At 64.8% G+C, this 65,968-nt stretch overlaps 6 protein-coding genes across 6 annotated transcripts; all 6 read left to right on the top strand.

Annotated features, from left to right (window-relative positions):
* The first annotated feature begins 8,281 nt into the window (after window positions 1-8,281).
* Window positions 8,282-31,996, top strand: CADM3 (cell adhesion molecule 3). Its single transcript, XM_075724322.1, has 11 exons — window positions 8,282-8,351; window positions 23,154-23,294; window positions 23,528-23,680; window positions 23,889-24,026; window positions 24,253-24,423; window positions 26,708-26,798; window positions 27,195-27,364; window positions 29,387-29,509; window positions 30,668-30,793; window positions 31,303-31,368; window positions 31,878-31,996. Exons 1-11 carry the CDS (start codon window positions 8,282-8,284, stop codon window positions 31,994-31,996), a joined length of 1,368 nt encoding a protein of 455 aa, XP_075580437.1.
* A 5,640-nt stretch (window positions 31,997-37,636) lies between these two features.
* On the top strand, window positions 37,637-39,088 carry ACKR1 (atypical chemokine receptor 1 (Duffy blood group)). Its single transcript, XM_075724324.1, has 2 exons — window positions 37,637-37,666; window positions 38,159-39,088. Exons 1-2 carry the CDS (start codon window positions 37,646-37,648, stop codon window positions 39,086-39,088), a joined length of 951 nt encoding a protein of 316 aa, XP_075580439.1. The 5' UTR covers window positions 37,637-37,645.
* A 2,717-nt stretch (window positions 39,089-41,805) lies between these two features.
* LOC104037416 (serum amyloid P-component-like) lies at window positions 41,806-42,752 on the top strand. The gene is made up of 2 exons (XM_009491361.2): window positions 41,806-41,869; window positions 42,133-42,752. Exons 1-2 carry the CDS (start codon window positions 41,806-41,808, stop codon window positions 42,750-42,752), a joined length of 684 nt encoding a protein of 227 aa, XP_009489636.2.
* A 675-nt stretch (window positions 42,753-43,427) lies between these two features.
* LOC104029557 (mucosal pentraxin-like) lies at window positions 43,428-45,394 on the top strand. The gene is made up of 4 exons (XM_075724471.1): window positions 43,428-43,491; window positions 44,064-44,154; window positions 44,348-44,517; window positions 44,799-45,394. Exons 1-4 carry the CDS (start codon window positions 43,428-43,430, stop codon window positions 45,392-45,394), a joined length of 921 nt encoding a protein of 306 aa, XP_075580586.1.
* Window positions 45,395-47,682: 2,288 nt separating this feature from the next.
* Window positions 47,683-48,380, top strand: DUSP23 (dual specificity phosphatase 23). Its single transcript, XM_075724539.1, has 2 exons — window positions 47,683-47,952; window positions 48,195-48,380. Exons 1-2 carry the CDS (start codon window positions 47,683-47,685, stop codon window positions 48,378-48,380), a joined length of 456 nt encoding a protein of 151 aa, XP_075580654.1.
* A 3,533-nt stretch (window positions 48,381-51,913) lies between these two features.
* IGSF9 (immunoglobulin superfamily member 9) lies at window positions 51,914-63,822 on the top strand. The gene is made up of 20 exons (XM_075724365.1): window positions 51,914-51,965; window positions 52,204-52,395; window positions 56,444-56,596; window positions 56,734-56,885; window positions 57,099-57,216; window positions 57,401-57,542; window positions 57,746-57,891; window positions 58,059-58,201; window positions 58,279-58,419; window positions 58,590-58,706; window positions 59,065-59,215; window positions 59,359-59,482; window positions 59,563-59,738; window positions 59,871-60,121; window positions 60,325-60,409; window positions 60,862-61,032; window positions 61,260-61,305; window positions 61,640-63,025; window positions 63,293-63,438; window positions 63,620-63,822. The coding sequence occupies exons 1-20, from the start codon at window positions 51,914-51,916 to the stop codon at window positions 63,820-63,822; spliced, it is 4,095 nt and encodes a 1,364-aa protein (XP_075580480.1).
* Window positions 63,823-65,968: the final 2,146 nt, after the last annotated feature.

Below are 65,968 nucleotides of genomic sequence, written 5' to 3'. Positions count from 1 at the left end.
CCCGCCGCCACTGTGAAAATGGGCTCAATACTCCTGTAAACAGTTATTCAACTATGGGCCTGCCTCTTCACCCCTTGAAAAGTTACTTTTCTTGTAGGTCACTGATGCAGGAAGTAGCTCAAAACATGCGAACCCCATGTGCAAGCGTACTAACTGTACATCTCCCTGGTCCACCAGCTCGCTCACACCTTCAGAGAGCGTGGATACGCTTCTGAGCTTTGAATTCCTTCTCTAACAGCCAAACACAACTCTTCCCCAACATACTGTATTCATACAAGCATTCAAGTGTTCAAAAAACGGGTAGATGTGGCACTTTGGGACATGGTTTAGTCTGGTCTACCCTTGATTGGCTTAGAGTAGACTTGGTAGTGTAGGTTACTGGTTGGACTGGATGATCTTAAAGGTCTTTTCCAACCTAAACGATTCTACGATTCTATGATTCTAATAAAAGTATTCGACGTTGTTGTTTCTGACAATTTGAGGCTGTTTGAACGCTCGTTCCTAAATCAGTCCAGGACTCCTTTCACTCATTGACATCACGCTCCTGCATCCCTCAAAGACATTAAAAGACATTAAAGCACAAGTCCATTAGCAGTTGAACAGCTTCACTACTGTGCTCCTCCAGCACTGTTGGGTGACCACGGTCGGCCTGGGCAATGTATTGATTTGCTCCAAAACCTCTTTGCCAACACTTTGGTTTGAGAGAGTCCCTCGGCCCCGTCTCCCTCTGCGCAGCAAATAAAGGAACCTTCCTGGGACACCGCTGCAGCGAGCAGTAACACAAGGAACTCATTTGCTTCTGCGTGATACCTTTGTTTTCTTCGTGTGTCCTCCCTGCTCCTGATGTGCACACCTCAGGACAGAGCTGCCTGGACGTCTTCCTGAAAATTGGCCTCGTAAAAGGACTTTTAACCTCTAAATATATATAGTGTCAGAATACCAATGAGAACAAAATGTCTCTTGAAACAGGGGAAACTCAGACCGGTGTCCCTGCAGAGTGAATTTGTCCTTCAACCTCAGTTCAGCAACTTTGGGTGGTTTCCTGGTTTCTAAGAAACTTGAGCCCCTCCTGCAGCTCTGCAGAGGCTCCTTCTGCACTATCGAAGCCTGGCTGCGCGTCAGCTCCCCGGTCCCCTCAGCACCTCCCGGTCCCTCGCCACAGAGCACGCTCTGCCCACTCTGGTTGTCCCTCCGCTCCCGCAAGCCCCCCGGCTGCTCCAGCGTCCCCCCGACCCGCCACTCACCGCCGAGACCATGCAGTACATCCGTGACAGCAGAGAACAAGGACTATTGACGCAAGGCTTTCACACGGCGGCTTTAAATATTCTCCATGGCAGAGCCAAGGATTTTACTCATTTAGCTGTTCCCTTTAATTTCCTTTTAACCGACTTCCTCTTTTTATGTCATTTAAAGACTTTTTCAAATTCCTGCTGCTGCAGTCAACTGTTTTGGCTCTTTCCCCTCGCAAGGATGTTGAATTTGAGTACATTACAGTCAGTATAAAAAAAAAAAAAAAGCACATCTTTGATAGTGATATATTGATCCAGGTTCTATGTATTACTCTGGAATAAATCAACAGTTACTTCTCCCCTTATAAGGTCTTTCTCCGGTTGCTTCACGGATTGTCATTTATGGCGTCTAAAACTCATTTTCTCCCCCAAACAGAAGCAGCTTCTCCAGCCTCAAATTTTGCCCAGTTGTTCGAGGCATTTCCTCATAATAACAAAAATCTCATTTTCAGTAGCTGAGGATGGCAAAGCTGGATCTATAAAATGTCAGTGTTTCATGGATTAAACCATTTTAACCAACAATTTATTTCACTTATTACATGCTCAGGTGACTAACTAGTTCCCAGTAACAGAGGAGTTTCCGGAGCTGGTGTTACCTTCCTATAACCGACCTTCTGAATTCTGCTCTGAAGTTTTGAGAGTTACCAAGGAGAAAGTTCTGTTGCATTTGTCTTTTTCTGTTAATTTTTATGCCAGCTTTTCAAAGAACATTTTCTTTTTGACTGGCATTTTGTATTGTTTTGTTTGTAGCTATTTAAATGCATTGTTTTGACATCATGTGCATTTATACTCAATACTTCATTAATTGGGGCGCATTTCATTCCTTTGCAAAACTGAAATCCTCCCGAATAAATTCCTGCACTATTTCCAACATTTTCTACACCAAAGCTATGCAAACCCACTGTTCAAACTGCAACGGAGTCTACAGGGGGATGTCAGAGAGGGCTCAGAGCTCCGCTGTACCTGTCCTACCAGCGCTTGGAAAGGCAGCCTGCACAACCCACGAAGAGCGAACTGCCAGCCAGGATTTGGAGTCAGCTCAGAGCTGTGCTGCAAGCCAGGAGCTAATAAATGTCACTGAGCCCGCACAGAGTAGATTAGAAACGGCCATTTGGATTTTGGCCATCAGCCTGTGCAGTGCAGCCACACCACCTCTCTGAATTCCTGCTGAACGTGAATGGACTGTGGGAAAAGTTCATTTGTAATTTAAAAATTACCTGAGCGGGTTAATCTGCCTCGGGAAGTCACTCCAATGGTCAGGACCTTATTCCAAATCCCAGCTGTCCTCTGCCAGCTTCCAGCCACTGGACGCTGCTCCAGTTACTGCTGTCCTCCAGACTGGAAGACCTGTTAACAGAGCAGGATTTCTTGCTGAGACACTTAGGGCACCATGGCTAAGTGAGGCCTTAACGCTCTTAGAAATTCAATAGTTCAAGTAGATAAAGGTTATCTGATACTCCAGTGACCTGCAAGTCTTCCCTGGTCACTGTGTCTCGGAACAGCACCATCCATCATTTGTCCCTCAACAGCTAAAGCTACATTCAGCCTTACTAAAGCGTCTATTTAGTTCCAGCTTAGCAAATCACCAGCCCTACCCTCCAACCGTTTTGCCATCTGCACAGCGCATCAGAGACATTTCTGCTTTTTTCTGCTAGGCTTTTGGTAAAAATGTTGAATGTAGCCAGACCACAACACAGGTCATTCTAAGACTTTGCACTTTGAATGAAGTGTGAGGTCTAGAAGTTACGGAAACAAAGGGCAGTGCTGGAAAATCTAAGAGTTAGTTGGATAAAGGAGATGTTGAGGGCTTGCTGCAACACAACAGACTGCAGCTCGCAGAGGTCAGGTTGAACCCACCACACGGCCCTGACGCATTTGGGGTTTTGTATTCACTCCCCATTCCTGTCTTCTCTGCTGCTTTGGACTCGCTGCAGTCAGCCATGAATAAATCCTGCCTTGATGAAAATCGGTTCAAATGAGATAGCCCCTAAATGTACGAAACCCAAGCTCTGGGAGGAATCCCCAAGCACGGCCATCAAGTTCTGGTTCCTGACACACAGCAGAGCTGTGATCTGACTCACAGCAACGTGACTCAGGAGTAACTACCAAAGCCTTAACAGAAGCAAATCGAGGACAAGATATTTCTGTACACAATATTTCTGTAAAAACAGCTTGGTTGCAGGTTAACGAGTTCGATAAAAGCCTGCACTGGTCTGGAACAAGCATTAAAAATATCCGGGCAGTATGCAAACATAGGTGAATTGTCCAGACCTTGATCTTGATATAAAAGGAGTTACAGAAGTGAAAGAAATACCAAAACATCTGGCCGCAAGCTCTGCAGGACAGCTCGAGGAAGCTGCAAAGAGAAGCAGTCAAACGCCCAGATGCAATCACATCCCCGCAAGACTATCTCCCCGCCCAGACGGCTACAGAGAAGTGGCGGGCTCACTTCTTTGATGAGAGAGATCAAAATGGCACAAGACTCCAGCAAAGGTGCGATAACAGCGGATGACAGCCAGGGACTTGAACCACCCACATCCAAACACACGGCGCAGTGGGACACAGTTCAGAGACAGAGTATCTCCAACGTTCGACACGCTGCTCTGTGCAATCACTCACTGGGAGCAAGGAGAGGAGCAGCAAGAAGTGGGGAGGCCACTCTTGACTTAGTTTTAAGTGGCACACCGGAGCGAATTCACAAAGCAATAGCAGCTGAGATGCTGCATAACAGCAGCCCCGGCGCTGTTCAATTCAGCCTTGCACGGGGAAGCCGGGACCAAACAGCAGTGAGTGACACTAAGCGGAAGCAAATGCTAAAAATCAGCGTGAGGCTAATTAAGCAAAGCCTGAAGGGGTTTTGAAGAGCAAATCAGTAAAGGTATAAAAACAAACAACAGGGCTGAGCATGTCAAAAAGCCGTCAGGAAAACATGGGGCCGTTAGACTGTCAGAGGTTAAAGGAAGCAATTATGGTAGATGAGGACATTGCAGAGATGCTAAATGACTCTTCTCCTTCCGTCTTCCACACCTTCCCTGGAGATTTCTCTCTGCTTTTGCAGAGCCTCCAGGGAGATACCATCCATGGCTGGGGCAACAGCAAACACGGGCTAGGAAACATGATTGCTTGAAGGGAAATATGTTACCGAGCCTGTCTGATGATTTAAAAGGCTCCATTCTCACTCCATCCTCCAACCCCACTTCCAGAGCATCCATTGGAGGGACTGCAAAGGCAAGGCGGGAGCTTCTGGTCTGATCCTAAAAGTCAGGAGACAGGTGGCAAGACAGCAGAAAAGGCCAAATCCAGATAATCAGAGGGGAAAACCTTCTCCAGGGGTGTGATAAGAGAGCGGTCAAACAGACTGGATTTTTTAGATCTGGAGAAGGGGGGTTGGGGGTGGAATTATAACCGGCATCGCTAAGGTATTTTGGAAAGTGTTTTATTTTAGCTCTACATTCCAGCTGGTCCCAGGCAGAAGGTTAACACCGGGGTGGTTTACTCTTCCTCTGTAGCATTAATATCAGCTGCAGCCAGGACATGGGGCCGGAAGGTTTTTACAGATGATGAGGGCTGGCAGCTCTAAACTGATGGCAGGGGGAGACGAGTGAGATCTGGTTGCTTCTGCCCAAGGGTGCTATACCTCAGTGGCGTAGCTGAAAAAAACCAGTCCTGCACCCACACCTTGCACGGGCCTTTACGCTTGGCTGAAGAACGCTGCCAGACCACTGCTGGCACATGTGGGAGGGTCTGAGGACTCGAACAGCCCCGCTCAGGAGAGGCACGTGCTCCCAGAGAGCAAGGAGACCCGGAGGCCAACGCTGCCTTGAACGTAACACCCACCCCGGCCGCCCTGCGTCGTCGTCAGCAACAGAGAACCAGAAAGATTTCGGCCAACAGGGACTTCTGGGGGTCTCTCAGGCAAAGCGGAGCTGAGGAGCACCATCCTTCCCGGGCATGGCAGAGCGGATCCGTGCAGGGCAGCTCCGGTTCCTGGGGGCTCTGGGACACCTCGGCAGAGGCAGCCGCGTGACATCAGCCCCTCGGCTGCTTGTTGCCGTGTGTTAGCATTCAGTCCCCGGTGGTGGCGGATGCTCTGGGGCTGAATCACAGCGATTTGTTGTGGCGAGCGTCGCCTGGGCACCTGCTGCACGCTGAATACCTCCTCTTCCTCTGCCTCCGGCCGCCCTGCCCTTCACCAGCCATCACCTCTCAGGAGCTGCCCGCGTGATGGAGAGCGTGGGTGCTGCACCCGCAGAGGCAGGGGACAGCGGTCTGCTGGCAGCCAGGCTCTCTGCCACGCACCTGCCTTGCAGGAGACAGAGAAAGGGTTAAAAGCACCGCCTGGAGCTAGGAAGCCTCCAGCCTTGGCAGGGAGAGGGGGCAGGCTGGGGGGAGCAGGCTGGGGAGGGGGGGGCTCAGGGAGGGGACAAGGGCTCCCCACACTGCAATTACCTCCCGTGACGAAGCCCCGCCACGCCGCAGCCCGTGCTGCGAGGCAGGCAGCGCGCCCTCCCAGCCTGCCTCCTCCGTGGCACATCCTCCTCCAGCAAAGACATCTGAGGAGAGGCTGGGGGATCACAAAAGGCCCTAAGAGACCCAGTGTCACCCGAGACCCTCCTCTCCCGAGGAAACGGCCCCCCCAGCTGCCACGTGCAGTGCCAGGAGCCACCCACACCCTCCCGGGGCCCGACCCAGCACGGTCCCCTTCCACGAACCATCCCACGAGATTCTCGGCAGCTTCCCCGCCCCATCTCACCCTCCCACCAGAGCCTCCCTCACACGCGAGGCCACGCTCATCCCTCAGAGCGGAGCCGTGCTTGTGTTCACTCTGCTCCTGGGGGAAGACCTCATGTGAGCTGCTCTCACGTCCCCCGGCTTGCCAGAGCCGTTTCCCGAAGGCAGCTCCTTCTCCAGCTAAAGACCTGGGAGAGCCTCCCGTGGCCTCACCTGGCCCATGTGGTCCCCGAATCCGCCCCACGGGCCATGGTCCTGCCCCCTGAGCCCTGAAGTCACAGCTGGGGCTGCAGCTCCTCTAAGGTCAGCTGGACGAGGCTGTAACACAAGCGGCATCACCTCTAGGGCCACGTCCAGGCACAGGAGGAAAATTGAGGCAGAGCAGCAATCTGATCTGACCACCAGAAAGCTGTTCCTCCCACAGCCCCTTCCCACGGAGATTATGACTAATGGAGACATCCCTCTTGCACAGCGTTTGTGCAGGAGAGCATCAGGGTGCGGAAAAGCTCAGCATAAAAGCACGTGAGGAGGAGTTTACGCTGACGCGTGAAATGAATGTACACGCTTGTCACAGACCTACTAAAGCAAAAGGGGTTAATTTTTCCTCTAGGGCTGCAGGAGGGAGTCCGAGCTAGAAATGTTTGGGCCGGCGTGAGCACGAGCGAGCCCTCAGGTGTTATCATCAAATGGATGATAGCACGGGTGGGTAACAGTGGATGAAGGAGTTGCCTGGGAAATGCCATGGGATAGCAAGGGCTGGACACTGACTTTTAGGGACTGGCAGCCAAGGAGCGAACAAACGCAGACTTCACCCCGAATGCGACTGGGCTGCAAGTCTGAGCGAGGGCCGGTCGTGAGACTGGGCGGTACGTGGGCTGTACGACCGGGCGGTACGTGGGCTGTACGACCGGGCAGTACATGGGCTGTACGACCGGGCAGTACGTGGGCTGTATGACCGGGCGGTACGTGGGCTGTACGACCGGGCGGTACGTGGGCTGTATGACCGGGCGGTACGTGGGCTGCTGCAGAGGCAGAGAAGTCCTCAGCCCTGCGGACCAGGCAGGCTGAGCCACCCTGAGGAGCGGGGGTCACACCCCAGCATTTCGGCTGCAGTCCTTCCGACCCCACCAAGCGCTGAGACCATCCTGCACGCATCCAGCCGCGCGCCGCCTGCTCATCCGTGCTCGAGAGGCGAGCGGAAAGCCAAAGCCAGGCCTGCAAGCCGCAAGAGCCAGGGAGCTGCCTGGCAAAGCGACGTGTGCCGAGCACGTGGCGTCGAGGAGCACGATGCCAGGGCGAGCACGGCCCGCTGCCCCGGGGAGCAGGGTGCACGGCGGCACCGCCTGCCGCCCGCCACAGCCCCCGGCCCACCCGGGGGGCACCACGCAGAGAGGGTCGCGGCCTGCACACGGCGGCCCTGGGGACTGTCCGAGCCGGTGGGCTGCGACGGGGCCAGGCCCGGGCCCGCCGAGCCCCGGGGCCGATGCTCGGGCTGGAGCCCGCTCGGGGCCGGGCGAGGCTGCGAGGCACGGGGCTGCGCGGCGGCCCCGGGAGCGGGAGCGGGAGCGGGAGCTGCCCCAGAGCGGGCACCGCCGCGGGGGGCGACACCCCGACAGACCGCGACTCCGCGGGGGGCGACACCCCGACAGACCGGGCACCCCCGCGGGGGGCGACACCCTGACAGACCGGGCACCCCCGCGGGGGGCGACACCCTGACAGACCGCGACTCCGCTGGGGGCGACACCCTGACAAATCGCGACTCCGCGGGGGGCGACACCCCGACAAACCGGGCACCCCCGCGGGGGGCGACACCCTGACAGACCGCGACTCCGCGGGGGGCGACACCCTGACAAATCGCGACTCCGCGGGGGGCGACACCCTGACAGACCGCGACTCCGCTCGGGCCGAGCGCCCTCAGCCCGGGGGCGGGACGGGGCCCACCGGGACCCCCCCCCCCCCCCGCCGCCCCGCGCCCACCTGCCTCCCGCGGGGAGCCGCGCGTCTGGAGCGCACCACCGCGCCTCGGGGCGGGGGGGGCCGGCGGCCGGAGCGGGCATGTTTACACGGGGGCCGAGGGGGGCGGCATCGGCGCGGCCCCCCCGCCCCCCCCCCGCCGCCGCCGCACGAATGGTCTCTTCCTCGCGCTCTATTTAATCCCCGCCGCTGCCGCACCAGCGGCTCCAGCCCGGGGACCAGCGCCGCGCCCGGTGCCGCCGCCTCCGCGCTGCGGCTCGGCTCGCCCGGGCCCCCCCCCCGCCACCATGCTGCCCCCCGCCCTCCTGCTGCTCCTCGCCTGCTTCGGCGCCGCCCGGGGAAACCTCTCCCGCGACGGTGAGTGCGGTACCGGCGCCGGGCGAGACACCCCCCCCCCCCCCCCCCCCCGCCGCCATCCCTCAGCGCCGCGGCGGGCGCGCCCCTCCCTGCCGGGGCGGGGGGCGGCGGGGCCGCGCCGGGATGCGGGGCAGGGGCGGTGGCCCCGGCAGGTGCCGCCCGCCCCGCCCCGGCCCTGCCCTCGGGGCCCGCCCGCTCCGCCGGCTCCCGGGCGGGGGCGGCGGCCGGCGGGGCTCAAGGTCATGGCGGCACCGGTGCTGCCCGCCGTGTGTGTGTGTCCCCCCCCGCCGTGGCCGCGGACCGCCCGGGGCGGGGCCGGGGCGGCGGAAGGTTCCAGACAGGCCCCGGCGGGCGGCGGCGGCGGAGCCCGGCCCCTCCCGGCGCTGCCCGCGGCGGGGGGGGGGCGGCGGGTGGAGGCTCCCCGGTGGGGTAGAGCCGCCCCCCGGGATGGCGGGGTCGGCGGGGCGGCAGACACCCCCGGGGGCGGGCGGCGGCGACCCCCCCGCGGTGGGGAGACCCTTCCCCGGGGTGGGGCGGGTCCCCGGTGCCCCCCGCCCCGGTCAGAGCAGGAGCCCTCGGCGGGAGCTGGCCCGGTGGGAGCCCCCCCTCCTCGCTGGGGCGGGGGGCTCGGGGAAGGGCAGCCGCTCCCCATCCCGCCGGGATGCTGCCGGGATGGCCGGTGGCACCGCAGCATCCAGCCGGTCCCGGCGCCGCCGCGGGAGGTGCGGGGCTCGGTGCGGGTTCAGACAAAGGCTGCTCGCCCACCGGGGCTGCGGGGCGAGGCAGCCGGTAACGAAGCGCCGCACGGCAAGCGCGGCGTTGGCACGGGCTCGCCCGTGGCAGCACCTTGTTTTGGGCAAGCGTTCGGCTGCGGAGTCCTCGGCGGGGTTGCCAGCGCTCGCTGCTTTAGGGCCTGGAATTGCTGTTGCTGGTGGCCGTGTTTGCCATGCTGGGGCTTGCTGGCTGCGATAAAATTGCTGCTCTTGTGCGTTTGGGTGGGGAGACGCAGCAGCCATCTGGGGCTCAGCCCCTACCCCCCCCGTCTGCGTGTTGTGTTTGGGGGGGTGTTGCGGTGGCTGGCAGCGGGAGAGGGTCCAGTTGCCACCCGAGCCCGTGGGAAGCAGGGAGGTGATTCTGGTGCGAGTACGCGGCCCTGGGCTCAAGGGTCCCACGGGCTGTTGTGGCGGAGGGTACGAGGTTTGAACCTGGCAGCCTCCTGCCTGGGGCTGGGGGTGCCCATGCTGGCGTGAGGAGCAAGCCCCCCACCCTCCTTCCTGGGCAGGTGCCTCCCCCGTGGCCTGTCCCTTTGCTGGGGGAGGTCACTGTCACATCCAGAGCTGCTCTGGGGGCTGGTGCGGGTTGGTGGCTGCGTTCCCATCCACGCATCTCAGGATTTATTCTGGTTACGGTCACAGTCCTCCCACAGGAGCCCGAAAGAGTCACTTGGGTGTGGGCGATGCTCGGTCCCGTGGCACAGGGATGTCCTGGCATCCCGTGCGTGGCAATGCTCAGCGTGTGGGTCGGAGCCGGGCGGGAGGGGGCGGCTGAGCAGCCTGGCAAGTGTGCACATGAGGAGGGCTGGCTGTGGCCTGAAGTTGTGTGTAGTCCTAGGGCGGGATGCAGCCTGGATGATGACACTGCAAGATTTCTTCCAGGGCTGGCCTGCTGCTGTGGCCCAGCCCTGGCCAGGAGCTGCCAGGCTCTCCGTTGTCCGACGCAACGAGACAAGCGGACCCCCCAAAAGCCTTTGGGAACAGAGGAGATGGATGGCTGGAAGATGCTTGAAAAGAAGCTGCTGGCATGTCTTTGCAGTCAGTGCCTTGCCCTAGTGCCCCTCAGCCATCGGCTCCCGGCATGGCTCTGGTTAGGGAAGCCCCTCCGCAGCACCCTTCCTGGGGCAGGGATGGAGTAGCTGTCTTCTCTCCATGAAGAAATGCTCCTCCAGCGCTCCGGATTTCAAAGCTACAACTGTGGCGGGGCCTGGCAGAGCCCCTTGAAGCCACCTGGGTGCTGGAAGTGCTGGTGCTTCACACCGGCGCCATGTTTGTGCACTTGGCTGGTGTTGTGCTGCTGTCGGCAGATTTCTGAGTGTTTGGGCTGGATGCGTGGTTGTCCTTGCTGCGAGGATTATTTCCCCTGTGGAGTTATTCTACTCTAGAGTTGTATAACCCTTTTGTTTGAACAGTGCCCTACTGTTGTCCCATGGGAGGCCACAACATGCCAAAACCGGACTTCTTGTGGCTGTTTTTCCCTGTGCTCGGTAGCAACCTCATCCTGCTGTGGCACCGGCATTGCGGGCTCTGAGCAACCCTCGATGCGCGGCACAAGGAGCCACCACCATCCTGTGGCAGCACGGGGGGAGGCTGGGCAGCTTCGGTGGCACAGCAGGGAGCTGAGCTCAGGTCTTGCATCCAGTTACCTCCCGCTGTACCAGAGCTGCTCCGCTCATCGCGTGTGTTCCTCTTGCTGGGAGAAGCCTCGATGTTGAGGGTCTTGGAGCTGGGCGTGCCCGACCAGGTATAGATGCCGCAGCAGGGGGGCCGGGGCTGCTCTGTCTCCTGCAGATGCTGAGGCTGGTGAGGTGGCTTGTGCCCATGCCTCCCTGTTGGCTGAGGAGAGCCTGGGGACCATCTTGAGATGTCTGAAGCCAGGTGAGATGAGTTCCTGGTGTTGGCAGAGAGGCAGGTTCAGGAGACTGTCCCCTTTCTGGGAGGTGCCTTCATCTTTCTGAAGCTGGTGGAGGTGTCTGCTTGGCCAGACCATGCAGGAGGAGCTTTCTCTGTCTTGGGGAAATGCCCTGTGCTTCCAGCTGATGTCCTTTCTGTAAGAAGTCATCCCCCTGCCCTGCCTGTGTGGGAATGGCGTCTAGTGGTAGCAGCATGGGGCTGGAAGAGAGGTTTGGACTCCCACAGGGCTCTTGACCATCTCTAGCCCTGGAGCAGATGATGGCTGCAGGTCCTGTAGTCCTGCTCCCGCAGGAGAAGCTTTGGGGAGATGTCAGCACTGGTTCCGAGCCAGACTGCGGGAGGCTGTGTGTGACTTCCCGCCTGTGGCATCGGCCCTGGGCCCGCAGCGGGGAGACCCTGGGGAGGGAGCCCTGGGATGCAGAAGTGGGATTGTGGAGCCTGGTAGTTGTCTGAAGCTAATGTAATCCTTTGATTGCTGCTTACGGCAGTGCTTTTACCCAGCTAATGTGTGCAAATGCCCTGTTCTCACATGTCATTAGGGCTCACCATATGTTACAAGTCTCTCTGTGCCAGCACAAGCCCTTGACTCCTAGAGTAGAGGAAGCAGTGACATCCCTGATGGTGCGCAGGCATGAGAAGAGGGAGTGTGACCTATCTGCATCACTCGATACCTGGATGGCCTGATTTTGGATGACTCTGATCTGCTGCCTGGGGGAAGCGAGCTGTTCTCGCAGCAGCAATGCAGCTGGGATCAGCATCTCAGCCGGAGGAGAGCATCCCTCTGCAAGCAGCCGGGTGGAGGGAGCTGGACGGGGAGCGCGGAAGCCGCCACTCAGCTGTCTGGCACAACGCGTTAGGCTCAACAGGCAATGCTGGAATTTAAGACAATACATGGGATCAAGTGCTGCAGAGCTGCCCTGCCACATACCCAGACAGTGAGGGGATGTGCTGGCACTGCTGCCGTGGGACAGGAATTTTGCCACTGCCCCGATAATGCCTCAGGTTTTGGCATGGTCTGTGATGCTGAGGCCGGGGTGTTTGCTGGGAGTGTGGCGGCTTAGTCTGCTGGCCAGAGGAGAAATCCCTAACAGACCGGGGCGTTGCCGCTGAAGCACGAGTTGAGTGCCTCCCAAGTGTGGATACCTTTCCTTCTCCGGAAGGAGATGGAGGGAAGCACCCTACTTGCCCAGGATTCCCTGCTTCTGAGGTCTCCTGCATGCTAGACGCTGCCTCTTCTCCCTCTGCCTGACGTTCTTGCCTCACCAGGGGTGTTGGAATTGCCGGAGTAACTGGAGGCGTCTACATCTGGGTAGTCACCCTGGTGCTGGCACAGCCAGGCACTTAGCCAGATGGAGGAATCTGCATCAAAGCTAACATTCTTGTTTGGTTTTCACTAGGTTGGTTTTAACCTAGTTTTACCCCAAGCCAGGGTGTCGCGTGACCATTCAGGTCCTTGCAGGAGAGGAGGAGGCAGTGCGGGATGTGAACGCGCGTCCAAGGTGGCTTTGCTGGTGGCAGTGTGGACTGACGATCTTAAAGCTCCTTTCCAACCTTAATGATTCCTAGTTTTTACTTTCATTAAAAATAATCCAGCCACCAAGCCAGGAAACACAAAATCGCTACTCTCCCCTTAACTGATTTAGTGGTGGACTTGGTAGTGTGAGGTTAATGGTTGGGCTGGATGATCTTAAAGGGCTTTTCCAACCTCAATGATTCTATGGTGGTCTTGGAGCTTGGTGGACTCTGCTTGCGTGCTGCTGGGCTTGCTCTCCTGGGTCCCATGTGTTTGCTGCTGCATGGTCTGCTTGTGTACGTCTGCCTTCTGGGAAGCGCTCCGCTCCCTGTGCTGGCATTTGGCAGGGTACCCCCGGTGCCCAGCCTTGTCTCTGTCCGAACGGCTCTCCGGGCTCCTCTCACAGCGCAGGCAATGGCTTGGCCATGCAGGTCGCCTGGCACTGCACAGATTGAATTGCCTCCTCGTTGCTTGGCTCTTCAGTGACTCCGTGGGACCTTGAAGGTGATGTCAGCGCTGTAACACCCACATAGTCAGATGTATCTGATCCTCCGCCTCTGAATTACTGGGTCAGCTCAGCTTGAACCATCTGGTCCAGTTCTCTCCCCTCTGCTCTTGGCCGGGCACCTGCAGCCATGAAACGATGCAGTAGCAGAGCCTTCATCACGTGGTGATGGTGAGGCATAAGTGATCTCTCCCTGGTGCCCTGGCTCCTCTGTCTGCCTGCAGGAGCAGGTGGGAGATGAGGCGCTCCATCCCGCGCTGAAAGAGCTCCTGCTTTCACCCAGGGCTGTCTCAGCCCCTCTGCTGCTGTCACAGCTGGCGCTGGGCTGGGCGGTCGCTGTGGCAGAGGGAGGGCTGCGCTGGCTGGGGGGAAAGAAGAGGAACCAGGCAGGAGTCGGACGCAGTAATGCAGCGTTGTGTTTGGGCAGTCCTGACGCCAGAAGCGCTAACCCAGACGAGGCTACCTAAAACGAGCAGTCAACAACAGCGGAAGGAGGCGGAGAAGCAGAGACGTGCGACGAGGGCTGGGCAGGAATGTGCTTAACCATTCCAGTCACCTGCCTGGCGTCACGCTCTGCCTGCGGGCTGAGGGCACAGGGACCGGTGTGCGCACGGGCAGGCATTGGACGCTGCGGCTCCCACCGCTTGGGGATTGCGGAGGCTCCCCGGTGTCACAGCGATGTGCTGGAGGGCAGCAACGCTTGCCGCGGAGCCAGACAGCGGCGTCTTTCCAGGTGACCCCCGAGTTTGCCTGTGGCTGTGGAGCAGCGGAGCTGTGAGCTTCCCCTTGTTGCTGCAGGGTCCTGCTGAAGGGGATCTGCCCCTTCCTCAGGTGATGCTCGAGGCAGTGCTCCATCCACAGATGCGCTTCCTCACCTTGCTGTGCTTCAGACGGCATATTTACTGGCAAGCTCAGTGTGGAGCATTCTTTTCCAGACCACTGCCTTTGCTGCTCCTTTCAGGCCATCCTTTCCAGGGAGAGCAAGTTCTGACACTCCTGGTCTGAGTGGCCAGTGGCGCAGAGAGCAGCAGGCTTCCTGGGCCACCCGCTGCACGGACGCTGCGCAGGAGCTGGGTTCACTTTCTCAGTCTGGAGACAAGCGCAGGGCTGACCGTGCCAGAAGATGGGGCTTGTTGGGACCCCATGGCCCCATGCACCCTGGGGACCCATTTTCCAGGGTGGGATGTGTTTGGTGGTGTCCGTGCCAGTCCTGTGCCCAGGGCAGCAACTCCTCGTGCTCCTTTCTGCTGCCATCGGGTTTGCACTCTGCTCTGCTCCCAGTCCGACATGTGGTGGAAGCTGTGGGGAGACGGGCGCAGCGTGCTGCGGATGGTGCTCCTGCCTTGGCTGCATGCTGCAGGGCTCTGCTCTTAGCTTGTCTTTAAACACACAGAATCATAGGATCGTTTAGGTTGGAAAAGACCTTTAAGATCATCCAGTCCAACCATTAACCTAACCTTCACCCCGAGCAGATGAACACAATAACAGGTCAGCATTGTGGCCCCTTCCAGTGGGGCTCTGTTTTGCCTCTCCACGCCTCACCAGCTTTGGTTTCTGGCTTTTTTTTTGTCTCCCTGTGATGCTGGGGTCTTCATCTCCAAAAGGGACAGACCATGCAATGGCAGAGACAACCTGGTGGGCCACAGCCAAAGGTGAGAGCGCTCCGTTCTCCCTGAGCATCCATTGGGATGTGGGGACTCCCTGCAGCAGCTGGGCACGACAGACCATCCACCATAGTCACCTGCAAGACCGGTGGGATTGAACCTGTATTTTAATCTTTTGAAATGATTCTTCCCTCCTGTCTTTCTGGGAGGTCAGGAGGAGGCATTAGTGCGTGGTGCCTATCAGCAGGTATGCCGTCCAGTAGGAGGGGAGTAGAGCTGCCAGGGCTTCTTATTTCTGTTATAAATATCCTTTTAACACAACCTTGTGTGTTTAATCCTTGGACAGTTGGGAGTGACAATATCTCATGCTAGCTTGGGCAGAGCTCTGCTGCAAGGGTTTAGATGCCTGCAAAGCAACAAGCGACGTACCAGGGCATCCGACGCAACCGCTTCCGAGACACCTCGCTGGGCAGGCGGGAGATCCTTAAAACAGAACTGTCAAAGCAAAGAGCTCGTTCCCTTGGCAACAGTCATGTTGGAGATTGCCCTTAGGGTAGGAGCTAAAAAACATGCTCAAAAAAGTAGTTATCAGCTGTTTGCTGCCAAACTGGAGGAGGGGGTCACCCTGCCTGGCTGTGCTCGCTGCTGCCCCGTGCCGGAGGGGGGCCTGAGGCAGGAGGGCCTGGGTGAGCTTGCTGCTCATTCCCAAGGGAATTGGTCCCCTTTTGGAGGGCCCCAGGAAAGCTCTGACACTGGGGATGGCTGTCGTGGTGCTTGGATTATTTGTGGTGGCCTGGAATGGGGCTTTCCCCCCTCGTTTCTGCCTTGCCTCCTCCGAGGACTTGCCTGTAGTCGCGTGCGGCGCGTGCCCGAGCTGGGGTCTCGGCTGTCCCTGGGCTGGCTGCGGCTTCGGGCTTTGGCTGGCCACTTGTGGGTCGGGGTGGCAACAGATCCTCTCAGCCACGGGGTTGCCGGTGGCCTCGGAAGGAGGCGACGGCTGTGCCCGGCGCCAGGATTCCCTGACGATGCCGCTGCCTTTTGCTGAGCTAATTGGCCACCAGACCGGTGTGAATGTGCAAACACGACTGAGCGGAGCCGCCAGCGGCGGCCTGCGTTTGTGCGGCTGCCAAGGCTGCAGGCAGGAGCTGCTGCTGCCATCAGAGGGCTTCCCCAGCTTCCTCATCCCCCCACCAGCCTGCTCCTGTCCCAGCTCTCGGGGGGGCTTGTTCAGCCCCGGGGCAGCTGCAAAGCAGTCGATGTCTGGGGGGGACCGGGCCGTGTGCTTTGATAGGGCAGAAAGCAGAGTCCCGCTGGTCCCCGAGGAGGGGCCGCTTCCCGGCGCGGCTCTGATGCGTGGCGGCAGAGGAAGGTGAGGATGCACCCGAAGGCACGCAGCAGGGGCTCTGTCAGCTTGCTCTAAAAGCAGGCAGCCGGGGCTGGAGGAGGAGGAGGAGGAGGAGGGCATCCTGCAATCCCAGAGCTCCAGCAGCACTTGCAACCAGCCTCTCTCTTCAGCTGCTTCTCTTTCTTGGCCGCTGCTTGGTTGCTAATTGCTGGCCACATTTCAGTTGCTTAACCCGAGTCAGGTGTCACAGGCAGCCGTCAGCTTTCACAGTACCCTCAGGCAGGGTCTGTCGGGGGGGTGACCGCGTCCCCACACCCTGGGAGAAAGATGCAGCTCTGCAATTTGCTGGCAGTGCTCAAGGCCGAGTGTCGGCTCCCCGTGGACCGGGACCCTGCTGCTCTTGCCTGCGGAGGGCTCAGGGCTGCTGGCGAGCATCGATGGGGTGCTGGGGGCTGTGACCAGTCTGTAGCAGGGTCCTGGGAGAATCCCAGCAAAGGCCCAGGGTTCAGAGCAGGCTGTGATGAGGAGCTGGGTCCTCTTGCTTTGCCCCTTCCCAGAGAATGCTCACATACACGTCTGCTTTCAGAGAAATAATACAGAACTTGGCGTTTAGGGTGGGGAGTCGGGGGTTTTTCACGTGGACCACGCTTGAAGGCATGAAGCCCCTGCGCTCAGCTGACCTCTTCGCTTGCAAGGAGCGAGCTCCCGTCACGCTGGGAGCTTGGACAGCAGGGCTCCTTATTGCTCCCCATTAACCTCTGGATCTCGCACCCCCCATCACAGCCCCCCGAAGCAGAGGGCTTGGCTGTTGCAGAGCCAACTGTTGAAGGGTGGCGTGTCACGGCGTCCCCGTCTATAAGAGATCTGGAGTTTGGAGCAGACTCGTAGGGGTTGCGTGTTTTGCACCTCTAGTGAGCATTTGTGTTAATGTGACAGTCCTTTGCCACCCTGAGATCAAACCCCTTTGTGGGAAGGATGGCTCAGAGGCTGGTTGCTGTGGGCTGGAGGTACAAGGGTGGGAGCTGGTGGAGGGGTCAGAGGGGGGTTTTGGCACCAGAGGGTGCAAATGTGGATCCTGGATGGATTTGTCCCCGTGAGGGTGAGGCAAAACTGGGAAACTTCCCGAAACGCCTGGATGCCACAGCCCCTGTGGCCTTGCTGGGCCACGGAGAATCGCCTGCCCAGCCTGCGAGTGGGATACCCCTGCTTGCTGGGAGAGCAGCTGGGTGGCGGCACACGGGGATGTCCCCACTTCTAGTCCTCTCCTAGCCTGGCCCAGCTTCTTGCATCCCTCCCACCACCCCCTTTTGATCTGAGCTTGCTTCAGCCTGCAGCCTGGCCCTCCATCTACTCCCTTCACCTCCTGCTGCCTGTATCCTCCTCTGCCTTGCTCTCGCTTGGCTGGCCTGGAGGCATCCCATCGTGCTAGCAACCTCTTGGTGACAGCACTTGGTAAAGCCTTGCAGCCGCAAGAGATGTCTAAACGCCGCGGGACTGGAAAAGGAGCTGGCCTTGGAGGTGTTGCAGGAGGGCCCCTGGCCCCGCGGCTCCCGGAGGGACGCGTCCTCCGAGGGCTGCAGCGCACCGGCGAGGCTGGCTTCCGCAGGCGGGCACGCGCGCAGGGAAGAGGAGCGCGAGGTGGCATTGAGCAGATGCACTGAAACGAGAGCAGGTTTCCCCCTTTAACAAAATCTGGAGGAAATCGGCTGCTGGTGAGGAGGAGCCTGGAAGTTGGGCTCTGAGTATCCCAGACTGTGGATTCACATGCTGCTCAAATCAGCTTGCAAGCAAGCTTGCGCAGCAGATGTCTGAGCCCGCTTGGCCGGGTTTGCGATCCACCGAGTTCAAAACTGCCACCTTGGCCGGGCTGCTCGGTGTCACTGCACGGGAAGGATGCCTGCAGGAAATGGAGTTTTGTGGCTCATGGCTGCCGAGTTATTAACAATACGGTCCTCGGAGAGGAGATAACTCGCCTTAGAAAAAGTCTGTGTCTACAGAGATAAATTGGATCTTTATGATGACAAAACTAGACTAAATCGAAAAGAATGAGGAAAATGACAAGCGTTGGGTTTTGGGCCGCAGCTGCGGACTGGAGGCATCCGAGGGATTCGAGCAGTGGGTGTTTTCCTCTGGGGCTGCTTCTGCCGCAAGGGGGAAACGCTTCTGCAGCCTGGAGGCAGGCTGAGAGAGGCACGAGGCTGGGAGAGGGTCCTGGTGGCTCCAGCTCCTGCCTGCCTCCGCTGTGGTTGCCACTGGAAGCGCCTCCAGCTTTTGGCAGGCCTCCGCGAATGCTCTGCCCGCTCGAGGTTGGTGCGGGCAGCAGGGCGTCCTCCAGACGCCACCGTGAAGGCTGCTGGGCTGCAGTGCTCTTCCCAGGCATCGCTCGCTGTTTCCCTGAGGATGCTCCGCGTGAAGCTCCACTGGAAGCTCCTGGATGCTTCCCGCCGTTGCTCCTGGAAGGCAGAAGGTCTGCCACGGCGTTTTTGTTGCGAGGGCCCCCAGAGATGCGGTGCTGCAGAGGATTTGTGCGTGGGAGCATCCCAGGGCTGGAAGCGGCAGAGCTGCAGACCTTTGAGAAGGGTCTGTGCTGGCCGGGGACGCGCGTGCCAGCAGGTCCTGCTGCTGGGCTCAGGGAGCCGAGAGAGGTGTGTACCTCGTTTTTTCCCCTCATAAATATGAATGCGGTCCCCCTGCAAAAGCGCACAGGTTTAATTAATGAAATATTGATTTTTCTGGAGTGCGACGCTTCTCTAATTTCACCGCGCCGACTGGGATCCAAAACAAACACAGGCAGCAGCTCTTGGCCAAAAACAGGGGGCCTGGCGAAGTCTTTGCTGTGGTGTTTTGTGGGGTGCCTGAGGTTGCTCTGCCTCTCGCTGGGTCTGAGGCAGGAACTGAGCCCGCGGCGGGACTGCCTCCACCGGCAGTATCGCGTGGAGGGAGAGCCAGGTCCTCTGCCTGCCAGGAGACCTTGCTGCTGGCTTGCCATCTGCAGAATAACTTTGCACCCTGTTTATTGCAGGACGATGGCAGGGGCCCCAGGTGGCCGGCAAGGCTTGGGTGGCCCCTGGGAGGTGCAGATCTGAGGGATCTGCTTCCCCGTCCTGGCATGGGAGGGCTGTTGGCCATGCAGGCAGCGGGGCTCCTGGGCTGGTTGCGCCTGCCCGAGCCCAGCGCGGTGTGGGGCAGGCTGGATTCCAACACGGCACGCTTCTCCGGCCTCACCTCATCCCTGCAGAGCGACGCTGGCATCCCTGGGGCCGTGTGCTCGCCGCCTTTCCCCCGGCGTGAGAGCAGAAGCCGTTGGCCGGCGCAGCCGGGTGCCAAGCTGTGCCAGCGTGCGGGGACTCGGGCAGCGCGGCCCGTGGCGGCGGGGCGGCCCCAGGGGCTGCTTTGGCTGTGGTACAGCGTCACAGAGGGAGGGCGAGGGGACTGTGCCAGCCTGGGCTGTCAGGTGGCAGCGGCTCCGTGCTGGCAGCGGTCACTGGCACGGTGAGGGCGGATGCTTCCCTGAGCGTCCAGCACCTGTCCCTGGGCTCACCGGGGCTGTTTTAACCAGCGTGCCAGGAAGACCTGAAAGCTTTTGTTGCAGCCAGCTTTCCAGAGCATCCTTGCTCTGCTCCTCCTCACACCTCTGAGCCCCTGGGATGCTGGGACCCCCGTGTGAGGGGTGCCTGCTTTCTCACAGCAGCACCCCTCGCGATGCCGTTGAAGGGTGTGAGCAGGGTGGCCTAAGCTGCCCTCCATCGTCTTTGGGAACCCCCAGGATCTGACCAGGAGGATGCACTGGGGCTGGAGCTGCTGGATTCGGGAGCAGTCGCGGCGCGTGAGGCATCTTCCTTCTCAGCGTGCCGCTGTCCCCAGCCGTGGCATGGCAGCTTTGCCCCTCGTGCCCCTCTGCCTGCCCTGCCAGAGGGGGTCTTGCCTGCGAGGCTGTGAGGAGCAGGGACCCCGCGGGCCATGCCTTGTTCCTCACAGGCTGTGGCAGGAGGGGGTGAAGGTCCCCGTGGTGCGACTTGCTGCTCCTGGGGTCCCGCCGCCCCCTCCTCTCCTGGCCCCAGGGTGGCTCTGCCCCGATTCTGTCAAGGGCCAGCAGGTTACAGCCGTGGCGGTTTTTAATTAAATCAAGCCGCACTGGCGCAGTGGCCCAGCCGTGCCCATCTGTTCCTCCAAGCTGTCGGGCGTGCGGCGCGGAGGCGAGCTGCGTATCTCGGTCGTGCCGGCGGGGCTGTGCCGCGGGGGCAGGCGGGGGGATGCGCCCCTCGCCCCGCACGAGCCGCCGGGCAGGAGAGCTGGAGGTGTCTCGGCAGCTCTCGCAGAAGCGTGGTCTCCAGGGGGTTGGAGACCCATCTTGGTGGTCCCGGCTGTGCAGCTGTGAGCCGCGGAAGGAGAAGGGAGGTCGTCAGCAAGGCCAAGCTGGACTTTTCGGGGGTCCGCAGCGTGGGGGTGCAGGTGGCATCGCCTGGCCCCTGCCCTGGGGGAGACACACCTTGCTCTCTTTAAGATCTCCCTGCACCAATACCTTAATGAGGCCAGTGCTGTGGCAGGTGATGGTGATTGTTTTAATTAAAAGCTCGGGTCCATTCTGTGTGGGTTTTAGACCCTGTGCTCAATTGCATCCGAGCTGGAGCGGTTTGAGTTTGGACAACAGCGGCTTGCGACAGCCTAATCCCCTAATTACAGTCGTAGCAGCACAAAGGCATCGTTAACGAAATTAAAACAAGCCGACAGACAGATCTCCCCAGTCAGGAGGAGCGGATGGAGAGCCCTGCCCTCAATCCCTGGCCGAGCCGCACGCCCCAGCGTGTGGGATGGCAGAGACGTGTCCCCGTGGCAGAGGAGGGTCCTGCTCGCCCGGCGCCGTCCCCAGCGTCGGGGTCCCGGTGGTCCTCGCCGGAGCTCCTGCCGTGCCCAGGCTGTGAGCAAGCTGGGAAGAGCCGGGGTTGTGATCAGCAGCTGAGGACGGGCTGTGGAGCCAGGCTTGGGCGCTCCGGCCGGCCGGCGCGTGGGGAAGGCTTGATCACCGCCTGTAAACGTCTGCCAGCAAAGACGTGAACCAGAGGCTCTTCAGCCGACCGGGCAGGAGCGCGGCAGCAGCCGAGGGCTGGCCGTCAAACCCAGGCAGCGGTGGAGCGCAAAACTTCCAACAGCAAGCATGAAACATTAGCATTAGTGATGGGGAGTTTCCTGGGGCTGGAAAGAGACTCTTTGCCCCAGGAATATTTTTAATCCGAATTTGATGCGTCTCTGGTAATCACAGCTGCTGGGAGCGGGCAGGGAGGGATTCACACGCTTTCCAGCCTGGGCTTTCCTGGAGTTTAACACGAGCCAAGCGGTCCCTGGGATGCCCGGCAGCCTCATCCTCCTGCCCTCCTCCAAAACCTCTTCAGTCCTTCCTGCTCCCTGCGATAGCTCTGGGGAATTTGCAACGTGAGCAAAAGAAAATCGTTCCCTTCACCATTCTGAGTGGAAAATGGGGAAATTCAGCTGAAGCTGCTTTCACCCCTCTCGTTCGGATAACTGGAGCTTCTCCCAGGCAGCGAATATCATGCAGGAAAACAAGCCCGTGAAGTCGGGACTGTACTGCTGGCTGCGTGGGCACACAGGCAGGATCAGCCAAGGCTCGGGGTCCCGAGGCCACATCCCTGCCTAAACATGAGTAACTTGGGCTGAGAGAGAAGATGACGCTTTGTGAAGCCCTGCGTCCGGCACATGAGCGCAGTGCAAATAGCAGCAGCATCCGTGTTCCTCCTTCTCATCCATGTGGCTGCCTGCGGACCCAGCCGGGTGAGGAGGGCGTGCAGCCCCCAGGCTGGGAGAGCCAGCGGCCCCCTTCTCCCTGTGCAGCTCAGCTCACTGGCATCAGCTTTCCCAAAATAGCCGTCCTTGGGGCAGGCAGGGGCGTTATCTGATCCTGTGGCTGCTCTTCTCTGCCCTTGGGCTGCTCAGCGGCGTGGAGCTCTCCGAGGAGCCTGAAGGAAGTGCCGGACGATGTCTTAGCTGAGGAAACGCAGTCTGGGAAGGGATGTGCGCAGCCCAGGAGCAGCATGAGCAAGAGAAAATCCCCTTAAGGAATGACATGGAGAGCGGGCCGCTGACTGCACTGCACAGGCCACGCTCAATGGACCGTGGATGCTTTTGCTGGAGTGGGGGTGGAGATGGCCGGCAGAGCATCCCTTTGCGTGGGGTGCTTGGCATGGAGGCACCACGGGTGCAAGCTCTGGCTTGCTGGCACTGCCAAGGCGATGGAGCAGAGCTTGCTGCCGCCCCATGCGCCTTCAGCCGGTGCCTGTGCCGGTGCCAGGCTCTCATGCTGCCTCCTGGCGCGCCCCTGCTCCTGCCTGGATCTGCTCACACCTGGCAGGCATCAGCTGCCTGCGTCTTCCAGCAGCCCCAGGGGCCGTGCTCGGAGCCAGGCCTGAGACTGATGTCTCTGTGCAGGTTGGCATGGAGCTACGCCTGGGGACAGCAGCATCCCGGGAGCTGCTGTCCCAGCGGGTGCTGCAGGTTGGGTGGCAGGACGGATCCTCCCCTCTGGTCCTTGCTTCTGCAGCTGTAGTGGGGCTGTTCCCTGCTGGGGGATGGGATCGCAGTGTGAGACCCGGGCTGACACATGCCCTGCGCAGGTCCCTGTTGTCCCCAGGGTATGCAGGACCCTCTGCTCCAAGCCCACTGCCCGTGCAATAGAAACTCTGTCCCTGGAGAGGCACGCACACCCATGGGCACGCTTGTTTGTGCACACACATCCACGCTTAAGGGGCCGTACGGATGCTCCCAGACATACACACGTGCACGCTGCCATACTCTCGCACTGACAGCCTCCCTGGATCCAGCCAGACGTCTGGCAATGCCTGCTCCTCTTCCCCGTGCCCCTCCACGCTGCCACCCAGAGCAGCTGAGCCAGCGTGACCCAGTCCCCCTACCCCCGTCTGTGTAGCATGGCCATCCAGGGCTTGGGGTCACCTGGAAAAAATGTTTGTCCCAAGCAAGCTGTATTCAGCTCAGTACTGGAGCCCTGCTTGTCCCAGGGGTTTTGGGGATGCTGCTGTGTTCCTCCCTCCCTTCCCCTGGTTGCTCAGCGATGCTTGCGCACACCTGGGGAGAGGCGATGCCCAGGGCCCCCGCTAACCTCTCCTGTCTGTGTCCAGAGAGCCAGCCCACGACGTCGGACGAGACCGTGGTGGCTGGTGGTACGGTGGTGCTCAAGTGCCAGGTGGAGGATCCCGATGACTCCTCGCTGCAGTGGTCCAACCCTGCCCAGCAGACCCTCTACTTTGGGGAGAAACGAGGTAAATGCGCAGGAACTGGGGATGGGAGAGGGCTGCCTCGGGGAGAGGAGCCAGCTCCAGGAGCAGAGCGGCGGTGGGGCAGAGGAAAAGCGGACCAGGGCCAGTGGTGCCCCAGAGGGTGATGTTCCCTCCTGCTCCCCACCTACAGTGATGGCACCGGGCAAAACATGAGCTAGCGGAGGGGTGCGGCGGTACGGAGCCTGTCGCTCACCCTGTTGTCCCTTTTCCCCCAGCCCTGCGAGATAACAGGATCCAGCTGGAGAGGTCCACACCCAACGAGCTGACCATCAGCATCAGTGACGTGGTGCTGTCGGACGAGGGGGAATACACCTGCTCCATCTTCACCATGCCCGTACGGACTGCGAAGGCCCTGGTCACCGTGCTGGGTAAGCCACCCGTGGCAGCACCCCCTCTGCTCCCGATCTCCTGCTGCAAGGTGCTGCCCATACAGCCGTTCATCTCTGCTACTCCCGTATCCCTGTTAACTCATCCTTGCTGTGTTTCTTGACACGTCTCTGCGTGTGTGTCCGTCTCTGGGTGGCAGCACACACACAGGTAATAGGCTGTTGTATTTCTCGCCTCTTCCTCTACCAGGAATCCCACAGAAACCCCAAATCTTTGGCCATGAGCAGCCCATTGATGAGGAGAAGATAGCCCGGCTGACCTGCCGGTCCTCTGGCAGCAAGCCCGCGGCCCAGCTCCGGTGGAAGAAGGGCAACAAGGAGCTGAAGGGTGGGTGTCCAAGCAGTGGGGCTCTGCCCCAAGGGACTGGGGAACACTATGGAGGCAGGCACGGTACGAGGGGTTGCAGATGTGCCCGGTACTGGACCACGCTGGCATCCTGTGTTACTGCCAGCAAAGGGACAGGGAGAGGGTGTCCCCTGCTCAACACACGTCAGCTTCATGCCTTTGCTGGGCTACTGTGTCCATCAGCTCTAATGGTCCCCTGTCCCCACAGATGAGGGCACCGAGGTGGTGGAGGACCCCAACGGAAAGACCTTCACCGTGAGCAGTCGGGTGGAGTTCCGCGTCACCAAGGAGGACAACGAAGCTGAGGTGACCTGCACCGTGGACCACGAGTCCCTGCAGAACTCGGAGAGGTCAACCACGCAGAAGCTGCAGGTCCACTGTACGTGGCACGTGGGGATGATGGGACAGGGCCACGTGGGGAAGTGTGGCTGTGGAGGGGTGGGAGGGATGGAGGAGGCCTCAGCACCACCACACTTCAGCAGACATCGCACACATGGCCCTACATTTACACGGACATACAGCCATCGTGCATACGGGCTCCTCAGCCCGCATGCACAGTGGTCCTGTCACACACGGGGCTGCTGCACAGTGACACTTCCCCTGCACATGCACGCCCGTGGTTCCACTGCCTGTCCCTGTCCCATGTATCCTGCCTGTCCCCATCTCCCCGAGTCTTGTCTGTGCCATCCCCTGCAACCTGCCTGCACCATCTCCCGTGTCCTGCCTGTCCCCCGTCCCCTTGTCTTGCGTGTCCCCTGTGATGACAGGGTGAGGGACGTGGGAGCCGCACTGTGCCCCCCCAGAGTGCTGACCCCCACCCCGGTGCACCCTACCGCCCACCCACAGGTGCACTCACGCTGCACCCCTGCACGCACAGAGCGGGGAGCGAGCAGGGTGCAGGGGTTTGGGGTGCCGGCAGGCCCCTGCACAGCGTGGGGCAGGGTTTTGGGGTGCCGGCAGGCCCCTGCACAGCGTGGGGCAGGGTTTTGGGGTGCCGGCAGGCCCCTGCACAGCGTGGGGCAGGGGTTTGGGGTGCCTGCAGGCCCCTGCACAGCGTGGGGCAGGGGTTTGGGGTGCCTGCAGGCCCCTGCAGAGTGTGGGGCAGGGTTTTGGGGTGCCTGCAGGCCCCTGCAGAGTGTGGGACAGGGTTTTGGGGTGCCGGCAGGCCCCTGCACAGCGTGGGGCAGGGTTTTGGGGTGCCGGCAGGCCCCTGCAGAGTGTGGGGCAGGGTTTTGGGGTGCCGGCAGGCCCCTGCACAGCGTGGGGCAGGGTTTTGGGGTGCCTGCAGGCCCCTGCAGAGCGTGGGGCAGGGTTTTGGGGTGCCTGCAGGCCCCTGCAGAGCGTGGGGCAGGGTTTTGGGGTGCCGGCAGGCCCCTGCACAGCGTGGGGCAGGGTTTTGGGGTGCCTTCAGGCCCCTGCAGAGTGTGGGGCAGGGTTTTGGGGTGCCTGCAGGCCCCTGCAGAGCGTGGGGCAGGGTTTTGGGGTGCCGGCAGGCCCCTGCACAGCGTGGGGCAGGGTTTTGGGGTGCCGGCAGGCCCCTGCAGAGTGTGGGGCAGGGTTTTGGGGTGCCAGCAGGCCCCTGCAGAGTGTGGGGCAGGGTTTTGGGGTGCCGGCAGGCCCCTGCACAGCGTGGGGCAGGGTTTTGGGGTGCCTGCAGGCCCCTGCAGAGTGTGGGGCAGGGTTTTGGGGTGCCTGCAGGCCCCTGCAGAGTGTGGGGCAGGGTTTTGGGGTGCCGGCAGGCCCCTGCACAGCGTGGGGCAGGGTTTTGGGGTGCCTGCAGGCCCCTGCAGAGTGTGGGGCAGGGTTTTGGGGTGCCTGCAGGCCCCTGCAGAGTGTGGGGCAGGGTTTTGGGGTGCCTGCAGGCCCCTGCAGAGCGTGGGGCAGGGTTTTGGGGTGCCGGCAGGCCCCTGCACAGCGTGGGGCAGGGTTTTGGGGTGCCTGCAGGCCCCTGCAGAGTGTGGGGCAGGGTTTTGGGGTGCCTGCAGGCCCCTGCACAGCATGGGGCAGGGTTTTGGGGTGCCGGCAGGCCCCTGCAGAGTGTGGGGCAGGGTTTTGGGGTGCCGGCAGGCCCCTGCACAGCGTGGGGCAGGGTTTTGGGGTGCCGGCAGGCCCCTGCAGAGCGTGGGGCAGGGTTTTGGGGTGCCTGCAGGCCCCTGCAGAGTGTGGGGCAGGGTTTTGGGGTGCCTGCAGGCCCCTGCAGAGCGTGGGGCAGGGTTTTGGGGTGCCTGCAGGTCCCTGCACAGCGTGGGGCAGGGTTTTGGGGTGCCGGCAGGCCCCTGCACAGCGTGGGGCAGGGTTTTGGGGTGCCGGCAGGCCCCTGCACAGCGTGGGGCAGGGTTTTGGGGTGCCGGCAGGCCCCTGCACAGCGTGGGGCAGGGTTTTGGGGTGCCGGCAGGCCCCTGCACAGCGTGGGGCAGGGTTTTGGGGTGCCGGCAGGCCCCTGCACAGCGTGGGGCAGGGTTTTGGGGTGCCTGCAGGCCCCTGCAGAGCGTGGGGCAGGGTTTTGGGGTGCCTGCAGGCCCCTGCAGAGTGTGGGGCAGGGTTTTGGGGTGCCGGCAGGCCCCTGCAGAGTGTGGGGCAGGGTTTTGGGGTGCCGGCAGGCCCCTGCACAGTGTGGGGCAAGGACAGGTGGTCACCCAGCTGTGCCTCCCCTCCTTTTTCAGACAAGCCGACAGCGAAGATCGAGCCGCATCCCCAGTACCCGCGGGAAGGCGAGAAGCTCCAGCTGCAGTGCGATGGGCAGGGCAACCCCATGTAAGGCTCCCCCCTCGCCTTCCTCCTGCTCAGCCCTGCTACACCCTGGCCAACTCGTCCTCCCGCTGCCAGGCTCCCAAAACCACCAGTTAACCCTTCCCAGCCTTCGGGCGGGGCATCACAGGTAGCACTGTGTGGGATGAGCGCCGGGCACTGGCCTTGCGTCGATGCCAGGTAGGGCTGGGCACCCCGTGAAGAACAGGCAAAGCCCCTGTCCTCTCCCTGGAGCAGCAGATCCATCCCGGCTCATCTCTAAATGGGGTATTTCCCTCCTGCTTGAGTACTCCGACACCTTCGTTGCCCCCTCCGCTGCCCAGCCAGGGACTCCGCTCTGCCCCAGCCCACCCAAGGGTGCTGGGGAGGGCAGCGGTGCCTCACCGCCATCCCGCTTTGCAGCCCCCAGGAGTTCCTGTGGGAGAAGGAGGGCAGTGACGCGCCCCTGCAGCTGAGCTCCGATAGCGTCCTCATCTTCCCCTTCCTCAACAAGAGCGACAGCGGCACCTACGTCTGCACGGCCACCAGCTCCATGGGCAGCGTCGTGGCCAAGTACAACCTCGACGTCAGTGGTAAGCAGGGCCGCAGGGCACCCGGCGTCACCCGGCTTCTCCCAGCAGCTGCTGGCTGGCACAGCCGCCCCCATCCCCGCTGCACCTCCCCCTGAAGGGGCGCGCGGATCCGGGGAGGGCCGTGCTGGGAGGGGGGCTGCGTGGCACAGGGCGGGTGCATGCACTCAGCTGGGTCCTGGCACGCTCGCTGGCAGAGCGCTTGCATCCTCGGCTCCTCCGGCCACGTCCAGCCCCCACCCCAGTGTGCTGCCTGGGGCTGAGAAGGGCGGTGAGCAGTTTCAGGGGGCTGGGGCAGGGACGCAGCACGGCCCAGGCTGAGCTCAGTCCCTGTTCCCTCCGGTGGGGAGCGGGAGAGGGTGCGCTGGGGGAGCCGCAGGGGCTGCAGGCAGGACTCTGTGGAGTCTCTGGGACAGGAGGAAAGGCCAGTGCTCCTGAGCCTCTTGCAGGCAGGAAGCCTCTGCGTGTCACCGCCGCGAGCCAAAGAGGATTTCCAGACGGCGTCGACCCCTCCAAACCACGAGGTGCCCTGGCAGCCCTGTCCCAAGCTTCTGGAGACGGGCCTCATGGCTTGCCCTGAGCCTCTGGAGCTGCAGGCTTGCATTGCGTCCCGTGTCCCCCGAGCGTATCGCCGCTCAACACCTGTCCTCGCGTGGGAAGGGGCAGCACCCGCTGCCTCCCTGCATGGTGCTGTCCCCTCACCACCTCGCCCTGCCCTGGCTGCGCTCTGCCACCGTGTTCGCTGTCGTTGTGCCCTGCTACATCCGAGCACCTGTGTCGCACGTGGAGCGGAGCTGGGGGCTGCACAGGGGCTGCGGGTGCTTCTGCAGCCCGTCCCCGGCTGGTGGCAGTGCTGCCCGGCTCCTGCGCTCAGCACCCCTTGCCTGGCAGCTTTCCCCCGTTGTAGGAACCTGTTTCCCCGCGGTTTTGGCCTTGGATTTGGGGTTAACCTCCTCTTCTGCCAAATCTCTTGCCACCTCTCTCCTCTCTGCCAGCCTTGGACTTTCCATCTTCCAGCACTCTACATGCTCCAGCTCTTCCCTTTCCCGTCCCCTTTCCCTCCCCTCCTGTTCTGGGCACTCTTGGCATCCTTCCCCTCCAACGTGGCTGTGGGTAGAGGGAGCGCATGGCAGCAGTGGCACCTCGGGCACCCTGTCCCCCTGAGTCCCTCTCCTCTGCCTGCCCAGGACAAGCCCCTAAATGCCCAACCCTGTGCAGTCATTCCTTCGCCACCCCTCGTGTCCCTCTCCAGTCCCCATGGGTGCGGGATCTGCACAGGGAGCTGGTTCCTGAGCCCGGCTGTGAGCACACAGCAGCACCCAAAGCCCTCCGCACCCATCCAGGAGCACAGCAGGCCCCAGGGTGCCCAGCACTCCTTCACAGGTTCACAGCAGCATCCGCAGTGCTTCAGCACCGTCCACGAGCACACAGCACCCAGGACACCAGTGTCCCTCACCCGCTTGGTGTCACAGCCCCTGGCAGAGGGGCTCCACATCTAGGCTTGGTTCCCCTTGTCAAATCCCCCCTCTTTTTCCCCAGAGCCGCTTGGGTATCGCGTACCGTCACTGGAGCATCCATCTTACCCGGCCGAGCCCTCGAGCCTGCCTGCTGCAGCGGCCGCCTTGCTCTGCAGCGAGGGAGAGCGGGGATGGAGTGGTCCCTGAGGGTGTGCGTAGGAAAGTGTAGGTGGCACCTCACGGTGGGTGACGCTTTCCAGCCACCGCAGTCTGAGGGCTCCCAGGCAGGAGGGTCCCAGTGGGGTCCCTCATGGAGGAAGGGGTGACCGGGGGTGTTGGCAGGGTAGGAGATGGGGGGAGATGTTGACAGCAGCGTGTCCCAGAGGACTGTGGCAGGAGAAGAGGAACGGGACCCATGGCCAAGAAGGGGGTCATGGAAGGAGCCACTGAGAAGAACGGGTCCCGTCAGGCTGGGGGGAGCAAGGGTTCCCTCCGATGGGCTCTGTCACGCCTCACCGGTACCTCCCAGGGTTGATTCGTGTCCCTGTGTTTTTGTCGTCCTCCCCAGATCTTTCCCAGCTCCCCACCCCACACGTTCACTCCACTCCAGCCCCTCCGCCGGGCTCTTCCCAGCCCATCTCTCATGCTTCCATGGCCACCGCTTCATCCTTCACTCCAGCTCCCATCCAAGGTACCGTAAGCTCCTTTTCTCTCTCTTTACGGCTGCTCCCCAGCCCAGCGGGAGAAGCTCCACAAGAGGATGGTGGCCCAGCCCTGGGCCAGGGACACCCTTGCCACGTCCCAGGTGCCCAGCCAGGCTCCGGTCCCCGTGCAGCTGCTCACTGGCACGTGCGGGCTCTGCAGCCACCATCTCGGCCCTTCGGGGTGGTGGTACACAGCAGAAAGAGCCAAGCCCCCAGAGCCTGGGCTGCGTAATGGTCCTTCCAGCTTTTCCTGGCGGGCTGTGGCAGCAGCTGCCTGTGAGCTGCGACCTGTGCCTTGTGTCCATGTGAGATGTCGTCCTTCTGTCCTGTCGACTCCCCTGTTGTCATTCCCACCCCATCCCGTCTTGAATGCCTTCTCTGAACGTTTCTGTGGTTCCGTCCCCGCCTCGGGCTGATGGGGCACAAGGAGAGTGGAGCGGAAGGAGAATTTGTCCCTGTGTCCCACGGCTAACGCAGGATCCTAGCACAGCCTGCGCTACAAGATGCAGCTGAGTTGGGACTGGCCTTGGGGTCTCACCTTCCTTGAGGTGCTGTCTCCTGGGGTGCAGCGTGTGGCCAAGCCAGCCTGGACGTCACCTTTCTGCTGGCACGGCGCAGGGGGAGGAGTGAGCCAAGCCTGGCTCTGCTGTGTGCTCAGCCTCCCCTTTTGCAGCAAAAATCCCACCGTGAAGGATGGGGCGGTGGGATTGTGGCTGTGCCCGAAGGCAGGTGCCGCAGGCTGCACAAAGCGTGTTGCCACTGCTGCTCGCCGGGCACGTTGCAGGCAGCTGGGCACAGGGGCAGGTTTGTCTGTCGCAGCTCGGCTGCGTTCTCGCTCAGGCAGGGCTCCCAGCGCAGCCGGCGGGGGCTCCTCTCGGCTCACTCCCTGCAGGAGCTGGCACCGGTGGCCATTGCTTTCCCCTCCTTGCTTGCCCCGCTGCCTCTTCCCTTTTCTTGCTCCCACCTCGACAGCTCTCGTCTGCAGCAGGATCGAGCTGACGGTACCGAGCCGAGCAGGATCAGGCCCTCCGAGGCACGTGCCTGCAGCCCGGAGTGGTCCATGGGACGAGCAGCAGCCTCTGTCACACAGCAGAATCCGCAGCAGCTCCTTCTCTCTGTTTTCTCTCCCTTTGCCGTCTGGGCAGATGCCAGCCCGGTGCCCTCAACCTCCAGCACGTACCACGCGGTGATCGGCGGGGTGGTTGCCGTCATTGTCTTCCTCCTGCTCAGTCTTCTCATCGTGTTGGGACACTACCTGATCAGACACAAAGGTACGGGGCAGGGGAGCTGCGCGGCGGCGGGGGCACGGAGCCAAGACCCCCGTGCCACGTTGGAGCAGGCAATGCAGGGCGTGCTCCCCCCTCGGTGGGTCTCTGGGAGCAGGGCTACGTCCCCAAACATGGGGCAGGGGTGAAGGGAGACAGCTCCCCGTCCTGCAGACCTGCCCTGTGTTCGGAGAAACCCAGCGCAGCCAACAGAGCCCTCCTAGGTTTGGGGGCTGCTGCCCGTGCCCGTGCTGGCACCGACCCCAGCGTGGGGATGTCCCAGTGAGTCCTTGGAGCTGGGCAGCACGGGGGGGAGGCAGCTCCTACCCCATTTCGCCATCTCTCCTTCATGGCTTGGGGACCCACGGCCCCAGGATTGTCCCCATCTGTGCCTGACCCCACTTCCTCCCTCTCCCTGCCCTCCTCGCCAGCCCTCGAGCCCTCCACCTTCCTTTTCCTCCTTCCCCTCCACCGTTTCCATCTTGCCATCCCTGGACTTTCCATCCGCCCAGCAGGTATGTCAGTAAGACACGGGGAGACGGTCACATCTAGACATCGGCAAAACCCAGCAGAGGTGATGTGTGAGTAAGAGCCCCCCACCCCTGCCCTCGGAGCCCCGCAGAGCTGCCGCCTCCGCCCCACGCCGTGCTGGCTCTAGGGGCAGCCGGGAGCTGGAGCCTCCTTGCAGATGGCAGTTTGGCAGAGAAACTCTCCAGTTTTCTGAGGGAGAACAGGGACGGGGATGCAGGGAGGGGCAGATGGGGGGGCAGGCAGGAGACGTGCCTGGAAATGCAGGCAAGAGCCGCTGCCTGTAAAGGGGGGAGGCAGTTTCATCCTTTGGCTGGAGGTGGCTGTGAAAGCCTTGAGCAGCCCTGGCGAGGCTCGGTCCCTGGGCAGGGCTTGTCCCACGGAAACCGGTGACTTTTTCCATTTCAGGCCAAACCCAAAGGACTTTCCTCTCACCTCCGCTTTCCGGCCAGCCCTTGGGCTCTGCCGTCAGGGCCCCTCCAGGCAGCCCAGCTTTCCCCTGCTTGCATGGGAGCAGGGCGTTGGCAGGGCCCCCTTATGCTGACCCCTTTTCCTCCCCCAGGTACCTACCTGACCCACGAGGCCAAGGGGTCGGACGACGCCCCAGACGCCGACACGGCCATCATCAACGCAGAGGGCGGCCAAGCCGGTGGCGACGACAAGAAGGAGTATTTCATCTAGGGGCGTCGGAGAGAGTGAGAAATGGAGCCAACAGACCCTGATGGAAACGGAAACCAGACCACAAACCCCACTCAACCCAACAGATTTTCTCTCGCGCCCGGCACGGGCAGACGGACGGACAGAGGGATGGCGGGGCAGAGAGCAGAGAGCGACCAGCCTGAGACATGATGCGTCTTCTTGAACTTGTACAAAACGTTATTACTACGAACAGCGAAAGCCCCGGCCCCGTTTGCTTGCTTGCACCTCCATCCCTGCGACCGGCACTCACGCAAAACACAGACCAACCAGTGAGTGAGCGACTTTCCTTCTTCCTTTGGACCTTTGCTTTGGTTTCGTGGCTGCTCTTTGCTTTGGGCCCTTGGTTGGGATGTTGGGCTGGGGTCAGTGTAGCTCTTTCCTTTGTTTCTCTCCATTTTGGTTTCTTTGACGTCCAAGGATAAAATCAGCTCCAGGCTCTGGTGCAAGCTCGGGGCAGCTGGGTGGCCCCTCTGTCATGAACGCTCGCCCTGTGCCTCCCACCGAGAGCTGGGACCCACGTTCTCATCGCTCCCCCCAGCCTTGGTGGCTGTGTGATGGCCCCAGCCCCAGCGGGGACAGGGAGTGCAGCCGGTGCGACGGGAGCGGGATGCCGACGGGCAGCGTCTCTGCCTCCGAGATCTTGGCACGCGGCTGGGGTCGAGCGGAGAGGGACCCCAGGCCCCTGCCCTGATTTTATCCTTGGTGGTTCTTGTCGAACAGTGTCCATTCAGGAGGATAGCTGTCCTCGTGCGGTAGATGTATGACGGGGGGGTGAGCTTCCAGGGTGGGAACCGCTGAGGCCCCCGGAGAGACTGGGAGCTGCCAGGCACTGCGGCTCCCCGGTCCCACCCCAGAGGGAGGGGGGAGGGCAGAGGTTTGGGGGCGAATCCAGAGAAAGAAGCCCCAGCTTTACAAATTCTCAGATTGGAAAGGTCAATTTAAACCATCTATTGAGATGTTCAGTGCAGGAGGCCACCTGCGCTGGGAGCGCCGGGCAGAGCCGGCAGGCCTGCAGCCATTGCCACTTCCCTCTTCGCTGGGCTGGTGCTGGGGCCTCCAGAGCCTCTGGAAAGGTGGGTTAGACCCGGAGGGTGGCTTCAACCAGAGCTGACGCAGCTGGTGGCACCGCAGGAGCTGAGCTGAGCTGGAGGTGACCTGCTCCCTGGCGCAAGCAGCCCGGAGCAGCAAGAGGCCTGGGATTCCTCTGGCAGATGTGCGGAGAGGGACTCCACCGGGGTCTGCTTCTCGGAGCTGTCTGTCCCGCTGCCCTCCCCGGCCCCTTCCCAGGGCAGGTGTGAGCTTGGAAAAGGACGTTTCCCTCTGGGCTCCAAGGGCTGCACCCAACAGCGGCCAGAATGCCCACGTTTAGTGTCTTGGTAGTTCACAGGTCTCCAAGGAGGCTTGGGGGGCTTGCCCTACCTCCTGTCTGTTTTACTGTCTCTTCCAAGACAAAACCAAGAAGCTTTCCCAACCTTTCCAGCCCGTCCCCAGGGTCTGCTTGCCCCCCGCCAGCCACACACCCACAGGATGGGGCTGCAGGGGGCTAGGCACTCCACACCCCCCGGGGAGCCAGGTCCCATCCCTCACCCTTGGGATGAGGTCTTCCAGCTTCTGAGCATCCCAGCATCTCTTGGTCTGGACACAAACGGGTTTTTTTGTGGGTTTTTGTGCTCTTCGGCTGGGCACCCCTTCGATTTCGGGTTGTCTGGAGGAGGCTAGCCCTTCGGGAAGGAGCAAAAGCCCTCAGTGGCGTGGGTAACCTCACCTGGGAGGTAGAGGAAGAGCTCGTGTCCTGTGCCGTGGAGTACCAGGTGCCCGTGGGGTACCAGGTGCCCGTGGGGTAGGTAGCGTTGCTCCCATCCAGACCCTGCAAGCACGTGGCACGAGGAGGATGCCCACGGGGAAGCCATTGCAGAGCGAGCGGGGCTGGAAGGGGGCTGGGGCCAAGCAGACGAGGAAGAAGAGGCACGGTTCGGTGGCAGGCACAGAATGTGAATGAGCGATGCATTTGTGGCACGTGCACAGTTGTGACTAGGTTCGCTGTGGCTAAATCGTGTGTCAGGAGCACACAGGCAGCAGGGTGTTGGCACCTCGAGAGAGAAGTGCATGAAGCCTTCGTGGTACATGGTGAAGAAAACCTGAGGTTTTCTCCATGTTGTTCCTCCCTTCCCATCTCTTCAGAGGAGGACGTTGGCCTGGAGTCCCAACGGTAGCTCTGAGCTCATTTCGAGGGATGCAACCGTTGCTGCCGGAGATAACACTGCAGATGTCGATGCTGTTAACTACTCCACACTGAGCATGTATGAATGTGCGACCTGATGCTTTGCTGAAGATCTTTAACATCCACTATCAAATAGACATAATTCCTTCAAATAAAAATGCAAGGTCGTGTTTTCAAGTACAATTTAATCTCATTGTAAGTCTACGTGCTGTAGATGGTTACAAAGAAAGCCCCAACCCGGGGGTCTGGGAGGGAAGGAGGTTAACTGGTCCCTAGGGAAAGGGTGGGAGCCGAGCTTGGACAGGGAGGGTTGGACAGGGAGGTTTGGACAGGGAGATTTGTGCCCTTTCGAGGCAGCGCAGGCACGGCTGCAGCCAGTTTCTCCCCAGCACCATCGCTCCAGAGCTGCGTCAAGGGCTGGTGCTGGTGGTCGCTGCTTTGCCCTGGCGAGGGAAGTCGGGATTTGGCTTTTTTGAGATGCCACATGCTATGGGACGTGGCAGGATGCTGCATGGGGAGGACTGGGCGCAGGCAGGGCGTCGGGGTGGGACCTGCTGCCTGTGGCAGACATCAGCAAAGGAGGGGCCGGGTCTCACCCCAGGTGTCCTGCTATGGCCACGGCGAGAGGCTGAGCTACGGCCCCAGGCATCGCAGGTCCTGGTAGTGGTGGGAGCATGAGCAAGAGCCTGCGTCTGCAAGCAAGAGCCAGAGGAGCCTTCGTAGATGCAAGGGAGCAGTAGACCCACTGCCATGGGCGTGAGGGCGAGGGAGCGCCCGTGTCACGTGTGAGGGTGACAGATGCACCAGGTCACACACGTGTGAAGAGGGAGATGCCGTGGGATGAGCGCCAGGCGTGATGGGGACGCCGTCACGAGGCTGCGATGGGGCACGTCACGGTGTGGGAGGGTGCGGTGATGGTGTACCCACCGTGCTGCCGGTGGAAGGTGTGATGGGACACGCCACCTCGTGAGTGTGGTGGAGAAACCACTTTGCAAGTCGGAGGCCCTCATGAATAGATCACGTCATGGGTGTGAGGTGTGGTGGGAAACACCAGTTTGGGAGCCCAGGGCCATGGTGGGGTTCACCGTGTGTTGAGTCTTTTGGGGTGATGAATACACCATGTCAGGGCTGCAGAGGAACAGGTTCGCAACCATGAGCTGGGGTGTGGCGGGTGTCAGGTGCGAGCTGCACCGCACCGTGAGTGTGTTAGGGTGATGTGAGGCGGGGGTGACGGGGTACACCCTGCGTTGGGTCTGGGGCGCGTCCTGTTGTATGTATGCGCGGCGCTGTGGTACACCAGGTCAGGGCTGTCAAGGAGGGTTGGGTACACCGTGTCGTAAGTACAAGAGGTGACGTGGGTCGTGTGAAGGGGTGAGAAGCTACACCTTGACGCTAGCACGGGGGTGACACCCCACGCCGTCAGCGGCGCGGGGAGGCGGTGGGGTACGTGGCGTCACTGATGCGGCTGATGGCGGATGTGCCGCATGGCGGAGGGAAGGAGTGAGGGGGCAGGGGATGCTGCTGGGGCGGTGACATGAGGGACACGCTGTCACCGGGGAGAGGGGACACCGGGCTCCTGTCCCTCTCTGCCAGCGCCCAGCAAAGCTGGGCGGTGTCGCTGCGTGGCCGGGAGAGCCCAGGGCACCAGCCACCCCCCGCGGACCTCGGTGGCCCCTTCGGGAGCAGGGGGTCCTTTTTGGTCACGCAGGCAGGGGACCTTCAGCCCCACGTCCACCCTGTGCCACCGCGGTCACCCGTGCTGGGCCTGTGGCATCCAAACCGGGACGCAGTCAGGGCCGGCACTGGGGGAGCGAGGAGGATCGGGGACCTTGTGGCCCTCGTTTGCAGCCAGGCCTGTTCCCTCCTGCTCACCGGCCCCGGCAAAGCTCCGGCCGCTTCCCAGCTGGCACTGAACTCTCAATAGACACGAAAGCCATATTTGTAGGGAGCTCTGGAGACGCCGTGGGGCGGCAGCGGGGCAGGGCAGAGGACGGTCTGTGTTGTTGTGCTGTGTTCTTGTATGTACATAAAAGGGAGACAACGAACGTTGATGTGACTTTATAACCTTTCTAATATCCTGTGCTAATCTCGGAAAATAATCCTATAAATATATCTGGATTACACACGTTACCTGCCTGCGCGTCTCTGCTTCTGCCCGTGCGCACCGGCCGCTGTGGGGGCCTGAGGGGTGTCGTGGCTGTGACCCCCCCCGGGGCGGGGGGGGCCAGGGCACCGAGGCCAGGGGAGGGGGCTGAGCTCAGCCTGGTGTGGGGACAGGGCTCACCCCGGCGTGCAGCCTGGGAGGGACGCGGCCGAGCCCGTCGCGCGGCCCGCGGGGGCACAGCTCAACCCTCCTCGAGCCCGTGACCCCCGCCCCCCTCAGCCCCCCAAACGGCAGTCTCCATCGGCCACCTGTCCCCAGCCCCCCTGTGCAGACCCCAGCCCCCCTGTGCAGACCCCCAGCCCTTTCGCCCCCATATCCCCCCACCTGGTCCCCCAGACCCCCACCACAGACACCCACCCCCTGACCCTCATCTCCTCCCAAATTACCAGCCCCCGCAAATGAGAGTGACCCTCAGTCCCGACCCCCTGAGCCCGCCACATCCCCACCGCCCTCCGGGGATGCTCCCACCAGGCACGAGGGCCACCGAGGGCCACCACGTGCCACCGGCCGCTGCCAGTCCCCCACCAAGCTGGGCTTGCTGCCCGCGCAGCCCAGGGAGCCCGTGACTCATCCCTGGTGCCACAGGATGACCCCGCAGGATCCGGCCTCCCCGCGGGACATCCTGAGGAAAAGCGGCAGATTTCCTCGCTGTAAGGCGGTTGGAAAGCACCACATTCTAGGGCTGTGCCACCGCAGGGTCCCCTCGGCAGCCGACCGCATCCTGTACCCGCAACGCCCACCCTGTGCCCCAGCGCCGGGCTCGTGCGCAGCCGGCATCCCTGGGGTGAAACTCGGCGCGCACCCGAGTCCGAGCCAGCAATAGGAGCATCCACACAGCCAGGGCACCTGTAAATACAATTCCTAATTAATGTAAGGTGTTCTGACCAGAAATGATTGTTTCCTGCTCGAGAAATTGCAGGCTTGCGCTGGCGGCTCACCGGCTTTACCGGCAGCAGTGGTGCGCCTGTTTCCTTCAAAGGGGATTGCCAGGCCAGGAGGGCTGCTATTAACGAGGCAGCGCTTATCTCGTTACCGCAGTCCTTCGTCTCCCTTTCGAGCGGGAGGAGCGGAGACGCAGGAGAGCGAGCGCAGCGGGCACCGCCGTGCAGCGTGGTTCTTGGAGAGCGCGCACCGCTGGGCGCAGCGCCCTGCCGCGAGTATGCACGGCTGACCGCCGCCTGCCGCGCACAGCACCCATTGCAGAGCCCCGACACCGAGGAGCGGGTGCTGTCCTGGGACACGCATCATGGGCAACTGCATCCCGGCGGTGAGTGCCTCTCCCCTCCCTTGCTGCTTCTCCCCAGCCGTTTCCCATCCTGCCGGACACGAGGGCTGGGGCCACACGCGTGCACGGGGGGTGAGCAGGGCCACGGCTCGCAGCGGGTGCTGCTGGCACTCGCAGACGGCTCGGTGGGGTTCGCACCCACCCGCTGGGGGCCTGCAACCCTCCTTTGAGGCTGTAAGAAAATTTATGTTTTCATGCACAGCGGGGCTAGCCTGGGGCAATCCTGCACCCCCAAAGTATCAGCTGCAGGCAGCCTCCCCTCTCCGCTTCCCGCAGCGTGTCCCTCCCTGATAAACCGCCCTGCTCGACCTGCACCAGGGCTGTACGTGAGTCCCCTGGCACCAGCGGGACAGCAGCTCCGTGGCGGGGAGCAGCGGCCCATCGGAAGGGATGTCTCAAGCGATGCCATGGGACGCAGGCACCTGCGGTCGGCCAGGTACGTCCCTGCCTGACGCCCACCGGTCTCATTCACAGACCCCCAGCGTCCTGGAGAGCAACAGCTTCATGGACCTGATGGATATCATGGGCACTCCCTTCTACGAGGAGAGCAGCACAACCTTCCCAGACTACGACGCCGCACCCTGCCGCAACCAGTACTGTCCCTTCTTCCAGCGCGTGGCCCCCGCCTTCCTGGCCGTCACCTGCGCCGCGGCCGCCCTGGGCACTGGGGCGCTGCTGGTGGCACTGGCCAAGCGGCCCCATGCCTGGGGCTGGCCCCAGAGCCGAGTGCTGGTGGCCCAATTGGCGGTGGGGGCCGGTCTCTTCGCTGCCCTGCTGCCGCTGCTGGCGGTGGGCGTCAGGTGGGGCTGGCGGCTGGGCACAGGGCTGTGCAGGGTCACCCACCTGCTGTGGCACTGGAGCCTCTTCGCGCAGGGGCTGCTGGTGGGCAGCGGCTGCTGCAGCACCGCCTGGTGCCGCTGGGACCCCCGGAGCCGGCGGCTGGCGGTGGCTGTGTGGGCTGGGGCGCTGCTGCTGGCGACACCGGCGGCTCTCGCCAGCGGCACGGTGGCAGACCTGGAGACGATCTGTATCCGCCGGAGCGTAGACATCCTCTCCCCAGTGTACCTGCTGCACCTCGTCCTCTGCCTCTGCTTCTTCCTGCTGCTGCCGGTGGTGCTGCTGGCGGCCACGCTGGTCATGCCACGGCTGAGGGTGGGCTGGAAGCCAGGCGTCAGCGTGAGCTGGCTCTTCTTTGGGCTCTGGGTGCCTTACGGCGTGGGGCTGGCTGTGGATTTCCTCCTGCGTGCCCAGCTGCTGCAGCCCACCTGCAGCACCTTCGAGCGCTTTGACTACGTGCTGGGGCTGAGCGAGGGGCTGGGGGTGCTGCACTGCTGCCTGGGGCCTGCAGCGCTGCTCACCGCCCGGCTCTGCCGCCGCAGGGCAGGCGCCAGCAGCAGCTGCTGAACTGCTGGCACTGCAGCCGAGGGCCTCGCACTGGCCCCTGGCCCCCAGCACCATCCCCTCTCCCCAGTGGCCCCACCAGTCCCGTGGCTTCTGTCCCACGGGCAACATCCCCCAGGACCCCGGGGAGGACAACGAGGGCCCATTATGAGCCAGGCTCAGTACCTCTCCTCCCTCCGTCCCCTTCCTTGGGGTCTCAGCCCCACTGTTTAGGGCCAGAGCCCCCGATTTGCTCAATGGAGACAGCCCTGGGGTGCCTCAAGCATCTCCCCAAGCCCCTGGGGGTGTCAGCCCCAGGCTCCTGCCCATGGGGGACCCCTGAGGCTCAGCCCTGGCCCCCCCAGCTCCGCGGGGAGATTTTGGCAGGCAGAAAGGGCAGTGGCGATGTGAAGCAACGGGAGATTTTTCACTCCTTCCTGACAAGCCGAGATAAGCGTCGTGTCCAAGATCAGCCAGCAGGAATTATGTACAATACATACGTCTGTCAGAGCTGCTCGCCAAGCTCAGTTAATGGCAGGGGCTGGGAGGTCCGGGGGGGCATGGGGGGTGACGTCCATCACCTCTGGCCAGGCTCCTGCGGGCCAAGGGAGGGGAAGTGGGAGGTGTGCGCTCATTGTGCCTCCAAATTAGCAGGAAAAGTTCATAATGAAGCTCTGCAGTCTATTAGCGGGAAGTGGGGGGATTTATATCCAGCGCCAGAGGCATCCGAGCCGCGGTCCACGAGGGACAGCCGTGTGCGGTCACGAGGCACACGGGATGTGCGGCGGGCGTGGACGGAGAGCTGGAGGGGGGAATGGAGGGGTGTGAGCCTGCGGCTGGGAGCTGCCCGCCTACGGGGTCCAGGGCCCGGCACGGCAGCACAGAAGGAGCTGCCCCGACCAAGCCCTGCGGGACCCGGGGACTCATCCCTGGTAAACCGAGGGACTGACTCGGTGGGAAACGAGCCCACCTCATCCCCAAAAAGGGGGCGGCCACCCAGGGATGCTGAGAGCATCCCGCTGCTGCCCTACCACCCGTCCTCCCCAGCGTACCCCTGCAGCGACCCCACATCCCCAGCCCGGACCCCCCGCCCAGCAGCCAGCCCAGCGCCATGGTCACGGAGCCGGGAGCGGACGAAATCCTCCCCCTTCCCAACCAGGCTGCACCCGGGCGGGGGGGCACAACATGCCGTGCGCCAGCCCCGTCTGCGCGCAGGACACACAGACGCCCTCGGGGGATGCCCAGACCACAGACACCCCCGGAGGACGCCGGACCCTCGGCTGCTCGGCTTTGCTGCGGTTTCTTCTGCCACCTGGTGCCCACGGCTCCAGCTTTGGGCTCCGTCCCTTTGGCCAGGACAGGGCAAGCAGAGCCCGGACATCATAGAATCATAGAACCATGGAATGCTTTGGGCAGGGCCCTTCAGAGCCCACCCAGCCCAACCCCTGCAGCGACAGGGACAGCTTTAACCAGAGCAGGGTGCTCACAGCCCCGTCCAGCCTGGCCTGGGATGTTCCCAGGGATGGGGCCTCCACCGCCTCTCTGGGCAACCTGTGCCAGTGCCTCACCGCCCTCACTGTAAAACATTTCTTTTTTATATCCAGTCTAAATCTATTCTTCTTTAGTTTAAATCCATTATTCCTTGTCCTGTCACAACAGGCCTTGCTAAAAAGCTTGCCCCCCCCCTTCCTGCAGCCCCTGTCAGCACTGCCAGGCCGCACTCAGGCCTCCCCGCAGCCCCCTCCTCTCCAGGCTGAGCACCCCCAGCCCCCCCAGCCTGGCCCCGCAGCAGAGGGGCTCCGGCCCTCGGGGCATTTCTGTGGCCTCCTCTGGCCCCGCTCCAGCAGCTCCGTGTCCTTGTGCTGAGGGCCCCGAGCTGGGCGCAGGGCTGCAGGGGGGGTCTGCCCAGAGCGGAGCAGAGGGGCAGAATCCCCTCCCTCGCCCCGCTGCCCACGCTGCTGGGGGTGCAGCCCAGGACACGCTTGGCTTTCTGGGCTGCCAGCGCACATTGCTGGCTCATGCCCAGCTTTTCACCCCCAGCACCCCCAAGTCCTTCTCTGCAGGGCTGCTCTCCATCCCCTCACCCCCAGCCTGCATTGATAGCGGGGGTTGCCCCGTCCCAGGGGCAGGACCTTGCACTTGGCCTTGTTGAACCTCCTGAGGTTCACACCGGCCCCCTCCCCAGCTTGTCCAGGTCCCTTTGGATGCCATCCCGCCCTTCTGGCGTGTCAGCCGCGCCCCTCAGCTTGGTGTCATCTGCAGACTTGCTGAGGGTGCGCTCGATCGCAGTCTGCGCCATTGGTGAAGATGTTAAACAGCACGGGTCCCAGCACGGACCCCTGAGGGACTCTGCGGGTCAGGGCGAGGGGGCCGGGGGCAGCTTCCCCTGTGCCTCTCAGATGAGCCAGGATCAAACTGGGTTGCTCCCTCAGGGGCTTTGCCCGGGGGGGGTGAGATGAGAGGACCGAGGTGAAGCCACATGGCCGGGGTGCGCCCGCCGCCCGGGTGGGCACATGCCTGGGGCACGGCTCCAAGGAGAGCCCCGTGCAAGCGGGTGACCCAGGGTCTTGCGGCACAGCCGCATGAGAGCGTGAAATCGCTCCTCCCGGGCGTGCCAGGCTGCTGGGGATGGGACTGGGGGGACGTGGCTCCCCTCCCACCCTCCAGCCCATAAACTCAGCGGGCGGCAGCCCTGCACAAAGGCGGCTCCTCTCCCAACGCTGACCGCGGTGCCCGGGACCATGGGCCAACTGCAGCTCTGGCTTGCCGTCCTGGCCACGCTGTCGGGGATTGTGGCTCAGGAAGGTAGGGGTAATGCTGGGGGACGGGAGCCAGCACTGGGCAGGGTGGGTGCAGATGGGACGCGGCAGCAGCTCTCCGAGTGCTCTGCTTCGTGCCAGAGCCCCATCAGCAAGGCTGGAGGATGCTGGAGCAAAGCTGGGGTCAGCAGAGGGGACGTCAGGGATGCGGAGTCACCCCGGGGGGGGATGGAGGAAGGCTCAGAGGCAGTCAGAGGGGGGCTGCAGGACACCCCAACTTCCCGCCACATCCCCTCTCTCATCCCCCAGACCTGTACCGAAAGGTATTCGTCTTCCGGAAGGATCCCAGCGATGCCTACGTGGTGCTGACGGCCAAGTTCGAGCAGCCACTGCAGAACTTCACCGTGTGCCTGCGGTCCTACACCGACCTGACCCGGCCCTACAGCCTCTTCTCCTACGCCACCAAGGCGCAGGACAACGAGATCCTCCTCTTCAAGCCCAAGCCCGGCGAGTACCGGTTCTACGTGGGGGGCAAGTTCGTCACCTTCCGCGTCCCCGAGGGCCACAGGGACTGGGAGCACGTCTGTGCTAGCTGGGAGTCCACCGCCGGCATCGCCGGGTTTTGGTTCAACGGGAAGCCCTGGCCCCGCAAGGGGCTGCAGAGGGGCTACACGGTGGGGGCAGAAGCGGCCATTCTGCTGGGGCAGGAGCAGGACGCCTTCGGGGGCGGCTTTGATGTCTACAACTCCTTCTCAGGCGAGCTGGCTGACGTCTACCTGTGGGACATAGAGCTGTCCCCAGACAAGATGCGAGCCGCCTACCAGTCCCTGCGCCTGCCGCCCGCCATCCTGGCCTGGAAGAGCCTGAGCTACGAGGTGAAAGGCGATGTGGTGGTGAAACCCCGGCTCCGGGAGGCACTGGGGCTGTGAGAGCCGTCCGGCTCCGGGGCTAGGGCAGCCTCAGCCCCCGCTCTCCCCTCCCCATCCCCATCACCCCTTTGCCTCTACAACCCGCTAAGAAGAAGGTGCCATCTGCACACCCCAGCCGGGGAGCAACCCGTCTGGACGGGGCTCAAATGGAGCTGGGGAGGGCTGGGGGCACCACTCAGCCTGGCAGAGTCCCCCTGAGCACCAGCGCCTGCTACCAATGCCTTGGGCACCCTTCCCCTTCCCACACCCCGCCGAGCTGCCCCGTGGCTGGCTCCTGCGTGGGCAGGACGCGGATCCACTGGCTCCAGTGCTGCCCAACCACCCACAAAGCGGCAGAAGAGATGAGGGATGAGCAGGGACAAGCAAGGGCTTGGCCCAAGCCCTTGGGGACACGGGACCCTTCCCCAATGCCTGTCCCCATGCATACCCGCCGTCCCCGGGGCTCCCTGCCAGCCCACTGGGTCTGCAGGCTCCCAGGCAGGCAAACTGGGCCCTTCACCAGATTGCCAAACAGCCCCGTGGGTCAGCGCACCTCAGCACTCGGGGACGAAGGTCACAGGTGAACACCACTGTTGTGCAGCTGCACTGACCCCGGCACAGACCCTCAGCCGCCGCAGGGCCGTGGCACGGTTGCCCCTCAGCACGGAGGTGCCGGCAGCCAGGCTCGGCAGTGCCATGGGGCAGCTGTGGCTCTGCCTCCTTGCCCTCGCAGCACTTTTCGGCCTCGCTGCCCCGCAAGGTAGGAGCAGAGGGGCTGCGCCGGGACCCCCTCTGCGTCCCATGGGGAGAGCAGAAGGTGCCGTGGGGAGCAGTGGGGAGCAGCGGGTGCAGTGGGTATAGGGACATGCAGCGGTGGTGGCAGTGGGGAGCAGTGGAGAGCCCTGAGCACTGCAGAGGGGTGCAGGGAGAGGTGCAGTGGGTGCAGCGAGGGTGCAGGGGGTGCAGCAAGGGGTGCAGTGGGTGCAGGGGGAGGCGCAGGGGTCACGCAGTAGCTGCGCAGCGGAGGAGGCACCCAGAGCTCTGCAGAAGGGTGCAGTGGGCACAGTGCAGTGTGCTGGGGGTGCAGCAGGGGTGGGAGGAGGAGATGCAATGGCAGCGTGGCAAGAGCCAAAAGGGGCACCCTGAAGCACAGCAGCGGGGGGCGGCAGGGACGCAACGCCGGGCACCACGCAGAGTGCCACAGGGCTGCAGCGGGGGCTGGGGTGGGGACACGGGGGTCCCACGGGCTGGTGCAGCTGGGCCCCACAGGTGGGGACAGGGGGACAGGGAGAGCCCTCCACCCAACCTGGCCCTTTCCACGGGGTGCTGCAGCAGAAGTGACCGCCCAGATCCAGGCTGACCCGCTGGCACCCACCCTGTACCACCAGCTGATGCTCTTCTGCAAGGTCACAGGGGACCCCGGGTAAGGCGCTCCCCACCCTCCCGTGGCCTCTGGCATGGCACCAGTGTGGGGCAGGCAGCTCCGGCATCCCCAGCCCCGTGGGCAGCAGGAGAAGAAGGGGCTGGCGAGGGAGCACCATGGTCCCTCCATGTCCCCCCACCCCATGGCATGGCCACGCCAGGGTATCTACCCACCTGAGTGACACTCGGCTCAGCCCCCAGATATTCCTGTGGCAGAAGGAAGGAAGCCGCAACCCCCTACAGAAAGGCCCCAACAACATCCTCCTCTTCCCCTCCTTCAACAAGACCCACTTAGGCACCTACACCTGCACAGCCACCGGCTCCCTCGGCACCGCCGTGGCCACCTACAGCCTGTGGGTAAACGGTAGGGAGACGACCACGGGGACGGCTGGGGACGAGGGCTCTTCCCCTCCTTCCCACAGCTCGTCCTCACCACCCAGTGCCCATGCCGCCCCATGTCACAGCCCACGTGATATGGCTGGTAGTCTTGGTGGCGGAAGCCACCTCGGGGGCTGATGCTGGAGGCCACCTCCAGGTTGGTGGTGGCTTCCTCGCTGGCACCCTGCGACCCTGCCTCCTCTTGGGGGACGTGGCCGGATGCCTGCACTGTGGCAGGAGCAGCCACCCCTCTCTCTCCTCTCCCAGACCTGCTGCACAAAGTGTTCGTGTTTCCCCAAGAGACCAAAGTCTCCCACGTGCTGGTGAGGGCAAAGCTGGAGCAGCCGCTGCAGAACTTCACCGTGTGCCTGCAGTCCTACACCGACCTGACCCGGCCCTACAGCCTCTTCTCCTACGCCACCAAGGCGCAGGACAACGAGATCCTCCTCTTCAAGCCCAAGCCCGGCGAGTACCGGTTCTACGTGGGGGGCAAGTTCATCACCTTCAGCGTCCCCGGAAGCACTGTGGAGAGTGAGCACGTCTGTGCCAGCTGGGAGTCCGCCACCGGCATCGTGAGGTTTTGGTTCAACGAGAAGCCCTGGCCCCGCAAGGGGCTGCAGAGGGGCTACACGGTGGGGGCGGAGGGGGTCATCGTGCTGGGGCAGGAGCAGGACGCCTTCGGGGGCGGCTTCGACGCCCAGCAGTCCTTCGTGGGGGAAATCTCATCCGTGTACATGTGGGACACAGGGATCTCCACCAGCGGGGTGAGGATGGCCATGCACAACAGCCCCCACAAAGCCCCCATCTTCGGCTGGAGGAATTTCCCCTACGAGATCGTGGGCGAGGTGTACCTGAAGCCCTGACGCCCGGCGCACGGCACGGGGCTGCGCACCCCGGGGTTCTCACGCGTGGCGGTTGGCGAGCGCTGGGCGGCCCCCCCTTCCCTGCTGTGTAACCCCCCCAAAGCCACCTGGCAACGTATAAATGCTGTGATTTCAAAAGCAGGAAGGGGCTTTGCCAGGCTAATTGAAGCCCACCAAAGCTCAGCGTGGCTCGGGTAATTAATTCGGGCTCAGAAAACTCGTTAGGGCAGGGGTCGGTGGGAGAGCAGGAAGGAGCATGAGCCAGGGGAAGGGGCTGCCGCCAGCCCAGCGGCCCACTCCTGTCCCAAGGACACCGGGAACACCGGGGCCACCGGGAACACCGGGGCCGGGGCCGAGTCGGGGGACAGAGAGCGGTCACTCCCTTGCCCAGCGCTGGGGGACGTGCACCCCCGCCCACCCCCAGGCACAGAGCGGGGCTGGGGCCGGGAGGGGCAGCCCCAGAGCAGCCCCGTGTCCCGGAGCCCCGGGGGGTGCAGTACAGGAGCCCCGGGGGGTGCAGTACGGGACCCCCGGGGGGGGCAGACCCGGTGCCTCGGGGGGTGCAGTACCGGTGCCCCCGGGGGATGCAGTACAGGAGCCCCGGGGGCTGCAGTCTGCAGTCCCGGTACCCCCGGGGGGGGGCAGTCCCGGTGCCTCGGGGGGGGCAGTCCCGGTGCCCCCAGGGGATGCAGTATGGGAGCCCCGGGGGGTGCAGTCTGCAGTACCGGTGCCCCGGGGGGGGGGGGGCAGTCCCGGTGCTCCGGGGGGTGCCGTCTGCAGTCCCGGAACCGGGGGGGTCGTCCCGGAGCCCCCGGGGTGCAGCCCCGGAACCGGGGTGGGAGGGGTCGTCCCGGAGCCCCCGGGGTGCAGCCCCGGAACCGGGGTGGGGGGGTCGTCCCGGAGCCCCCGGGGTGCAGCCCCGGAACCGGGGTGGGGGGGTCGTCCCGGAGCCCCCGGGGTGCAGCCCCGGAACCGGGGTGGGAGGGGTCGTCCCGGAGCCCCGGGGTGCAGCCCCGGAGCCCCTGTGGGGGGTCGTCCCGGAGCCCCGGGGTGCAGCCCCGTGTCCCGGCGGCCAGCGCGGCCCCGCCGCTGGCGCACGGTCCCTGCCCGCCCGCGCCGCCGCCCCGTGCAGCCGCTGCCCGGCCCCGCTCCGCCGCCGCGCTTCTCCCCGGTACGGCGGGGCGGGAGGGGCCCGGGCCCGCTGCGGCGGCCTGCGGGGATCGGCCGGGCCGGGGCGGGCGCGGGGCCCTGCTCGGGGCAGCCCGCGGGGGCCGGGCCCGGGCGGTGCGGCCTACGGGGGGCTGCGGCCGGTGCGGGGCTGCCGCGGGGGGACGGGCCCGGTCGTGGGGACGGGCCCGGGGATCCCGGGGGGGGCCTGAGCTGGGAGGGCCCAGGGGCCTGGCCACGGTCCCCGGGGGTGGTACTGGGGGTCCTGGCCACGGTCCTGGGGGTGGTACTGGGGGTCCTGGGGTCCTTGGCCACGGTCCCCGGGGGTGGTACTGGGAGTCCTGGCCACGGTCCCCGGGGGTGGTACTGGGGGTCCTGGGGGCCTCGGCCACGGTCCCCGGGGGTGGTACTGGGGGTCCTGGGGGCCTTGGCCACGGTCCCCGGGGGTGGTACTGGGGGTCCTGGGGACCCTGGCCACGGACCCCAGGGGTGGTCGTGGGGGTCCTGGGGGCCTTGGCCACGGTCCCCGGGGGTGGTACTGGGGGTCCTGGGGGTCCTGGCCACGGTCCCCGGGGGTGGTACTGGGGGTCCTGGGGGCCTTGGCCACGGTCCCCGGGGGTGGTACTGGGGGTCCTGGGGGTCCTGGCCACGGTCCCCGGGGGTGGTACTGGGGGTCCTGGGGGTCCTGGCCACGGTCCCCGGGGGTGGTACTGGGGGTCCTGGGGGTCCTGGCCACGGTCCCCGGGGGTGGTACTGGGGGTCCTGGGGGCCTTGGCCACGGTCCCCGGGGGTGGTACTGGGGGTCCTGGGGGTCCTGGCCACGGTCCCCGGGGGTGGTACTGAGGGTCCTGGGGCCCTGGCCGTGGTCCCTGGGGGTGGTACTGGGGGTCCGGGGTGCACTGGCCACTATCCTCGGGGGTGGTACTAGGGGTCCGGGGGGTCCTGGCCACAGTCACCTGGGGGGCTGGGCAGGGGGTCCTGGGGGGCCTCTGAACTGGGGATGGGGCCATGGGGGTCCTGGCCATGGTCTGCCAGGGGTCCAGCCCGGCCAGGGTCCCCAGAGCAGCCCTGTCCCTAGGGAGCGTGGCGACGCAGGCCCACGGTGACGGTCCCCGCAGGCAATGGGGGCACCCAAGCCCCCCAACTTCTCGTGGGTGGTGGAGGGGCGGCTGGCGGGCCTGGCCATGCCGCGGGAGCCGGGGCACTACCGGTTCCTGCTGGGCCAGGGCGTGCGGCACCTGGTGTCGCTGTCGGAGCGGGCACCCCCGCACCACGGCTGCTGCCCTGCCATCCGGCTCCACCGGCTCCGCGTGCCCGACTTCAGCCCCCCGACGCCCGGGCAGATCCAGAGCTTTCTGCAGCTGGTGGAGGAGGCCGGCGCCCACGGGGAGGTATGGCAGGGGGCACGTCCCACCGGAGAGGCAGCACCAAGGGGGGTGACGCCTCAGGGGGGGTGGCACCCCGGGGTGGGAGGAGGGGGCACCCAGGGAGAGGTTACGCCGAGAGAGTAACGCCAAGGGAGGCAACGCCTGTAACAGCAAGGGGGGATGGCGGGCAGCGCGGGGGGGCTGCGGCAGGGACGCCCATGTCCCTCCGTGCCGGTGCCCGCTGACGGTGCGGCGCTGCCGGCCAGGCTGTGGCGGTGCACTGCATGCTAGGACACGGCCGGACTGGCACCATGCTGGCCTGCTACCTGGCGAAGGCACAGAAGATGAGCGGCGGCGACGCCATCCGGGAGATCCGGCGGCTGCGGCCCGGCTCCATCGAGACGCGGGAGCAGGAGCAAGCTGTGATCCAGTTCTGCCAGCACATTCGGTAGGTGCAGCCCCGCGGTGGGGAGACCTGTCTCTGTCGCTCCCCTTCCCGGAGGGGCTCCTGGTGCCGTTGCCGGCGGTGTGCCAGGCGCAGCGAGTGGGAGGGGAGCTACAAGTCCCAAAGCCCAGCTCACCAGCGGGTTCTGCCCCACCGCAGCGCTGGAGAGGACAGCGAGGAGGTGTGAGCACGACCATCTCCCCTGTGCAGCGCGTGCCGGATGGGTTCGATGGAGACAGTCGCTCTGAAATGGCGGGGAGGCCTGTCCCAGCCCCGAGGTGCTGCCATCTGTCCCCTCCCGCATTAAAGGACTCTCCTGTGGCTTTTCTCCAGCGCTGCGTGTGGGGAACCGGTGGGCAGCACACGTGCTCGTGGCTCTGCCGGGCTCCCCGCCATCCTGTTTGTGCCACACGGCTCGCTCGGCAGCCGCACTCCGGGCTGCGGGGGTCCTGGCTCTTGTGGCTCTGCCTGGCCTCAGCCCTTGCTGAGCACGAGCGGCTCCGCTTCGGGCACCAGCAGCAGGTCCCGGAGCTGGTCGCCCGCCAAAGCGGCGATGCCACGGGGAGGGTGGCAGCCGCGTCAGCGCACGGTGGCTGGCGCGGGACGTTGATGCTTAAAGTGAAGCTTAGACGGAATTTAGGCATCTCTGTCCAAAAGTCCAATCCTGAAAATCTCTTCTCAGCTGCTCCTAACCTTGGTGGCATTTAAATCCTAAGGGCAAGAAGTGTCACCGTCCCCATTCCCGGGCGTGCGGCACATGGCCGGGAGCGCCTGGCGCTCGCTGGGCACAAGCACCATGTCCGCGCCCTGGGCTGGCGGGGCCGTTGCCTCTGCCAGGCAGCTCCACGGCCCCCAAACGTTGCTCTGAAACCACAAAACGTCCTCGTCTTCTCTCAGGAACGAAGCGCCAGGGTGGTGGCACTGAGCGCCGCTGACAAAGCTCCGAGCCGTGGCTGGGGGTGACTGCCTGTCTCGGGGCAGCTGTAGCACCTGGGTGTCCCACCCCTCCTGGACCCGGCTCCTCCTGCGGGCCTTGGGATGGGACAGGCAGGGACGGAGGAGGTGATGGGGGGGGGGTCTTCGCTGCAGGATGTGGGGCACCCCAAAAAGCAGGGAGTAGAAAGCAGCCCCCAGCTCTGCCCAGTGGCCCGTGGCCCGTCCCCGGTGGGGACTCCGGCAGCAGCGGTGTCCCATGAGCCGTGCCGTGGCTCTGGGGGGCTGTGACACCCCACCAGGACGTGGGGCCATCCGGGGGTGCTTGACTGCCTGCACTCCTTGCCTGGGGCACGAGTGGTTGGGGGGGGGCAGCCCTGCGCTGGGGGACAGGGACGGGGACGACGGGGACAGGGACGATGGGGACGGGGCAGCGCCGTCCAGCTGCAGCACCTAAGCCTGCGGGAGCTGCAGGACTCACATGGGCCCGTGAGATGCAGGAAAGCAGCTTAAGCGCAGAATTATTTACTTTAACTCCTCTTACTTTAGCTCTGTCCTTAATAGTCCCCCGGGCTCAGGGGGCCGGGCCAGGCCGGGCCGACAGGGGGGACTGCGGACCCCCCTGCCCCAGGGAAGGGGGGCTTTGCCCCAGCATCCCCGCCCCAGTGCTCGGCACCAATCCCGGGACTCGGCGGTGCCGCAGAGCAGGGCCCAGCACGGCACATGCAGTCCGGCATGGCCACGCTTGACCGTCGACGCCGGGCTCTGTCGTGGCGACAGGGCGCGGGGGATGTCCCCTCCCCGGTCAGCCCCTGTCCCAAGAGGCCTTCCAGAGCCCCCGGCCTGGCCAGCAGCCCAGCTCCGGCTCAGCCTGGCGGGATGGGGACGCCGCGCCGGTGGCCATCGCTGCGCCAGGGACGCATTTAGGATGGGATTAGAGAGGTGATGGCCGGAGCGGGGAGCCCTGGCACGGCGGCGGTCACGGGGGTGCCCCACGCCAGCACGTGCACTGCCGGCTGCGGGGCTGTGCGCCGTGGGGCACAACTGCTCCCCAGTAGTTAGCGAGAGGACGAGAGGAAATGGGCTCAAGCTGCGCCAGGGGAGGGTTAGATTGGATATTAGGAAAGATTTCTTCACGGAAAGAGTGGTCAAGCATGGGAACAGGCTGCTCAGAGAGGTGGTGGAGTCACCATCCCTGGAAGCGTTCAAAAAATGGGCAGAGGTGGCACTTGGGGACATGGTTTAGTAGGCATGGGCGTGTTGGGTTGGTGGTCGATGATCGTAGGGCTCATTTCCAACCTTAATGATTCCTGGTTTTTACTTTCATTAAAAATAATGCAGCCACCAAGCCAGGAAACACGAAATTGCTACTCTGCCCTGAATTGGTTTAGTGTGGACTTGGCAGTGTGAGGTTAATGGTTGGACTGGATGATCTTAAAGGGCTTTGCCAACCTAAATGATTCAATGATTCTATGAGTCTCTGATATTAGGAAAAATTTCTTCATGGAAAGAGTGGTCAAGCACTGGAACAGGCTGCCCAGAGAGGTGGGGGAGTCCCCATCCCTGGAAGCATTCAAAAAACGGGCAGAGGTGGCACTTGGGGACATGGTTTAGTGGGCATGGGGGTGTTGGGTTGGTGGTCGATGATCTTAGAGCTCCCTTCCAACCTTAATGATTTCTAGTTTTTACTTTCATTAAAAATCATGCAGCCACCAAGGCAGGAAACATTAAATTAATTATTACTCTCCCCTTAACTGGTTTAGTGGTGGCCTTGGCAGCGTTGGGTTACTGGTTGGACTGGATGCTCTTCAAGGGCTTTGCCAACCTCCACGTTCCGATGACTCGATGATTGTCCACGATCCGGTGACTCGATGGTTCTACGGCACAGCTCGGCCCGGCGTGGCTCGGCCCGGCGTGCTATGGCGGGGCAGGGCGCGGCACGGCCTGCGGCGGCCCTGGGTGAGCGCCGGGCAGCGCCGACGCCCCCCGGGCAGGCAGCGTGCGGGCACACCTGTGTCACACACCTGTGTCGCACACCTGTGTCGCACACCTGGTGACACGCGGCGCGTGCCCGTGTCCCACGCGTGTATCGCCCACCCGGGGCCCCCCCCGCCGGAACTACAGCTCCCAGCAGCCCCCGCGGCTCCCACCGCCCCGCTCCGCCATTGGCCGCCTCGGGGGCCGCCTGGCGCCGGGCTCGTGATTGGCTGGCCCGGCGGTAAGGGGCGTGGCTGGGGGGGCGTGGCCTGGGGGCGGCCCCTCCCGCCGCCGCGGGTTTGTTTGCGGCCGCCGGGCGGCGGCGGGAGCGGCGGGGAGGGAGCGCGGGGCCGGGCCGGGCCGGGCCGAGCCGAGCCGAGCCGAGCCGAGCCGAGCCGAGCCGAGCCGAGCCGAGCCGAGCCGAGCCGAGCCGGGCATGAGGAGCGGCGGGACGCGGAGCCGCCAGCGCCCCCCGCCCGGGGCCAGTGCGCCGTGGGCAGCCCGGCGGAGCCCGCCGGTGCGCGGGCCCTGAGGCGCTGGTGTCCCCCCCCGCCCCCGGTGACCCGAACTGCTGGCCCCCGCCGCCCGTCCGCCCGTCCCGCCGGGGCCGCCTGAGGGGGGACCTGGGCTATGCGGTGGTGGCTGCGCGCCGCCGTCCTCAGCCTGCTCGCCGGCGCCGAGGGTAAGGGGCCGCCGCTCCGCCCGCGGCGGAGGGGTCGGGCCGGGGCGGGAGCCCGGGGCGGGAGCGGCCGCGCTGCCGGCGGGGCCGGTCTGGCAGGTGCCGGGCCCCCGGGACGCGGGTGGCGGCGGGGCCGGTGCACGTGGTGCCGGGGCCGGGGGGCGGCGGCGGGCGAAGCGGCGGCTCCCGTCCCGTCCGGCCCGGCCGTCGGGGCTCAGCCCTCCCGCCCCGCTCCCGGCAGGCAGCGGCCAGAGCGGGTCCCGGGCCGTGGTGGGACGCGTGGGGCAGAGCACGGTGCTGGGCTGCGACCTCCTGGACCCCCGCGAGGCCCGTCCCCCTCTCTACGTGATCGAGTGGGTCCGCTTTGGCTTCGTCCTCCCCATCTTCATCAAGTTCGGGCTCTACTCGCCGCGGGTGGACCCGGAGTACATCGGTGAGTCCCCGCAGCAGCGGCTGGTTATGGGGTCCTGGGGGGGGGCCCCTCCTGGCCCCAACCTCCGGGCTGGGACTGGCCCCGGGGCAGCGCGTGAGGCCGGCCGGGCTGGCCCCGGCGTCCCGCGTCCCCGCTTGCCTTGGCGGGGCCCCAGCCGAGGGCTACCGCTGCTGTCAGAGCGCATTAATCACGGTGCCGGGGCGGTGGGGAAGCGCAGTGCTCTCCCGCTGGCCCCGGGCGGCAGGAGGGGATGCTGCAGGGCCGGGGAGGTCCCCTCGCAGCGGGGCAGGGTCCCCTCGCCACGCAGCAGCTCCAGGGATGGCCAGAGTAAGAGGCAGGAGGGATGCGGACACCCGGCTCGCAGGGAAGACGCAGCCCCCGGCCCAGCTCGGCAGCGGGAGGGTTCCCCACCGGGACAGAGGGTGGGAGAAGCTGCCCAGGCAGGAGGCTCCCGGCATACCAGCCGTTGCTCCCATCACCGTGCCCTCCGGCTGCTGGGGCCTCCCCCAGCGCTGCCCACTCGGCATGGGGATGGTTGAGTGCCCGCCATCTTCCGTGCCAGGCTGCGGCGTCGTGGCAATGCCTGCTGTGACGGACCGGGGACGGTGACACCGGGATGCCCCGTGCCGGAGGCCTTGGGCAGCCGGGCGCTGCCACGCCGCCGCCTCGGCCCATGCGGGTCGCTTGAAGGTTGAGCCTGGCGAGGGGATTTTGGCGAAGCTGCTAATTGGTGGTGCTGGGCTGGCTGGGATTTGGAGCAAAGCTGCACTGGGCAAGGGCTGTGGCGTGGGAGGGGGATATTCTCCTCTTTACGGGATATTTAAAGTGAAGCGGCGGCAGGCCTTTGCGAGCACAGAGGTGAAGACAACGGGAGCGTCCCTTGAGGATGGGGATGGCTGGGGAGGAGGGGAAGGGCTGGCAGCCAGCGTTTTCGGCTGAGCCCGGCCCCAGCAGCCTGTGGCAGCGATGCACCAAAATCCTCCCGCGGAATGGGATGGGGAAGGCTGGAGTGCCGGAATGTGGCTGGGTCAGGAGCCTGCCCCCATGCCAAAGCTGGCCCTTGCCTAAAAAATGCACGGCAGGCTGAGGTTTGAGCCAAGCCCTCTCCTGCCTGGCCACGGACAGAGCGGCGCTGCCTCTTCCCGGGCTGCATAGGAGACCGATTTCGGGGCGCGCCCCGGCCTCTCCCCGCCGCCAGCCCGTGCGCGGGGACACCTTTGCTCTGCAGCCAGCCCCAAGCCGGCTCGGTGGGACCCGTGGTGACAACAAACCCTGCGGTGATGGCAAGGCACCTGCTTTCCCTGGGGCCCAGGCCAGGCTCCTGTTACCTGAGCCCGGCATCGCAGGGCCCCTCAGCTGCAGGAGCTCTGGTTACCCAGAAAGGGCCTGGCAGCGTCCTGCCCGCTCCTGCCTGCGCTGCCCTCAGCCCTCCCCTTGTCCCCGCTGCCGGCGCAGCCCTGCGGGGCCGTGGGAGCGGGCTGGGCTGCTGCGGGATCAGCGCTGGGGGGGAAGGGGGCTGGTGGCCGTAATGAGGGCGAGGTGGGTGGGCAGGGGGGCTGACGGCTGTCACCATGGCAGCGGGGCAGCTTGTTTTCAATCCTCTGGGGAGCTGGGAAGGGATGGAGGGAAGGGCAGGGATGGAGGGAAGGGCAGGGGCCGCGGGCACGGGGTAAGGGCGAGGGCAGCCCCTCCTTTCCAGCCCTTCCCAGGCAGAGCAGATCAGGGGTCACCCAGAGGGGTTGGGGAGCCCCTGCTGTCACCCACATCCCTCAGGGCAATTTGGGTCATCCTGGGACCGGGCTGGGCTGCAGCCACCTCTGTGAGAGCCCTTGGGTCACTTGGGGGAAGGGGGTCTGCTCTCCCCCAGGTGCCACCGTCCCCCACGGTGTCGTGGGCTGCTGTCCCCTGCTGCCGGCTGGCCTGGAGCAGGGCCGGTGGTCCCTGGCCTGGCTCCCTGCTCGGGCACCCCGTTCCCGGCACGGCAAGCGCGGCGGCTGGGGCTGCAGCCCTCTTTGTGTCCCTCTGAATGGCGGTTGCCAGGCGCTGGGGGATGCTGGTCTGGAGGGCAGCGGCGGTTTTGTTATCGGCTGGGTGGTGGAAGAGGAGGAGGGGGCTGGGGCCAGCACGGGGGATTAGGGGGAGGCTGGGGGGCGTCCCCCAGGCACTCCGATCCCTTCCAAAGGGAGCTTTGTTCAGGAGCCTGCTGCTCCCACCCGGCTCCTGGGGCTGTGAGCTGGCAGCTGCAGGCAGGGATGGGGCTTCCCGGAGCTGCCCTGATTCCCGGGGCTCGGCGTGGGAGCTGCCTCCGGGGTGAGGGTTGGGAGGACCCCTTGTCCCACGGGTGTGTTGCCCGTGGGTGGCTCCCATCCCTCTCCCATTGCCCATGGGCCGCTCCTGCCACCCCCCTCGTGTTCAAAGTTTGCCTGGGGTGTTGCTTCGTGCTCCAAGTGAGGGATGCTGCCAGAGGTGCCCAGATGTGTCCGTCTGTCCTCAGCATCTCCTGCTGCAACAGACACCGTGGCTCTGTGTTGGAGCTGGCCATGGGGAGAGGCAGGAGGGGTGGGAGACACGGCAGGTGGCTGCAGCAGCTGGAAGAAGCCCCGGGCGCTGTTGAGAAGGGATTGCGCTCGTCTGTGTGCTGGGTGCGTGGCCCCGGCGCTCAGTGTGCGATCCTGTCCCTCAACCGCCCAGCCTCTGTGCCCAAACCAGCCTGCCCGGGTCCCGCTGCTCCTTCTCCTCCTCCTCGCCAGGCTCGTCTGGCGGGATGCAGCCTCTTGCTGCCAGTAGCGCCCGTGCGGTGCCCAGCCTGGGCTCCGGTGGCTCTGGCAGCGCATGGGGAGCACCTCTGGCACCGAGCTCCTGGGTAGAGCCGAGGGAGGGGGAGGTTTGGCAAAATGCACTTTGTTGGAAACGCCTCAGGAAGATGCTGGTCCCAGGGAGCTCTGGGGTGTCGACAGCAGCTCCAGTGCCGCGAGCTGCGTGCAGTGCCGCCGCCACCGTGACCGTGGCTCTGCCACGGCGTGCTGGGAGCGAGGCCACCCGGGGCGATGGCGTGCTTGGGGCTAAACCCTCGTCCCCAGCCTGGAGCAGCTCTCCAGGCCGTGGGTTCCTGCAGCGGGGCTGGGGGCGTGTAGCCCTGGGGGTGCCAGGGCAGTGGGTGCCGCTGGCTGTGCACCCCGGCCGGGGCTGAGCCAATTGCCTGCTGCACGCCTGAGCTGATTATGGCTCTGATAATAGCCCAGGGGATTAAAGGGCTGTGCTCGCTGTCGCTTTGCACCCTTATCCTCTTCTTCATCAAAGAGGCCATGGGGCGCGGGGCCACTGCTTGCTCAGGGCAAGGGCCCCACAGCCCGGGAGAGCCCCCCGCTGCCGTGCCCCTCGAGGGGTCTGTAGCGCTCGTCCCTGCGAGGCGGGCGAGGGGTTCAGCCTGACTCCGCGCCCCGGTGCGAGGGGACGGTGCGGGGGTGCCTGGGGCTTAGCAGGGCTCCTAAGGGTGAGATGGCCGGGGGGGCTTCCCAGGGAACGGGTGGCCCAGGCTGCGGGGGAGCGGTCCCTGAAAGGCAAGGGGGAAGGTGTCGGAGGGATTTTGCAGGCAGGCTGGCAGCTCGAGGGGAAGGCAGAGAGGGCGGTGGGAGCAGCGCTCAGGGCACAGGGACCCACCTTGCTGGGGGCTGGGGGGGTCCCTGCCGAGGCCGCCCTACGCAGGGGCAGGTGGTGGAGCCCACCACCGCATCCTTCCCTGTTTCCTCGACAGCAGCAGGAGGGGTAGCGCTAAACGTCGGTGTGAGCAGCCTCCACCGCAGCACAGCCGCCCTGGCTTTTGCCCCGCAGCTGTTCCCAGCCTCCTGCAGTGCCAACCGAGGGAGAAGCAGCCCGAGCGTGGGCTGGCTGCATGGGCAGACCCTGCCGCTGCCACGCGGGCCAGTTGGCCCTGATCCCCAGGGAAGCTGCTGCAGCAGGGGCGAGCGCCGTGTGTGCGGGTGGCCCGGGGAGCCGGCTGCCCCCGAGCCGGTGCCGCTGGCTGTGACGGCCGCTTCTGGGTGCGCAGGTCGCGTGCGGATTGAGGAAGGCGCCTCGCTGCGCATCGATGTCCTGCGCGCCGAGGACCAAGGCTGGTACGAGTGCCGCGTACTCTTCCTTGACCGGCACAGTACCGACGCTGACTTCCAGAACGGCACCTGGATCCACCTCACCGTCAACGGTACCGGCTGATCCCACCCTCAGTTGCTGCTCTGCCCAGCGCTGCCCAAGATCTCTCGGGGCTGGGACTGGATCCGCTGGTCTTCCAAGACCAGTTGAGCCACACCTGGGGGTGAGGGTCTGGACTTGTCTTCACAGCACCCCCCACCTTCCTGGAGACCCCCCCTGCGTTCGTGGAGGTGCGGGACCGGGATACGCTGAGCCTTACCTGCACGGCTGTCGGCAACCCCCAGCCTGTTGTCATCTGGAAGAGGAGCGACCTGGCTGTCGAGAGCGGGGACACGGTGCAGGTGAAGACAGCAAACCCCCCCGTGATGCGTCCCCCTCCTCGGCCGGGGTCTCGTGGGGCAGCCAGGTGCGCAGAGCAGCACTCGGCTGGAGAGCGGGCACGCGTCCCCGCCACGGTGGCACCCACCTCCTGCCCCCAGCCCGGCCCCCGGCGCCACGTTCTGTTCTGCGTCCTGTCCCTCGGTGGCTGCGCCATGTGCCCGGTGCCGTTGCAGGTGAGGAACGGCACGCTGAGCATCGCCGTCGTGGAGCGCGCCAGCGCGGGCACCTACACCTGCCATGCTTCCAGCAAGGAGGGCACCGTCACCCACACCACCCGTGTGCTCGTGCAGGGTAAGAGCGGGTGCTCTCCCAGCCCTGGCCGCGTGGGCCACCCCGCTGGGTGCTGCCTCAGGGCACGGAGGGAGCCAGGTCATGGGAGTTGGTTTTGGGGCAGGCGCAGGTTTGACAGCTGTGGGAGCACCCGGGGCCATTCCCTGTCCCCAGCCCTCACCCTGCCCTCTGCCCCACACTGCAGGGCCACCCATCATTGTGGTGCCGCCGCAGAACGTCACCGTCAACATCTCCCAAGATGCCTTTTTGGCGTGCCAGGCTGAGGCATACCCGGGAAACCTCACCTACACCTGGTTCCAGGGCAGCAGCAACGTCTTCCACCTCAGGTGCAGCGGGGACGGGGATGGCACCGAGGCAGCCGTGGGCTCCTGCCAGTGGTGCTGGGGCCAGCAGGCTGCCGTGGCCCTGCGAAGCCTGGATCTGAGCGCGATGGGCTGGCTGGGTGCGTGGCGGCGGGGGTCACTCATCCCGGGGCGCTGGGGGTGGTCCCAGCCGCGCCGCTCACCACCGCCCTCCCCTTCCCTTGCAGCCGCCTCCAAGCTCGTGTCCGCATCCTGGTGGACGGGAGTCTCTTGCTGCAGCGAACAACCCCGGATGATGCCGGCAAATACACCTGCGTCCCCAGCAACGGGCTGTGGAAGCCGCCTTCTGCCTCGGCCTTCGTCACGGTGCTGTGTAAGAGCCCCGCAGCCCCCCGCAAGCCCAGGCCATGCTGTCGCCAGCTCTACTCACGGAAAGGCCCTGCTGGGCCAGTCCGGGGCGGGGGGGGGGGTGCCCCTTCAGCTGCCGCAGGGACCCCAGCCCCCCGCCACCCTCACGCAGGCCCCTGTTTGTCCTCGCAGATCCGGCGCAGGTGACCGCCATGCTCCCAGAAACCCACCTGCCCAAGGGGATGCAGGGTGTGATCCAGTGCCCTACCAGGGCTAACCCCCCTCTGCTCTCCGTCAGCTGGACGAGGGATGGGCGCCCGCTGGAGCTGGACAAGGTACCGCCGCTTGCGCCCTCCCCCGCCTTCCGACCCCCCTGAGCCCCTTGTCCTCACCCTGCGGCCCCCTCTTCCAGCTCCCCGGCTGGTCCATGAGACCGGACGGCTCCATCGTCATCGCGACGGGGAACGACGACGCGCTGGGAGTGTACACGTGTACCCCGTACAACAGCTACGGCACCGCTGGCGAGTCCCAGCCCACGCGTGTCCTGCTGAAGGTGAGGCTGGGCGGGTGGGCGCGCTGCCCGAGCCCCTTGCCCGAGCTGCTCCCACCCCGCTGCGCCGAGCAGCCCGGCTGCGCTGCGGTGCCCGTCGGTCTGCCCCGCCGCGGGTCTGCGCCCCGTCCCGCCTGCCGCCAAGCCCTGCGCTGTGCATGCCTGTCTTCCAGGACCCCCCCACCTTCACGGTGCGCCCCAAGGAGGAATATTTCCAGGAGGTGGGCCGGGAGCTGGTGGTCCCCTGTGCAGCCCACGGGGATCCCCCCCCAACTATCACCTGGCTGAAGGTAGGAGCTGCTGCTCTGGGGAACAGCTGAGCCCTCCTGGGAGGCGGACGCTGCTTGTGGGCTCTGGGGCATCGCTCTAGGGCAGTCCCGGTGTCCATGTCCCCACGGATGCTACAGGATGGCATCTCTCCTGGTTTCTGCGGGAGAAGGGGCTCGGGGTACTTTGCTTGTGTTGCTCTCTAAGGAACCAGGGCAAAGTCCTGCCCCTGAGTCCCTAAAGCAGCCCCAGGGTGGTGGAGCACGTCAAGTCCCATTTTCCCCAAGGGCCCGGGGTCGCTGCAGCGCGGCCATCCCAGGCCTGCAGTGGGGTGGGCTGGGTGGTCGCCCGCCCTCAACGTGTCCGTGCCTCACCGTGCAGGTGGGCAGCGCGGGGAAGAGCGGCGCCCAGGTGGATGGGAACGGCAGCCTCGTCTTCCGACCGCTCAGCAAGGAGCAGCATGGGGTCTGGGAGTGCATGGCCACCAACCAGGTGGCCAGCGTCAGCACCGCCACCTCCATCCACGTGCTGGGTGCGTCGCCGGTCCTTGGTGGGCAGGCATTTTCCGTGGGTGCTGGGCTGGCCTGGGGCGGACGGAAGGGACGGAAAGGCCCCTGCACGGCTGTTGTCCAAGCTGCCCGGTCTGATAGGTCTTCTCTCTGCTTTCCCTGCCAGGTACCAGTCCTCACGCTGTCACCAATGTCTCTGTGCTCCCGCTCCTGCTGGCAGCCAACATCTCCTGGGAGCCGGGCTTTGACGGAGGTTATTTCCAGAGGTTCAGCGTCTGGTACACACCGCTGTGAGTCCCTGCTGTGGGCAGGGTCTGGCGTCCCACCTGGGGCCCTCAGCTCTGGCCTCACGAGTCCCGCATCTCCTCAGGGTGAAGCATCCGCCCTGGGCCCATCATGACTGGGTGTCGCTCTCTGTGCCGGTGGGGGCTCAGCACCTCTTGGTGGAGAATCTGCAGCCAGACATGAGCTACCAGTTCAGCGTCCTGGCCCAGAACAAGTTGGGCAGCGGCCCCTTCAGCCAGATTGTCACCTCCATGCCCAGGGGTAAGAGGGGGGTCTGTGTGCTCCCCAAAGCAGCCCCTGTCCCCCCAGAGCCCTCAAGTGCTTGAGAGGCTCCTGTTTCTGCCCTGCTGTCCCCCACATCAGCTCCCAGACCAGCATCCCCTTTCTCCTCAGGCTTCCCAGTGACCACAGTGCCTCCAGAGCCGCCGGCCATGACCATGCGCGTCTTCCTGTCCCCACCGCAGGCTCTGACCGCCAACGAGACTGTGCGCGGGGTCCTGCTGCGGTGGGAGCCCCCGGCTCAGTTCTCGGTGGCGCTGAGCGGCTACGCGCTGGAGCTGCGGCAGAACAAGGGCGGCTGGGAGGTGCTGGACCGCTCCATCCCCAGCACGAAGACCCAGGTCCTGGTGCCAGGACTCATCAAGGTGGGAATCTCACCGGGCGCTCCCTGGCTGCAGGGCAAGCTCTGGGGGGATGCAGCAAGGGAGGGGGTCAGATCTCCTGCGTCGCTGCTACCTGGAGCTGGGGCATCTGGTGATGCCGCAGAGCCGCTCGGCTCTGCAGCTGTGTGGGCTGAGGCTTGGCTGGCCACCGTGCCAACAAGGCTAATGGCCCTCTGCTCCCCCAGGACACCTTCTATGAGTTCCGACTGGTGGCCTTTGCTGGCAGCTACATCAGCGATCCCAGCAACACAGTGAACGTCTCCACAGCAGGTAAGGCCTGGGCTGGCACCCGCTTGCTCTTCCTGCCCGGGGGACGGAAATCGGAGGTGCGAAGTGCCCAGCGTGGTCTAGGATCTTCCCAAACAGAAACTCTTTCGCGCTGCTCCCACCCCCAAGTGTCCCTGCTGCTAGACCAGGGGACACGGCGCCCAGAGCAGGACCCCCAAAGCTAATGCCGTGGGAACACCCATCTCTGCGTGCGGATCTGGCCTGACTTCAGTCTCACGGACTGGGTAGCGGGAGAGCTCTGCACAGAGCATCCCTGCTCCTGGCACCCGGCACGGCGGAGGGCAGAGGTCTTGCCCAACGCCAGACCGGCCCCGAGGGGCGAGAGAGCCGAGGCTTTGCTGTTTATCCCCGTGGTGCTGGCAGCGTGAGGGAGGCCGTGCCCGCTGTGCTCCACGGGTAACGGAGCCTCTGACAGTGTCTCCTGTCTGGCCCAGGCATGGAGGTGTATCCGTCTCGCACCCAGCTGCCGGAGCTCCTGCCGCAGCCGGTGCTGGCTGGGGTCATCGGGGGGATCTGCTTCCTCAGCGTGGCTGTCATCTTCAGCACCATGGCCGCCTGCATCATGAACCGCCGGCGTGCCGCCCGCATCCAGAAGCGAAGGCAAGGTAGGAGCGGGCTGGCCGGGTGCAGGCGCCTGGATCCCGGGGCTCCCGGAGACCTCGAAGCACGGCGTGCAGGGCGGCAGGGCACGGTGCCCAGGGAGGGCACAGGCCAGCCCGGCGCTGGGGGGCTCACCAGGGGCGGCTGTAGGGCTGAGTGGGTGCCGCTGTCTCCTCATCATCACTTTGAGTTGCTTGCCGTGTGATCCCCTTGTGTTCTCATGACCTTCCAGATCCACCACTCGTCTTCTCCCCCAGCAAGAAGCTTCCACCTCCACAGTAAGTCATGCCATGCCACGCTCCCTCCCTGTCCCGCTCCCTCCCTGTCTCGCTGCGCTCCGCATCATTCGCTTGCCGCTGGCTGGGGGCAGAGGGGGTGTTAGGAGCGAGGTGCTGGGGTCGGGGCGTGCCGTGGGGTAGGGCTCCCCCGGGGTGCTCCCTCTGGGGAGTTTTGGCCGAAGAAAAGATCAGAAAGCACAGGACCAGGTCTGTTGAGCGTGCAGCAGCGGTGCTGGGTCGCGGTACCTGCTGCCAGATGCCCAGCACGAGTTCTCCCAGCACGGGGGGCAGCCAGACCAGCCCGGAGCTGCAGTGGCTGCCTTCTTCCTTACAGCAATTCTCGTGGCTCTGGTAGCCCAGACAGCACCGTGAAGCTGAAGCTGCAGCCGTCTCCCTGCCGGAGCCTGCGCCGGACGCTGCTGTGGGGTGAGAAGGCCGGCACCAGCCTGGGCCTCAGCATCGCCGGGGCCGGCTCCCAGTACGCCGTGTACGAGAGCCACGTCGGGGAGCAGGTGCCCCTCGAGCGGATCTGCCGTGGCCCCGATGGGCGCTTCGTGGTGGAGACCGACACGCAGCCGCAGGAGAGCGGCTTCGGGGCGCTGCCCTACGCCGAGCTGGAGCCGTACCCCCAGCGGGACCCCCCGGGGCCGCAGCCTGAGCCCTACCTCCAGCTGCCCCAAGAGGAGGAGGAGGAGGAGCCCGTCTGGCGCAAGGGGGTCTCGCTGCGCCCCCGGCCCGTGGGGCAGGCCCGCCGGGGAGCCCGGGCTGCCAGCTACCGCCGGGGCCGCTACTTTGGCTACGGCAGCAGCAGCCCCGTGGATGAGGCCGCGGCATTGTGCATCGTCAACATCAGCCCCGTGGCCTCCGCCGCGACTCTGCCTTACAGCACCGTGGAGGAGCTGCGCGACAGCCCCGGCAGTGCCGGGCCCTGCCGGAGCGCAGCCAGCGCCCTGTGGGACTCGCTGCCCCCCGAGGGCTCCCCCCGGCCACCCCTCGGCCCCCTGGGCTCCCCCAGCCTCCGGCGCAGCCGGCAGCCGGCTGGCCCCCCAAGCCAGAGCGGGATCCTCCAGTACCTGAGCCTGCCCTTCTTCAAGGAGATGTGCGTCGACGGCGACTGGCCGCCTCCGGAGATGCCGGCTGAGCCCAGCCACGCTGGCAACCACCCAGACCCCGCCGCCAGCCCGTTGCCCGCCCCGCCGGGGGCTGGGGGCTCCCCGCAGCGCGCAGGCCGGCGGCTGTGCCCGGACTGCATTGACACATGTGCCAACGCCACCTCCCCCTCAGCCACGGCTTTCCTCAAGCCCCCCAGGCTGCCGGTGGGTCCTGCCAAGGCCTCGCTGCCCGGCACTGCCGCCTGGCCTGGCTCCCCCAGCCCCGGGGCCGGCCCGCGGCCCCCCACCCAGCCGGCCGCCCGCCTGCCCGGCGGTGGCGGCAGGACTGAAGCCGTGCCTGCAGCCGGCACCGCGGAGCCCGGCTGGCCGCCGGGCAGGCCGCCGGATCCCGCAGCCCTGGAGAAGCTGCCGCGGGGCAGTTTGACCAGCCAGAGCAGCGGCCGGGGCAGCGCGTCCTTCTTGCGGCCCCCCTCGCTGGCGCCGTCCCTGGGGGGCAACTGCCTGGGCCCCCCACTCGGGGACGGGGGCAGCTGGCACAGCGGAGGCTCGGCGGCGGAGGAGGAGGGCAGGGCGAGGACGGATGCAGCCCTCGGCGGCAGCGGGAAGAGGTGAGCCGTGGGCAGGGTGCCGGGGACGAGCCGGCTCATGCTGGGGCAGCTCTCGGCCTGTCCCACAGGGCTTGGCTGGGGTGTCCCGGCGCGTAGCCACCCTGCTGCCTCCCAGCCCCAGCCGCTGCTCCCGGGGGCCACCCCCCCGGGGACCACCCCGCCGGCGCCCACCCCAGCAATCCCCGCCGCGTCCCCGCCAGCCTTCGCGCCCCGCAGCCCTGGGGGTGGGTGCCTGCGTGGGTGCTGTCCTGACGCCCGTCCCCGCAGGAGGAACACCTCGGTGGACGAGAACTACGAGTGGGACGCGGAGTTCGCGCTGGAGTCGGACATCCTCGAGGCGTTGCAGCTCTACCGCAGCGGGGACCCAGCGCGGCCTGTCTCCACCATCGCCCTGCGCGATCTGGAGCGGCAGAGTGAGTGCGGCGCACCCAGACCCCCCCGAGCATCGCGGCCCCGGGGGGCTCTCGCCCACCCTTCCCAGGGGCCGGGGGGAGTGGGAAAAGAGGGTGCAGGTCCCTTTGGCACCCACATCCCTGGGGGTGGCCCCATGGGCGGGTGGCACAGCAGGGCCAGATGCTGCCTGTCTCCCCGCAGAGCCCGGCAGCGGCTCCTCCCCGGTGAGCTCGGTGTCGGCGGAGGCATTGGTGGCGGCGGGCGGCCCCCCAGAACGCGGCGCAGCCCCACGCCAGGAGCTGGCGGCATCCCGGCGTCGCAGGGAGGTGGCCCAGCAGCGGCGGCAGCGCCTGGGCCCCCGTGGGTGCTGTGCTGAGCGCTTCGAGTTGGCCACGCTGCTCTAGGGACCCCCGGCACCCCCCGGCCCGGGGGAGAAGGATGTTGGGGAGGAATAAAGAGGCGTGAGAGCAGCGGCGGCTCGCGTGTGGCAGGCTCACCCCCCAGCCTCGGGGCACCCCCCATCCCCAGGCCCCTCGCCCCTCCAGGGTCTTGCTGCGTCCCCCCACCCCATCTGGTGCTCCCTGCACCCCGTGGGGCCGCCGTCGTCCCCGTGTCCCACCCACCCCACCCCCAATCCCACTGCATACTCCCTGCATACCCCCCAATCCCCCTGCATTGCCCCCCCCGTGCTCCCTGCGTCCCCCCCAATCCCCCTGCATACCCCCCAATCCCACTGCATCCCCTCTCTGTGCTCCCTGCATCCCCTCACATTCTGCCCCCAATCCCCCTGCATCCCCCCCAGTCCCACTGCATTCCCCCGCCCTGCTCCCTGCATCCCCCCACGTCCTGCCCCCCCAATCCCACCGCAATTCCCTCCCTGTGCTCCCTGCATCCCCCCCAATCCCCCTGCGTCCCCCCCAATCCCCCTGCATCCCCCCAAGTCCCACTGCATTCCCCCGCCCTGCTCCCTGCGTCCCCCCACGTCCTGCCCCCCCAATCCCACCGCAATTCCCTCCCTGTGCTCCCTGCATCCCCCCCAATCCCCCTGCATCCCCCCAAGTCCCACTGCATTCCCCCGCCCTGCTCCCTGCGTCCCCCTGTGTCCTGCCCCCCCAATCCCCCTGCACCCCCCCAATCCCCCTGCATTGCCCCCCCAGGCTTCCTGCCCCCCCAATCCCCCTGCATTGCCCCCCCATGCTCCCTGCCCCCCCACATCCTGCCCCCCCAGTCCCACTGCATTTCCCCCCCGTGCTCCCTGTGTCCCCTACAATCCCCCTGCATCCCCCCCAGTCCCACTGCATTCCCCCCCGCTCCCTGCGTCCCCCCGCGTCCTGCCCCCCAATCCCCCATGCTCCCTGCGTCCCCCCACATCCTGCCCCCCCAGTCCCACCGCATTTCCCCCCCCGTGCTCCCTGTGTCCCTCCCAATCCCCTGCACCCCCCCAATCCCACTGCATTCCCCCCCCATTCCCCTGCACCCCCCCATTCCCCTGCACCCCCCCAGCCTCTCTGCACCCCCCCTCCTGCTCCACCCCCCCGCCCCATCCCACTGCACCCCCCCTGCTGCCACCGCCCCCCTGCTGCCCCCCAAGCCCCCCCCTTTGCCCCCCCCCGGGCTGTGGGCGGGGCCGGGCCCCGGCGGTGGCTCCGCGGGGGGTGGGGCTTGCGCGCCTCGTGCCCTTACATGGCCATGCCGCGGGAGCGCGTCACGGGGGGGCGGGGCCCGGCGCGCACTACGTCACCCCCCCCGCCCCGCGCGGTTCCGGGGGTCGCTCGTGGGCTGGGCCGCGGGTCGCGTCGGGCCGTGTCCCGGGCCTCCCCCGGCAGCCCCCGGGGGGCCCGCCCGTGCGTCTCCCCCTGCCCACTCGTGTCCCCCCGTGTCCCCCCGCCTGCCTCCTGTGTCCCCCCGTGTCCCCCCATGTCCCCCTGTCCCCCCGTGTCCCCCCGCCCACTCGTGTCCCCCCGTGTCCCCCGCCTGCCTCCTGTGTCCCCCCGTGTCCCCCTGTCCCCCCGCCCACTCGTGTCCCCCCGCCTGCCTCCTGTGTCCCCCATGTCCCCCCGTGTTCCCCTGTCCCCCCCTGTGTCCCCCCGCCTGCTTCCTGTGTGTCCCCATGTCCCCCTGTCCCCCCGTGTCCCCCCGTGTCCCCCCACGTCCCCCCCGCCTGCCTCCCGTGTCCCCCCGCCTGCCTCCTGTGTCCTCCCCGTGTCCCCCCGTGTCCCCCGCCTGCCTCCTGTGTCCTCCCCGTGTCCCCCCGTGTCCCCCGCCTGCCTCCTGTGTCCCCCCCTGTCCCCCCGTGTCCCCCCACCCACTCGTGTCCCCCCACGTCCCCCCGTGTCCCCCGCCTGCCTCCTGTGTCCCCCCGTGTTCCCCTGTCCCCCCGCCCACTCGTGTCCCCCCACCTGCCTCCTGTGTCCCCCCATGTCCCCCCGTGTTCCCCTGTCCCCCCCTGTGTCCCCCCGCCTGCTTCCTGTGTGTCCCCATGTCCCCCTGTCCCCCCGTGTCCCCCCACGTCCCCCCCGCCTGCCTCCCGTGTCCCCCCGCCTGCCTCCT

The sequence above is a fragment of the Pelecanus crispus genome, chromosome 22 (genome assembly GCF_030463565.1).
Source record: "Pelecanus crispus isolate bPelCri1 chromosome 22, bPelCri1.pri, whole genome shotgun sequence".
Taxonomy (NCBI): Eukaryota; Metazoa; Chordata; class Aves; order Pelecaniformes; family Pelecanidae; genus Pelecanus; species Pelecanus crispus.
This window is presented reverse-complemented; position numbering and strand designations above follow the sequence as displayed.

Excerpts from the sequence above, each read along its gene's own strand:
- CADM3 (XM_075724322.1), top strand. The coding sequence starts at position 8,282 with ATGCTGCCCCCCGCCCTCCTGCTGCTCCTCGCCTGCTTCGGCGCCGCC. Across the intron at positions 24,424-26,707 it reads GCAGAAGCTGCAGGTCCACT|ACAAGCCGACAGCGAAGATC; the intron begins GTACGTGGCACG and ends CTCCTTTTTCAG. Across the intron at positions 30,794-31,302 it reads CTACCTGATCAGACACAAAG|GTATGTCAGTAAGACACGGG; the intron begins GTACGGGGCAGG and ends TCCGCCCAGCAG.
- ACKR1 (XM_075724324.1), top strand. The coding sequence starts at position 37,646 with ATGGGCAACTGCATCCCGGCG. Across the intron at positions 37,667-38,158 it reads TGGGCAACTGCATCCCGGCG|ACCCCCAGCGTCCTGGAGAG; the intron begins GTGAGTGCCTCT and ends TCTCATTCACAG.
- LOC104037416 (XM_009491361.2), top strand. The coding sequence starts at position 41,806 with ATGGGCCAACTGCAGCTCTGGCTTGCCGTCCTGGCCACGCTGTCGGGG. Across the intron at positions 41,870-42,132 it reads GGGGATTGTGGCTCAGGAAG|ACCTGTACCGAAAGGTATTC; the intron begins GTAGGGGTAATG and ends CTCATCCCCCAG.
- LOC104029557 (XM_075724471.1), top strand. The coding sequence starts at position 43,428 with ATGGGGCAGCTGTGGCTCTGCCTCCTTGCCCTCGCAGCACTTTTCGGC. Across the intron at positions 44,155-44,347 it reads AAGGTCACAGGGGACCCCGG|CCCCCAGATATTCCTGTGGC; the intron begins GTAAGGCGCTCC and ends CACTCGGCTCAG. Across the intron at positions 44,518-44,798 it reads CTACAGCCTGTGGGTAAACG|ACCTGCTGCACAAAGTGTTC; the intron begins GTAGGGAGACGA and ends CTCCTCTCCCAG.
- DUSP23 (XM_075724539.1), top strand. The coding sequence starts at position 47,683 with ATGGGGGCACCCAAGCCCCCCAACTTCTCGTGGGTGGTGGAGGGGCGG. Across the intron at positions 47,953-48,194 it reads AGGCCGGCGCCCACGGGGAG|GCTGTGGCGGTGCACTGCAT; the intron begins GTATGGCAGGGG and ends GCTGCCGGCCAG.
- IGSF9 (XM_075724365.1), top strand. The coding sequence starts at position 51,914 with ATGCGGTGGTGGCTGCGCGCCGCCGTCCTCAGCCTGCTCGCCGGCGCC. Across the intron at positions 58,202-58,278 it reads GCCCGCTGGAGCTGGACAAG|CTCCCCGGCTGGTCCATGAG; the intron begins GTACCGCCGCTT and ends CCCCTCTTCCAG. Across the intron at positions 63,439-63,619 it reads GCGCGATCTGGAGCGGCAGA|AGCCCGGCAGCGGCTCCTCC; the intron begins GTGAGTGCGGCG and ends GTCTCCCCGCAG.